The 72,089-nt window shown below is 42.6% G+C and overlaps 1 pseudogene; it reads right to left on the bottom strand.

Moving 5' to 3' along the window:
- Nucleotides 1–35,484: 35,484 nt before the first annotated feature.
- On the bottom strand, nucleotides 35,485–48,252 carry LOC115471827 (annotated as a pseudogene).
- Nucleotides 48,253–72,089: the final 23,837 nt, after the last annotated feature.

Here is a 72,089-nt window from a genome sequence, read left to right as displayed (position 1 = left end):
ATCACAAAAACGCATGCAAAGTAATTGACTAAATTGGTGATAATTGGTTTTAATAAGCACTAATTAGCACTAATTACTGGTTGAATGCTTACCTGCTCTATGCCCCTATTCTATAATCTGCACGCCTAATTCACTTTGCGTGCAACTCCAAAGGGGTGTGGTCAAGAGAGGGGCATGGGTGGGTTAGGGGAATTCCCAAGATTTAGGCACAGAGTTATAGAATAATTCTATTGCCGCGTTTGACAGTAGTTAGGTGCAAGCATTTACTCCGTCCTTTGTCGGACAAAAATGCTCATGCCTAAAGTTAGGTGCAAAAATGACTTAAGCTCTCTTTCTGCACCCATTGCTGAATCTAGCTCCATTTGTTTTGTTATTATATTTGAAATTATTGTGGTTTAAAATTTTTTTGAGTTAATTTATATTTTCTTTGATTATAATTATGTTGGGATCGATGACCAGCTGAGGGGTCCTTTTACTAAGGTGCACTGAAAAATGGCCTGTGGTAGTGTAGGCATGTGTTTTGGCTGTGTGCAGAATCATGTTTCAGCGCACCTGTAAAAAATACCTTGGGGGGGGGGGGGGCAAAAATGGAAAAGGGAGCAAAATGAAAATTGGCGCGTGTCCATTTTGGGTCTGAGACCTTACTGCCAGCCATTGACTTAATGGTAAGGTCTCATGCGTTAACTGGGCAGTAATATTTAATACACATTCAAATGTCAATTACTGCCCGCATGCCAGAAAACTGACGCGCGTAGGGGACACGCTTCAAAAATGAAATTACCGCCTGGGTCACGCAGTAGCTGAGCAGTAACTCAGAACTGATGCATGTTTGGCACGTGTAAGCACTTACGTGGCTTAGTAAAAGGGCCCCTAAATCACTTATGCGGGACTATCTGCTGATATTCAACGGCACTTAACCAGTTCAAGCTGCTAAAGCTATAGCCAGCTCTTTTGCGGGTGGTCTGGGGGCAGAATCATCACTTATGTGGTTATGTGTCAATATTCAGCACGTAACCACCAAGATTAACCAGTTAAAGAACTCCTAAATTAAACTGGTTAATCTGGGTGGTTACCTGCTGAATATTGACACCTTAGTAATAGTAGCTCTAAGGGGCCTTTTTACTTAGCAGCGATAGGGCTAACAGATGGGTAGAATGTGCCAAATCATCACTACCGTCGGAGTAGCGCGAGTGCCCAGCAGTAATTCCAAAGTTGGTGCGCACTGTTTCCCACGGTAGAAAATAATTTTCTAGTTTCTACCACAGGGCATTCCCGGCGGTAAACAGCAGTGTGGCCACATTGCTGCGCACTGCCCGATTACCGCACAAGTAGCATGTGAGCCCTTGCTGCGAAGTAAATAGGTGGTGGTAAGGGCTCAGGCAGTAAATAGCCACGCGCTACTTTTAGTATTAGCGCATGGCCATTTACTGCTCCATTTTAAAAAGGCCTTTTTACCTGCCACAGTAAAAAATGACCAAGAGTGCGCTAATTTCACGTGTCCAAACTAGCACAGGCCACTTTTTACCACTTAGTAAATGATAAGATGCCCACAAATCGGAAGATGGGCGTCCTTCTCCCAGGGTCATCCAAATCAGTATAATCGAAAGCCGATTTTGGACATCCCCAACTGCTTTCCGTTGCCGGGGTGGCCAAAGTTCAAGGGGGCATATCGGAGGCGTAGCGAAGGCGGGACTTGGGCATGCCTAACACATGGACGTCCTCGACCCATAATAGAAAAAAAAAGGGCGTCCCTGATGAGCACTTGGACGACTTTACCTGGTTGTGTTTTTCTTACAACCAAGGCACAAAAAGGTGGCCGAAATGACCAGATGACCACCGGAGAGAATCGTGGATGACCTCCCTTTACTCCCCCAGTGGTCACTAACCCCCTCCCATCCTCAAAAAACATCTTTAAAAATATTTTTTGCCAGCCTCTATGCCAGCCTCAGATGTCATACTCAGGTCCATCACAGCAGTATGCAGGTACCTGTAGCAGTTTTAGTGGGTGCAGTGCACTTCAGGCAGGCGGACCCAGGCCCATCCCCCTCCCTCCCTGTTATATTTGTGGAGGAAACAGCGAGCCCTCCAAAACCCACCACAAACCCACTGTACCCACATCTAGTTGCCCCCCTTCACTCATAAGGGCTATGGTAGTGGTGTACAGTTGTGGGTAATGGGTTTTATGGGGGGTTTGGAGGGCTCAGCAGACAAGGTAAGGGAGCTATGTTCCTGGGAGCATTTTATGAAGTCCACTGCAGTGCCCCCTAGGATGCCCGGTTGGTGTCCTGGCATGTCAGGGGGACCAGTGCACTACAAATGCTGGGTCCTCCCATGACCAAAGGGCTTGCATTTGGTCGTTTTTGAGATGGGCGTCCTTGGTTTCCATTATCGTCGAAAATCAAAAACGACTAAGTCTAGGAATGACTATCTCTAAGGACGACCAAAATTTCAAGATTTGGGCATCCCCAATCATATTAACGAAACGAAAGATGGACGTCCATCTTGTTTCGATAATACGAGTTTTCCCGCCCCTCCATCGGGATGTTTGTGAGGACGTCCTCAACAAAACTTGGACGTCCCTTTCGATTATGCCCTTCCACATGCACTTATCTTGTGTTGATCAAATGTCCTTTTCACTCCACTGTGCTCATCCAAATCATGAACGCTGTCACGTCCACAATCTCCTTTCAAAGTGACAGTGGAGCCCTTTTACAGAGCGGTAGTAAGCCCAACGTGGGATTACCACTTGCTGTTCTGGGACTGCCACAGGCCCCGAGCATGTGCCATTTCCAGAGGAAAAAGAAAGCCCCTGGCAATGGCTTACGAGGCGGTAACCCAGCAGTAATCAGCCATCACTGCACACTGATCAGTTACCGCTGGGTTAGCACAGGAGCCCTTATTGCCACCTCAGTGGGTGGCAGTAAGGGCTCCCTGTCACATGGCCATGCAGTAAGAGTTCTTTTACTGCATGGCCATGTGTGTCTGAGGGCTTTTTACCCTTTGCAGTAAAACGAGGCCTGGCATGTGGGAAAAACGCCCTCCATTGCTAGGACAGAGCCCTTTTTTCTGCAGCTTGGTAAAAAGACCCCAAGTTGATTGGACACAGTTGTGAATTTAATATGAGGGTTTATGTATGTCATTTCCAGTGGCAGTTAGAAATTCAGCGGTTTTTCTACCAGTTATCCACCACGAGTGGGTCCGAGTAGTTTGTGATATGTTTTCAAGGTAAGAAATGTGTGAGTTGTGTGTTTATGTTGATTCAGAGTAGATTTCAAGAAGTATGATATGAGTGGGGTCATCTGAATGATATTTGAATTGTTGGATGTTTTGATTTTAACTTCAGCTCCTGAAGATGCCGAGATGTGGCAAAACACAGCATCGTGTTGAGCTTGAATTCAAAAGTGCATACGGTTTTAAAAGTAGTGAGTTGATTGTGGACTTTGACTCTTTGTTGCCCTAGTCTGAGTTGATGGAACTGTTCCACTGAGCAGTTTGAACTATATGATAGAGAACAATCAAAGCAGCACAACATATTGTCACTTTGAAAGGAGACTGTGGATGTGACGGTATTCATGATTTGGATGAGCACGGAGGAGTGAAAAAGACAATTGATCAACACAAGATAAGGACATGTGTTCATTATTTGAATTATAAATACTGCACTACAGCAAGTAGAATTGCTTCAAATGGCTAAATTAGGATTGAGTTTATGTACAAACAAGCAAGTTTAAGTATAACATCGAGTTTATGAAAGGGCAAAGAGTGAGTGTACTAAGAGTGAGTGGGAATTAATTATGTTTAATTTAGTTAATGATGAATAAAGAATTGTCATTACCATAGTAAGTGGTATTTAGTGCTATTATTAGAGATTATTATCACTTTAATTAGATTGTGAACCCAGTTTATTTTTTATTAATGAATATGCATGAGAGAGATCTGCATGCTTACTACCTTCAATGTACGCAAGCCTGTCTCATGCAAATTCATCAGGAATATCCTAAAAACCTGATCCATTGACAGTGTCAAGGACTGGGAGTGAATGCCCCTATGATGTCCCATCCCGCTACACGGCAGGATAAGTTTTACTGTAAACCAGAAGATCATCCAGTCCCTGACTTAGTCCATAAACACGTTTTACAGCATAAAAATAAAATGCTGCAGTCTTAATAACCTGAGATTTGACTATGCAGCTGAGGAATTACATAGAAGAGGGACTTTCAGTAACGGAATTCAAACATGCGTGGGATAAACATAAAGGAATCCTGTTCAGAAGAAATGGATCCTCAGGAGCTTAGCCGAGATTGGGTGGCAGAGCTGGTGGTGGGAGGCGGGGCTGGTGGTTGGGAGGCGGGGATAGTGCTGGCCAGACATACGGTCTGTGCCAGAGCCGGTGGTGGGAGGCAGGGATAGTGCTGGGCAGACTTATACGGTCTGTGCCAGAGCCGGTGGTGGGAGGCGGGGCTGGTGGTTGGGAGGCGGGGATAGTGCTAGGCAGACTTGTACGGTCTGTGACCTGAAAATGACAGTTACAAATCAAGGTAAGATATACACAAAAACTAGCACATATGAGTTTGTCTTGTTAGGCAGACTGGATGGACCGTGCAGGTCTTTTTCTGCCATCATCTACTATGTTACTAGATGTTACTATGTTAATGTAATCTACTTTGGTGACTATGATGCAGGATTCAGAAATGGGGTACAACATGTTACTGAGATTTGTACTGTATTTACAGTAATTGAGGCATTGTAAAATTGTAATTGCTTTAGCATATGTGAGAACAGAATGCTCTGTTCACATTTTTAGATTTATGGTTCCCACTAGAACAATATCTAAGTATTCGTTTATATTACTAAGGCTGTTAGAAAATACTGTGCAGACAGTTCTTAGTGGTAAATGTAGTTTAGTTTTTCCTTTTCAATGTTTAATTGAAAATATGTAGTATCCTTTTAATTGTTTTTAAAACTGCACTTGCATTTTTCCCACTTTTTGTTTAAATGGGATAAAACAAATAGTTCACAGTATCCAGTTTTAAAAATAATAATCTCCTTTTTCTATTAATTCCTTAATTATACAATTATAGTGTCTTAGACCTCTAGCTTATAGCTCCTGTTTTTTACTTTCTTAATTTTGGAAAGTCTAGTTGCAGATGAATTTGCTAAATTTTGGTTGTTGAAGAGAGAGAAATTGCCACTGTTAAAGGGAATTCTGTTCCAATTATTTTTTGTAGTACAGAAAATTTAGAAATTCAAAAAAGCCTCCCCGGTCCCCACCAGCATACACACACGTATACACACACACATACACACAAAGAGGTATAGAATATTGATTAAATATATTCTGTGAGGGAATCGATAGGAAGCAACCACTCCCCATTAATGACATTCCCTCACAGCGTCAGAACCATCTTAAACCTCACATTCCCACCCAAGGACAAACCTGCCAAGTGTTCTACTTTCAGCGGGAAACTCCCGGTTTTGCGGATCTTCTCCCGCATTCCCACCAGGGAGCTGAGATCTCCCACGGAGTGACCTCCCCATCCAGCGGCAGCAGGAAACGTCTTTATAAAACATCATCTTCTGCTGCTGTGGGATAAACAGCAGCAGGAGACGACATTTTATGACAACTTTTTCTGCTGCCACTGGATGGGAGGCCACTTCTTTTGTCACTGGCCGCAAATTGGCATGTGCCAGGAATGGATCTATGGGCGGAACTGGGTGGAACTATGGGTGGGACAGGGTGGGACTACGGACAGAGCTGGAGGTGGGTCCTAAACCTCCTGCTGAGTGGGTCATCCTCCTTGGTAGCTCTGCAGAGATGAAGTGACATGGGAAGGGTGGACCCAGGAGGGCATGTTCCAGGAAGTATAAAAGCTCAGGGCCCAGCTAGGATGAGGAGGCCCTGAGGGATGCAGCAAAGTCCTACTGTATATGCCTTCACCATATGTGTGTGAACTGCAACCACAATAGTCACGTAGGCCAAGTTCAACTTGGGACCTTACAGAACTGTATCCTTGAATCAGCCAGAGGCCAGCCAGTGAACGTTATTTGCTAGAGACGGGACTGCTATCTCTGGAGACTCAGGCCAAAGTCAATCGGAGTGTGTTGCCTTGCTGAGAGACAGTAGTGCATGCTGAGGCCCTGTTGGAACAGGCCACGAGAGGAGGTTCCTACATATAAGGACTACCTTACGGTTATTATCTCACCTACCTGTGAACCGAACAGGACCCTCTACCTGGTACCTTTAATAAAAAATAATTTTTTGTTTACCTTAGCCTGGTGTATAGCTCCACTTTATCTGGGCTCTAGGCATAGGAGCCAGCTCTGTGGGTGCTTGAGCACCTCCAATATTAATCAAACTCCTTGATAGTGTTCAGGGAGGAATAATTTCCATTGGGATTAGCACCCCCGATTATTTTTGAAAAGTTGGCTGCTATGGCTCCAGTTCCATCCTCGTTCATGTTACCACATATTTGTATTAAAGTTTATGGACAAAGAGTACATCTGGCATCAGTTGGGTATTATTCAACTTATGGAGCTCCCTGGGGTCCCTTCTGGAAGGACTCTTAGATCTATGAATGCATTCTTATGTTCTTGAAATAAAGACAAAACCACTTAATGAACCAATAAAACAACAAGCCAAATTTAGTTGTATATTCACCTATAAAAAGATAGTGATATGCAGGTGGGGTGGATGGAGACTAACAGTCCAGAGGCACCTCAACAGTCACTTATAACCATTGGCCCAAGATCAAATCTTTTTCAGAAATTTCTGAAAATATTTAAGGATCCATATTGTTATGGATGTTGTAACTGATTAATATATTGTTATTTAGTGCAATGTGGCACAGAATATACTCCCAGTCTAGTTGCAAAACATTTGCCCCAATAGACACTCTTTGGTTGCATATGTCCTTTACTCCTAATACTTCACAAAAGAGTGGAAAGAAAATACCAGGTGAACAAGGAATCTTCTCTGCTCCATATCCCTAAGAATCTTCACAAGATTCCTTCCAGAATGTTCTGGGAGCTCTCTCTTTGAGAGCATCTTCAGTACATTACAGTCCTACTTCATCGTTACATGTGCTCCCTAACAGAGTCATATATTAGCCTGGTAAGGACTCTGTACAGAATTGAATTTAATTTAATTTAATACACTGACACATAGACTTATGAAATATCTAATCAGCCAATTGACATTTGGGATTCTAATGATCAAAGAGATGATTAATGTAGATCTAGTAAGAGGAAGAAGGATAGTGTTCAATTGTGGTCTTCATTCCACTGAAAGAAGACTGTTGCAATTCATCATATCCTTTAGAATTGAATTCTTATCTGCTAAATGGTAGATACCTATATGTTGTAATATAACAATATTTTCTTGTGTGCTGACTTCTACACTAGAATCTAGCATCAGGTAACTATGATTTGGATTATTCTTCCCAATGTTCATCACTTTGCATTTGTCCATTTGGATGCCTAGTCTTCCAATTTCCTAAGGTCTTCTGTAATTTTTCAGAGTTTGCATGTTTTAACAACTTTGATTATTCTTCCCAATCACTTTGTGAGTGAGCGAGGGGCAGTGCAGTGGGAGGCAATGGCTGCGTCCTGAGGAGGGGCAGCGACTGCAGCAGCCTTACCCCGGGCCTGGCTCTGTCTCTCGGGTTCTCATCCCAGTCCTCAGGCCCTAACAATCAATTATTGATGTTAATTGTCATCAATTTAAATTTACACATTCATATTTAGGCACCCAGATTCGCGTGTAAATCCAAGAAGAGGATGAGGCCATGGGAGAGTCATGAGTGGATCAGGGGCATTCCCACAATTTATGCACAAAGTTATAGAATAAAGGGGATTTGCACCTAATTTAGCATGAGGATTTACACCAGGGTTCAGTTGGTATAAATGCTCGCACCTAAAGGTAGCCACGGATCCCCGCCCTAAGCACTATCCTATAAACATTACATAACCTTGAGTGCCATTTATAGAATAGTGTTAAGCACCATTTTTTCAGCGCCATTTATAGAATTTAATCCTAAATGTGATTGAGATAAATTTGCATAGACTATCTCCGTTATATGCAAATCAGCCTCATGCATATTCATTGTGGATATCCTTAAAACCTGACTGGCTGGATGTGTCCCAAGGAATAGGTTAAGAACCACTGCTCTAAGAAGTCAATGTACTAAATTGCACTGCATTTCACAAAAGCATTAATGCTCAAGAGTAAACCAAACAAGCAGATTATCTATATTCAAATAGCTAAATATAGCTTGAAAAAAAATGTACAAAGGCACTTTTTTTCCTAAACTTTACACCAGAACAAGGAGTATTTAAGGCTTTTTTTTTCCAGGAACGTCCACAATTTGCATCACTTTCATCATTAAAAAATTTCCACAAATTATATATTTTCATAGTATTTAAATGAGTCAGAATTGCAAAAGGAAATTTGTTTTGTACTGACTCATTTCTGTAAATATACTCATACATGGGCCCCTTTGTATTTTATGCAGATAAATACATTTTTAAACATATACAAATGTTTGAAAATCCTCCTCCCCCTTCAAATGTGTACTGCTAGTACAGGGTGGCGCTCTCTAGGCTGCTCTCCCTACATACAGATACCACCTCTGTATGATGCTTTATTGATATCAAAAATATTACAAAAAGAAATATTATTCGGAATCTGAGTATCTGCATACAAAGCAGATATTGCAGTCATAAATCATGCTTCTTTCCTTGCACAAGAAGATTATTTAGAATAGATATATATAGGAGGCAATTCTAAAAGGCTTAGATACCATTTGCCCATGTAAAAAATTGATTTATACCTGTAAGTAGGCATACAAGTAATGATTTGAGAAAAAGGTGTTGCATATAAATGTGGGCAGGATGCACAGATTTACATACAGGCATAGTTTCAGAAGACCTTCAAAATATATATATATGTGGGGGGGGGGGGGGGTGACGCCAGTAATTGGGAAGCAAAACCGGTGCTGGGCGGACTTCTACGGTCTACGCCCTGATCCTAACTGAATAGATATGGAAAGTTCAAGAACAGTGCTGGGCAGACTTTTGCAGTCTGTGCCCTGAGAAAGGCAAGGACAAATCAAGCTCAGGTATGCATATAAAGTATCACATACCGTGTAAAATGAGTTTATCTTGTTGGGCAGACTGGATGGACCGTACAGGTCTTTATCTGTTGTCATTTACTGCTACATCATGGCATTATACTTCTTCATGGGGAAAATTCCTACATATTTACATCTGCTCTAGTCACACATAATTCTATGCTCATTGCTTGTTGGCACCTGAGCTTTGGAAAAGAGCTTGAGAGGAGAATAGTGCTTGTCTCGGGGGCTCAAAGTCCATCTCAAAATTGCATAAGTTTGAGTTTCGAAGCAAGGCTCCTTCATTTCCTCCCCTTTTTGCAAAATCTACAACTTGTATATGTAAGTAGCATTTAACCAGCCTGTTATACAATACTATTACATTTTTGCAGACACAAACTTAAATATCCATTTTCTGATCTAAGAACCTCATACAAAATTTAGGCTGATAAGGTATCAGCATACTGGTAACAATTATGAGGTAAGTTATGTAGAAAAATAAGGATGTGCACAGCAAAAAAAAAGTTTAGTTCACGTTTGGATTGCTTGGGCTCTTTCCTGATTTTCAAGGTTTTTAAAAAAATCATTTCATAACTTCCTTTTAATTAAAAAAAAATGAATGAACGTTGGAACTTTTTAATGCTTGCAAATTGATTGCATGCATAGTTGTTGCAGCTGTCTGGGTGCTGCTGTGTGTTTGAATTTGCTTGACTGACATTTCAGCCATATTGCTGTGGCCTTCTTCAGGTTGATGACGTGTGGTAATTCCATGTGCTGGTTTTATGTTGTTTTTCTTGATCCGGATTGATAAACATCTGTCCAATCATATCTAAAATCTTGAAGGCAGAAAAAGGTTTTGGTCTCTGTCCAATCAATTTAAATTCTTGAACGCAGAAAAAGTCATTAGTCTGTAATCAATTTTGAAACCTTGAAGGCAGGAAAAGTCATAGAGCTCAGTTGAAGATTAAGGGGTCCTTTTACTAAGCTGCAGGAAAAATGGCCCTGAGGTAGCAGCGGGAGCCATTTTTCCCGCTCATCAGGGCCCTTTTTACCACAGTGGGTAAAATGCCTCCCCAAAATGGCCATGTGGCGGGGAGCACTTTCCGCCACCCATTGTATAAATTTGCATAGAATTCTATGGGGCCCTTTTACAAATCTCCACTAAGCACTAACACATGTTTACTGAAGCTAAAAATGCCATACCACAGGGCTCGCTGAGGTGTCCCCCATTGCACTACCTATGCGTTACAAAATAACATTTATATTTTGGTGCACGGGGCCTGTCTTGGGGCAGAGAGTGGGTGTGTTCTGTGCTAATCAGCGCAGCTACATTGCTGCATGCTAACCGATTAGCATGTGCTTAGCGCCTGAGCCCTTCCTCCTACATAAAGGGTGGCAAAATTAGCACGTGGCCATTAATGCAAAAAATAGGAAATTTGGCCATTTTACCCCAGCGGTAAAAATGGCCTTAGCGGGCAGGAAAGAGCTGCTTAAGGATAGGCTAAGGCTACTTTTTACCACTGTTTGGTAAAATAGCCCCTTTACACTTAACTTACAGGAAAGATCAATTTTATTAAAAAATAATTTACTTTCAAAATGTTTTCCTTTGCTAAAATAGAAGTTGCATACCCTTTGTTGTGTGCCTTCAAATTTTTGTTCTTTGTTGATTTTTTCTATTATAACTCTATTTCAATTTTCTTCATTCTAGTTCTCATTCTTTTTTCTTTCTCCCGCTTTCACCCTCTCCTCTTATACCACCCCCCCCCTTCCAAAGGGATCCCCTCTTTCTCCTACCTACCACTTGTCCTCACATTTTTTCTCCTTTCCAACTAGCTTTTCCTTCCATCTTCCTTTTCTTCACTCTGTTCTCTCCTTTCCATTAGTTCCTCCATACTTTCTTCCTTTTTGTTTCTCCTAGTGGCATCTACTCTACTACCATAATCCCCTCCTCTACTTTCCCATCAGCCACTGAACTCTACCTCACACCACTAGCTGACAGCAGTATAGGGAAGAAGTAGCTGGGAAAGAATTGCAGAAGTTTGGGGGGTAAGGTGGATGTGGTCAAAGCAGTGGTGTTCCTGGGGGGGCTGGCACCCGGGGCGGATCGCCGATGCGCCCCGCCTCCCGGGTGCAGCGCCCCCCCCCCGATGCAGCGCGGACCCCCCCCCAGCGAAAGGACACCCCCACGAAGGAAACCCCCCCCCCGCCGGGTGCACGCCGCTGGGGGGGGGGGGGGGTGCCGCGCGCTCCAGCCCTCCGTTGGTCCATGCTTCTTCTCTGCCCCAGAACAGGAAGTAACCTGTTCCGGGGCAGAGAAGAAGCATGGACCAACGGAGGACAGGCGCGCGCGGCACCCCCCCAGCGGTGTGCACCCGGGGCGGACTGCCCCCACCGCCCCCCCCCCCTAGGAACGCCACTGGGTCAAAGAAGGAGCAGACAGACATCTTTTTTTACCTGTTGCAGAGGTAAACTGGCAAACAAAAAATTTGAAGACTTGAATATATATATTTCTCTGATTGTTTCAAGGAATGTGATGGGCAAATAAAAAACCATCTTGACAGTGCATGCAGTTATTGATTTATAGTCAGTTTGGTGATTTTGAGAGGTCCATGTAAGGATCCGAGATAGGAACCTTCCTGAAGCAGCCTGGATATCGGTGAAACAAGGCGCACTTGTTGAAGGAAGACACGGGATGGTGTCAAAGGCAACTGAACGAAGGGAGACATGGGATGGTGTCAAAGGCAACTGAACAGTGTGGTGTCTTCTCCATTTTGGATTACCATCAGCCTGGATGTATATAACTAACCGAGCCCTGAGTTACCAACAAGCAGATAAGTGTCTGGGTTTGTGGAAATTGGACTTGTGGAAAATTGACCTGTGGAAAGATTTTGTGGGTTTAACAAGCCTGCAATTTTTTAGGACATTGTAGATTTTGTGGGTTTGATAGACCCGCGATTTTCCTTAAAGTTCTTGTTCATCTTGTAAAACAGGGCGGGTAGTTGTAGTTTAGGGGGCCAGGCTTTAAGTAATAGATGAGTGGTTCTTGGGGGAATACAAGATTTATTTGATTAGAAGAGGGGTGTTTCACCTTGTTTAACTCTGTAGTTAGTGAAGGAGAAGGAGAGTTTTTATGCCATCCGTTTTTCTCATGTAATTATGAGTTTTTGCGGTTGGCTTTTTTTCTTTTCTTTTCCTCACTGGAACCAGTGATAGTACTCACTACATTTAAATAGTGGACCAAGCTAATGTAGCAGTGTGTTCCCTATGAGGAGGTTTGAGGTTCCTTGTTTATTTACTTGAGATGATCCCGATTGTGGAATATTGAGCTACAGGGTGTTACACCACTGAATTCTATTTATTTTTCAAACCAGTTTTGGGTAGTAGAATTTATATTAAAAGGGTTTGGAATTTCCAAGTTTTTGTTAATAGAGTATTTTCAAATAAAAAACAATGCCATGCATTATCATTTTGTTTCACTAGTGCATTTTCATTGTGGGCATGGGTTTTGGCCGCGCGCCGATCTATTTTTCAGGCCTTTTTACAATTTTTGCCAAAAATGGACGTGCAGCAAAATCAAACTTGCCACGTGTCCATTTTGGGTCTGCAACCTTACCACCAGCATTTGACCCAGTGATAATGTCTCACGCCGTAATCGGACGGTAATGACCTATGCGTGTCAAATGCCCCTTGGTGCACATCTGAAACTAAAACTTATTTTTCGGCTGTGCGTACCGGCCACGCGCGAAAACTGAAATTATCGCAAGAGCCACGCGGTAACCAGGCGGTAACTCTGTTTTGGCACGAGTTGGGCGTGCGTAGACACTTACGCAGATTAGTAAAAGTGCCCCTAAGTTTCTATCTTTACTTTTTATGCAGGTGGCTGTAATTAAATTCAATAAAAACACTTGAACAGAAAAAAAAACTGCAACAGTGTAAATAATTATTTTAATTTATAAACAGCAAATCATTTTCATACTCCTGTACCTGAATTTAACTTATCTTGGGCTGCTACTGGAAAAGGTGAGCTAAATTCAAATCCCCTTCTCTACTGTGCAGAAATGGAGCCAGTGTTAATAGACGTGATGCAGTTTGTTTTTGTTTTGTTTTGTTTTTTTCAAACAAAACAATTTAGGGAACAACAGTCGGTCTAGGATCTGGCCTCAAGATAAAATCGTTCTGATTCCTGGCCAGAGTAACATTTCAGTGACCTATCCATCTACAAACAAGTACAACAGTAATGTCCCTAGCTCATTTGAGCAAACAAGAAAAGCCTCTAGGTCCCTAAATCAGCCCATAGGTGTACTCATAAGTATAGCAGGGCTGAATAATTATATAAATACAGAGAAATCCTCAATATAAATACAGAGAAATCCTCTCTTTAATGCCTCAGGGCTGAATAATTACATAATACAGCAACAATCTACCTTTTATACATCAGGGCAGAAGTGGCCTGAGTCAAAAACAGTTTTATCCTTCATTTAAGAAGAAAGCCATAAGCAGATAATATCCAAACAAGAAACAGAAAACAGATCATTGTACTGAGCGAAAACCCCTCTTTCTGTTACCAGCCTTTAGCTGGCCTACCTGACTTTTACCACAAATGATTGGTTGAAACTCAGCCACACCCCTTGCTCTCCTTACATTCTCTGAAGCTTGTGCTTTTTTTTCCAGGAAACGTGGAATATGGCTGGCATAAATGAATCCAGGACTGGCTCAAGGGCTTGCAGCACCCTGAGCCAACTTTTCCTTTGGTACCTCCATATTTGGTTAATCTTGCAGTACGAACTGCGCAGATGCCAGCGCTCATGCCGTGAGAATGGCTCACTCCAGAAAGCGGTTGGTATTGTAACTTAAGCATTGGTTTACCTAGATTTTAGTTTTTAAGTATTCCACAAATATATTAATCCCAGAGCTCCCCCCCCCCCCCCCCATTAATGAGGAGTAGCCTACAGGTTAGTGCAGTGGGCTGGGCACTTGGGTTCAATTCCCACTGCAGCTCCTTGGGTTTCTGGGCACTTAGTTAATCCTCCATTACCCCAGGTACAGAAACTTAGATTGTGAGCCCACTAGGGACAAAGAAATGTACTTACATATAATATATATATATATATACATATATACATATAATATATAAACTGCTTTGGTTGTACCACAGAAAGGCTGTATATCAAATCCATAACCTTTTACTACTTTACTTTCTCATCTGCCATATTCTGCCTCTCTATTGGTTACTGTCCTGGAGAATCCGCCTAAGCGGAGAACTCAAACGCCCCACGGGAAAACACAAAAGTGTAAAAAGAAAAGGTGGGAGGTTGACCACGGATACCAAAGACAGTCTTTGGTATCCGTGGTCAACCTCTCACCTTTTCTTTTTACACTCTTTATTGGTTAATCACATGCAGACTCGGCACCCCCTCATGAGCTCCAGTGATTCCAACGAAAGGTCCCAATTAACTTCAACCACAGCCAATAGAAAGACAGCAAGCAGCGTAGGGCATTAATCAGCTCTTGAAGTGGAAACATAGGTTCACCCCGTTTGGTCTCTTCTGATTATATTCTAGTCCCAGCTAGTTTCAGCCACACTGAAGCTACCATTAAAATGTACTCAATTTAATAATTTTAATGTAAATCATATAAAGGCTAACTCATAACTCTGTATTTATGCACAGTAACATAGTAGATGATGGCAGGTAAAGACCTGTACAGTCCATCCATTATGCCCAACAAGATAAACACTTTCTGCCAGATTCTATATATATCGCACCGAGATTTCCGTGCAGAAATCGATGTGTACTCCATAAAAATGTGCATAACCTATATGGTTAACATGCCTGTCAGCACTGATAATTGTCACTTAACAAGCAATTATTGAAACTAACTAGCATTAATTAGAATTTATGCATACAACTGTCTAAGCATATTCTGTAATGTGATGAGCATAAATTCTAAGTTGCATAGTTGAAAAGGGGGCATGGCCATGGGTGTGGAATGGGCGGGTCATGGGCATTTCTAAAATCTATGCACATTGTTATAGAATACACCCGGTCTGTGCGTAATTTAGGTGTCAACACTTACACCAGGTTTTACTTACTTGGCATAACTGTCCATGTCTAAATTTAGTTGCGCAGACGGGCGCTCAGCATATTCTGTAAACTGTGTGAAAATTTAGGCTTATTCTATAAAGTATGCCTAAATTAAGGTGTACTTTATAGATGCTCTTAGGCAAATTTCATTTTAGTGATGAATATTTAAGCTTGACATATAGAATCTAGTCCTAGATGTGTAAATGTACAGAGTACCAGTACTTTTGCAGATAAGAGTATACTTCACATGTATAAGTGGCAGCGAAGCAACTAAGCTCTGTTCTATAAGGGTGTATATGAGTGGCATAGCATGTAAATGCAAGGGGACATTGATTTGGGTGAAGCATGGGAGGGGCTGCCACTTACACACACACAACTTTCAGAATGCTCCAGGTTATGCATGCCCTTGTCATATTTATGCCAGGTCTATAGCTCATGTAGCTGCAGGCACATAAATGTTGGATGTGCCGATGCCGGGTTACATTAGTATTCAATAATGGAATCTGGAAGCCAGATGCCGTTCACTGTACAACACCGGGGTACCTAAAAGGGGGCACCCACTTATAGAATTGTCCCCATGGAGTATAATTATTCATTCACATGGAATATTCCAAGACCAGTCAATAAAACTCCCTCAGCAATGGGTGCAGAGCAGAACTCAACACACAAAAAAAGATTCTATTCACATTCTGGTATCACATCACTAACAACAATACAAACTCCTTCCACTGCCAGACACTGTGAAGTCACACAAAACCCTGCAAATGGACACTCAGAGGCATACCATACAGTACCATTCCAGTACCAATTCCAAGAATTCAAACTACACCAAATCAACCTACGAACAGTCAGCAGCTGAAATATTTCAGTACACCAGCAGTTCAGAAAAGCAAACAAGCCAGACTGCTAGACAGACTCCTACAGAGAGCCTACATGATAAAATAATCCCTCGCCATGCTAGCACAGACTAAACGCAGACAGACCATCACCTAGTGAAGAATAAGAGACTATAAATTAGAAAATAGTTATTTCCAACAAAAAAATAAAAATGAAAAATCCAGGAATCCAGACTCTGTGAGTAGTGGAACACTGAAGAAAAAGAAACAGAAATGCATTTCCTTCTGTACTGAACAAAATACAAGAAAGGTTGAGACATATTTATTCTCTTAAAAAAAACATTTTTTTCATATCTTGGTTTTGTTTTTCCAATTAGGCTGATCCTGGTCTCTCTTCACCACTTCCTGTTGTTGGTTTTCTCCTAAGTCCTTTTCCAGGATCTTATTCTTCATGCTCCCTGTCTTCTTCCTTTCATCCGTTACACTTGTGTCTGACTTGACTTGATAGCTTACCCTACCAAGGATTCCATTTACTAAGGTTACAACAGGTTACTGCAGGCCGCATTGAGGCATCCTGCAGTACATTTCAAATGTGTGCATGCTACCCAGGTGCTAAAAAAAATTTAGGGGACAAAGGGGCATGTCTGGGGCAGGAAGCGGGTGTTTTTTTTTGTTACATTTGTACCCCACGCTTTCCCACTCATGGCAGGCTCAATGCTTCTGTACTAATTAGTATGTTAGCATTGCCATACGCTGATTAGCACAAAATTTGTATGTAAGCCTTTCCCACCTACAAAATAGGTGGCGGTAAGGGCTCCTGTGTTAATTTTTGTTAATGGCCGCTTGCTAATGGCAACATTAGTGCATGGCCATTAATTCGGAAAATAGAAAATCAGCCATTTTCCTTGCTGCAATGAGGTCATGCTAATTCCACCTTCTACCACAGCTTTTTAAACGGCCCCCAGGTTAGCTCATGGTGAGTAACAATATATTTAAAAAATAAACCAACCCACAGCGCTGGATTCAGTAAATGGTGCTCAGAGTTGGGCACTGAATTGTATTCTATAAAGGGCATTCTGGGATGGGCACCCATTGTAGAATATCATGGAGTGCCAGGATCCACACTCAACTTTGGGCGTGAAGATTTACACCAACTGGAACCAGGTGTAAATCCCAGAGTACAAGTTGGGCATGGATCCACACTATTCTGCAACTCTGCACACTTCTAAAGTAAATGTCCCTGACCCACCCATGTCCCTCCCATCATTATGCCCCCTTTGCAGATCTGCACAGAAATACTTAGGTGCTATTCTATAAATGGGCATGTAAGTGTATTTTCATGCAGATATGCCGTTTCTGCCCTGTTTTGGCATCTTGCATGCATTATAATGCTTTTCCATGCCAAAAAACTTGGTGTGGAAGTAGTTAGGTGTCATACATAGAATTCTCTTGTTAATACCCACTTTTATATCCCAAAACATAAGATTCCTAAAAAAAATTACCTAAAAGCCATTGATACTCCTGTTTCATCTTTTTCCTCCATTTCTGTCATATACCTTTTTACCTACCTAGAGCTTTCATTCCTTCTATGCCCTTCCATTCTTCAGTCTCCTTCTTTTCACCTTTTATCTACTTACCAACTTTGCATTTCCTTCTCTTACTTCCCCAGTCCTCACATTCCTTACCCCATTTCTACTCTCTGTACTCATCCCCTCTCCAGCCTCATCTACCTTCCCCTGGTTTTCATTCCCTTTCCATCCTCAGCTCCTTCCTTGTCACTCATCCCCTCTCCAGTCCCTATCTTATGTCTTACCCTCTATCTAGGCTCCTATTCCTTCTTTCACTTCCTTTGTCTCTCACGCTGTCCATAGCTTTCTGCCCTTTTCAACTACCTCGTAACCCCTCATGGTCCTTCGAATCATCTTCCCTCCCCATCTTTCTGCACTCTGTCTCACTGCCCTTACCTAGTTCTCCTTGTTCTCCTAATCCTTGCTTAGGTGCCCTTTTACTAAGCCGCGTAGGCGCCTACGCGTGCCGAACGAGCGCCAAATTGGAGTTACTGCCCAGTTACCACGTGGCCCTTGCAATAATTTCAATTTTGGCACACGTCCATTTCGCACGTCTGAAAAATATTCTTTATTTTCTGGCACACGTAATGGATGCGCGCCAAGTGGCATTTGACACACGTAGGCTATTACCGTCCAGATTCTTTACTGGTGGTAAGGTCTCAAACCAAAAATGGACGTGTGGCAATTTTGATTTTGCCGCATGTCCGTTTTCGGCAAAAAAGAGGCTTTTACAGGCGCGCTAAAAAATGGATCGGCGCGCGCCCAAAACCCGCACCTACGCTACCGCAAGCCATTTTTCAGTGGGCCTTTGTAAAAGGACCCCTCAATTTCTTAATCCCCAATATCTTCCCATTTAATCCAAAATCCCATTTTACCCAATCCCTGCAAGATTCCATGTTACCACCAGGAATAAGCAGTGGCTTTCCTCAGGTCTACCTTCATAATGTTTTATGGACTATTCTTCCTGGAATTTGTCCAAACCATTTCTTTTATAAACCCAGCTCCACTAATTGCTTTTACCACATTGTCCAGCAAAGAGTTCAGAGCTTTACTATGCGTTGCATGAAAAAAATAATTTCTCTGATTTGTTTTAAATGACATGTCCTCTAGTCTTTGTATCTTTTTAAAAAGTAAACAATTCACATTATTAAATGGACTTGGGGAAAATCCACTATTTCTGGGATAAGCAGTATAAAATGTTTTGTACTGTTTTGGGATCTTGCCAGGTATTTGTGACCTGGATTGGTCACTGTTGGAAACAGGATGCTGGGCTTGATGGACCTTTGGTCTTTCCCAGTATGGCAATACTTAAGTACTTATGCACATTTACCCTTCCCATACCACTCAGGATTTTATAGTCCTCTATCATATCTGCCCACGGCTGTTTTTCCAAAGTGAAGTGCTCCAACATCTCTAGCCTTTCCTCATATGAGAGTCATCCCATCCGCCAAATCATTTTGGTCACCTTTCTCTGTACTTTTTCTAATTCCACTATATCTTTTTTGAGATGTGGTAACCAGAATTGCACATAATGGTGGCCTAGTGGTTAGGGTGGTGGACTTTGGTCCTGGGGAACTGAGGAACTGAGTTCCATTCCCACTTCAGGCAGCTCCTTGTGACTCTGGGCAAGTCACTTAACCCTCCATTGCCCCATGTAAGCCGCATTGAGCCTGCCATGAGTGGGAAAGCACAGGGTACAAATGTAACAAATAATAAAATAATACTCAAAGTGCAGTATCACAATGGTGCACTGCAGAATCATTATGATGTTTTTGTTTTATTCTTTCCTAATAATTTCCTAATATTCTATTTGCTTTTTTGGCCTCTGCTGCATACTGAGCAGATGTCAATGTACTGTCCACAGTGAAACTGAGATCCTTTTCCTAGGTAGTGACTCCTAAGTTGGAACCTAGCAATATATAACTATAATTTGGGTTATTCTTCCCTATGTATATCACTTTGCATTGTCCACTTTAAATTTCATCTGCCATTTGGCTGCCCAGTCTTCAGGTCTTCTGAGATCATCCTGCAAGTTTTCATAATACTACTACTACTACTATTTAGCATTTCTATAGCGCTACAAGGCATACGCAGCGCTGCACAAACATAGAAGAAAGACAGTCCCTGCTCAAAGAGCTTACAATCTAATAGACAAAAAATAAATAAAGGAAACAAATCAAATCAATTAATGTGGACGGGAAGGAAGAGAGGAGGGTAGGTGGAGGCGAGTGGTTACAAGTGGTTACGAGTCAAAAGCAATGTTAAAGAGGTGGGCTTTCAGTCTAGATTTAAAGGTGGCCAAGGATGGGGCAAGACGTAGGGGCTCAGGAAGTTTATTCCAGGCGTAGGGTGCAGCGAGACAGAAGGCGCGAAGTCTGGAGTTGGCAGTAGTGGAGAAGGGAACAGATAAGAAGGATTTATCCATGGAGCGGAGTGCACGGGAAGGGGTGTAGGGAAGGACGAGTGTGGAGAGATACTGGGGAGCAGCAGAGTGAATACATTTATAGGTTAGTAGAAGAAGTTTGAACAGGATGCGAAAACGGATAGGGAGCCAGTGAAGGGTCTTGAGGAGAGGGGTAGTATGAGTAAAGCGACCCTGGCGGAAGATGAGACGGGCAGCAGAGTTTTGAACCGACTGGAGAGGGGAGAGGTGACTAAGTGGGAGGCCAGCAAGAAGCAGATTGCAGTAGTCTAAACGAGAGGTGACAAGGGTGTGGATGAGGGTTTTGGTAGAGTGCTCGGAAAGAAAGGGGCGGATTTTACGGATGTTGTAAAGAAAGAAATGACAGGTCTTGGCAATCTGCTGGATATGAGCAGAGAAGGAGAGAGAAGAGTCAAAGATGACCCCAAGGTTTCGAGCTGTATTTTAACAACTTGCTTAGGCATATTTCATTTTGGTGTGATATTTATTTATTTGTAATACTTATACCCCGCGCTTTCCCACTTATTAGCAGGTTCAATGTGGCTTACATAATATAACAGGTTTACAAGATAACAAAGATTGGATAACAGTTGTAATATAGTGTATGAAGAGGTGGACAACAAAATGTGGATAAGTAAGACGGGTAAGGGAGGAAGATGGTAGAGGTAGGGAGTGGGAAGGGGTGTACGTATATTGGTATAATGTGTTGTTGATTAAGGAATAATGTATAATGAGGGGTGGAAGAGGGGTGAATTCAGAAAGGATTAAGTAGGGAAGCATATTTCAGGTTCTGTCATATAGTCTGATTCGGGTATCGCAGATGGACTCCTAATTTAAGTCAAGTCATTTGTATAGGCTTGCTTGAAGAGGTAAGTTTTTAGAAGCTTCCGGAAGGGTAAGTGGTCATATAGAATCTAGTCCTTAATGGCAAAATCCTGAGGAATAACAGTGTACAAAGGCACCACATCTAAGGTAACCAACTAAGCAGAATCAAATCATTCCATTGTTTGTGAAAATAACATATGTGCCATATCCTGACTGAATATAAGAAGCCACTCCCTGACCCCATATAAAGCAGTGAATTTGGACAATTGAAATAATGCACTTGCTCAGTGTAGAAACACATTTATCATGGATACTTCTGAACAGAGCAGATTTCGTACAGCACTCTACAATCAATTTTAATTCATCCATCTGGCATTACTACATTAAAGAATAGATCCATAAATAAATATTGTGATGGCTTTTGGGATACATAGAGATATCTTTAATAAAATAGAAACATTCTAATGAAAAAGATTTATATTTTGTAAATGCTTTTTCTCCCTCTGGGCCCTGTCCTGCAACTGTATGAGAGCACAAGCTGATTGGTCTGTTCAAAGCTAATATATGCAGATTGCAGAAAGTACCTTACATTGATATATTTTTATCACAAGATATGGCTTCAAGAGAACATTGGTTCTGAATTATTTTATACAATATGCAATAAGTCATCCACAGGACATTTCAAATTCAGTCATCCATAAGCTAACTGTTCCTCATCCAAATGCTTAAGCCTCTGTCATTCTCATAAAATTTCAGCAAAGTATGATGGGCAAGAGGTCATGCTAGATGGTGCATTTTTTTCATCAGTTTATTGCAGTAAAGACAATGAAGTCATATTAGCTCATGCCAATCAATATACAACTTTTGTAACCTTGTGTATTCAACATATGACTCAACTCTGTTTAGTTCCTGTGTACCAAAGGTCAAATCCATTTTATTAACGATCCTACGTGCTCAGAAAGGGATCAATCATTAGGCTTATGACCTAGTTCCCCTTCAATTTCCTTCAGTATAAATTATGTCTCTTCCATCCAGATGTCATTGCCTTCAAACTGAGTGCCAAGCAGAAGTTTGTCAATACCTAGTTAAATTATTCACACAAAAAAAAATTCTCTTCATTTCAGAGAAATTATTTTAAGTACTGCTTAGTGAATTATTTTTGAAAGTTGCAAGGACACTGTTCTTCAAAGAAACACACAGTCATTACATTCTTTGACACCAAAAAGTTGCCAAAGGAAAACTAGCTGGTACAAAATTTGCCCAGGTTCAGGCTCCTGAAAATGTCTCTGAACTGAAATCGAAGGAGAAGGACATTTATACGTGAGGTTCCACAAGGCTCTCCTTTGTCACCCATATTATTCAATATCATGATGGCACCACTGGGTTACTTACTGGAGGCTCATGAATTTAATCCCTTCATCTATGCTGATGATGTCACCATTTATATCCACTTCAAAAGGGAATTACTAGAAATTATACATGAGATTAAAAACAAGTTTAGATCTGATTTAATCTTGGGCATCCAGTTTCAAACTCAAATTAAATCAAGAAAACACTAACAGGCTTATTTTCGAAAGAGAAGGGCGCCCATCTTTTGACACAAATTGCAAGATGGGCGTCCTTATCACAGGGTCACCCAAATCGGCATAATCGAAAGCCGATTTTGGGCATCCTCAACTGCTTTCCGTCGCGGGGACGACCAAAGTTCATGGGGGCATGTCAGAGGAATAGCGAAGGTGGGACTGGGGCGTGCCTAACACATGGGCATCCTCGACCAATAATGGAAAAAAGAAGGATGTCCCTGACGAACACATGGACGACTTTACCTAGTCCTTTTTTTCTTACGACCAAGCCACAAAAATGTGCCCTAAATGACCAGATGATCACCGGAGGGAATCGGGGATGACCTCCCCTTACTCCCCCAGTGGTCACTAACCCCCTTCCCACCATCAAAAAAACATTTTTTCTAGCCTCTATGCCAGCCTCAAATATCATACCCAGCTCCATCACAGCAGTATGCAGGTCCCTGAAGCAGTTTTAGTGGGTGCAGTGCACTTCAGGCAGGCGAACCCAGGCCCACCCCCCCTCCCCCATCTGTTACACTTGTGGTGGTAAATGTGAGCCCTTCAAAACCCACCAGAAACCCATTGTACCCATATGTAGGTGTCCCCTTTCACCCATAAGGGCTATGGTAGTGGTGTACAGTTGTGGGGAGTGGGTTTTGGGGGTGGGTGGGAGGCTCAGCACTCAAGGTAAGGGAGCTATGCACCTGGAAGCAATTTCTGAAGTCCACTGCAGTGCCCTCTAGGGTGCCCGGTTGGTGTCCTGGCATGTCAGGGGGACCAGTGCATTATGAATGCTGGCTCCTCCCACAACCTAAGGGCTTGGATTTGGTCGTTTCTGAGATGGGCGTCCTCGATTTCCAATATCGCCGAAAATCTGGGACGACCATCTCTAAGGTCGACCTAAATTTCAGAATTTGGCATCCCCGACCGTATTATTGAAAGAAAAGATGGACGCCCATCTTGTTTTGATAATATGGGCTTCCCCGCCCCTTCGCAGGGACGTCCTGCGAGGACGTCCTCAGGTAAACTTGGGCGCCCCTTTCGATTATGCCCCTCCACATTCCTCATGCTTACCAACCCCTACCAACTCATTTCTTTAAAAAAAAAACTTCACTATTGACTACACATCATCAACTAGATTCTATATTTGGCACCTACAAAATCCATGCGGAACTATGTGTATTCTATGAGATATAGGCATGGTATATAGAATACACTTAATTGATACTGTAGCACTTAAATCTATGTGCATCCATTAAATTTATGTGCATCCAATAAAATCCTGGTGTAAATCCATGTGCGTAGATTTACATAAGTACATAAGTATTGCCATACTGGAAAAGACCAAAGGTCCATCAAGCCCAGCATCTTGTTTCCAACAGAATCCAGGTCACAAATACCTGGCAAGATCCCAAAAAAGTGCAAAATATTTTATACTGCTTATCCCAGAAATAGTGGATTTTGGGGCCTTATTCGTGAAAAAACAGGGTCCAGGAAAAGTGCCCTAAATTCTAGCTACAAACGCATACTTTTTTTCCATTATCGGCGAAAAACGCCCAAGTTCCGACCTAAATCGGGAGATGGACGTTTATCGCACAAAAATGAATAACACGGTATAATCGAAAGCCAAACTTGGACGTTATCAACTGCACTCCATCGCGGAAGCGTACAAAGTTGACGGGGGCGTGTCAGAGGCGTGGTGAAGGTGGGACTGGGGCATGGTTATCACCCGAACAGAGATGGGCGCCGTTCGCCGATAATGGAAAAAAAGTATGCGTTTGTAGCTAGAATTTAGGGCACTTTTCCTGGACCCTGTTTTTTCACGAATAAGGCCCCAAAAAGTGCCCTAAATGACCAGATTACCCCCAGAAGGAATCGGGGATGACCTCCCCTGACTCCCCCAGTGGTCACTAACCCCCTCCCACCACAAAAATTGATGTTTCACAACTTTTTATTTTCACCCTCAAATGTCATACCCACCTCTCTGGCAGCAGTATGCAGGTCCCTGGAGCAGTTGTTAGGGAGTGCAGTGGACTTCAGGCAGGTGGACCCAGGCCCATCCCCCCCTACCTGTTACAATTGTGCTGCTTAATGCTTAGTCATCCAACCCCCCCCCCCCAAACCCACTGTACCCACATGCAGGTGCCCCCCTTCACCTCTTAGGGCTATAGTAATGGTGTAGACTTGTGGGCAGTGGGTTTTGAGGGGGATTTGGGGGGCTCAACACACAAGGGAAGGGTGCTATGCACCTGGGAGCTCTTTTACCTTTTTTTTTTGTTTTTGTAAAAGTGCCCCCTAGGGTGCCCGGTTGGTGTCCTGGCATGTGAGGGGGACCAGTGCAATACGAATCCTGGCCCCTCCCACGAACAAATGCCTTGGATTTATTCGTTTTTGAGCCGGGCGCTTTCATTTTCCATTATCGCTGAAAAGCAAAAACGCCCAGCTCACAAATTGTAGAATAAAACATGGACGTCTATTTTTTTCGAAAATACGGTTCAGTCTGCCGCTTCACGGACCCGTTCTCGGAGATAAACGCCCATGGAGATAGACGTTTTCGTTCGATTATGCCCCTCCACGGATGTTAAAAAGGTTGTGTCCTTTCTTCCCAAACTCCATACTTTGTACTATTACCCAATCTCTAGTACTATCCAAATCTGATTATTGTAATGCCATATATGTGGGTAGTAAAACCTCACTCCTTAAAAAATTACAAACAGCAAAATCATACCAAAATCATACCGCTGCTCCTGACTTTGAGAACGCTTCCCCTCTCTTGGTAAAACTTCATTGCATTCCCATAAATGTCAGGATCACCTTTAAAATATGCATGACTGTTTACCAAATTATATATGGTTTGTCATCCTCCTACATGCAACAACTAATTGATTTACCTTCATGTAGTACAGTAAAAACATCTAGAGAATACCTCACGCTCCATTAACCAAACTGCAAAGGTCTTTCTTACAAATCAATCCTTGTCGCAGGCTTCACGTATCAGAGTACCAAACTTTGGAATTCTCTACCCAAGCAATTAAGGTACTTAGAAGATTACCTGAGATTCTGTAAATTACTAAAGGCTTCACTATGATGTACATTTCTTATCAAAAGACAATAAACTAATGTTGCCGTCTCCCTTATATGTTTCAGCATAACCAATACTTTTGCCTAGGTTTATGACAAACATAATTATTCCTAATATGTTAAAATGTTATAAATAATTATCTGACTGTATCATATTTATGATGTTTTTCTTGAATGTAAGCCACATTGAACCTGAGCTAGTTCAGGATAATATGGGATAAAAATGTCATAAATAAATAAATAATTTGAAAATTATGTTCATTTAATAGAAAAGGACAATATAATACACATCAGAAGACCAATGCATTGATATTTCATTAGAGTAAATTCATGTGAAGTGCAGTGTAATAAAAAACTCATTTAGTGCCAATAAAGAGCAGTACGTCAATATTGCTGTTTAGTTGCACTTTTAATAAATAGGCAGATGTCTGAGCAAGAAATTCCAGCAAGAACTAAAGGAATCCACAGGATATGTGCATCCATGCTCCCTGGATATGCATGGATCTAAAAGAAAAAAAACCATACCCCATCAGAATCTTTGTCTTCTCCCTGACATATTCATAAACTTTTTCCCCTAGATTATATATGTGCTCACAAATGAATTAGCTAATGAGCTCAGAATCATGAAAAAGTGGGAGCTAACAACCAATTATTAAGGTAATTGGCACCCATTAGAATTTGCATGGGCATCTGGCTGTGTGCTATTCTATAAGACAGTGTGCCTAATTCCCAAAGCATGTATCTCAAAAGGGGTTGTGGCCATGGGCGTAGCCAGACCTCAAGGTGGGAGGGGGCCAGAGCCCACGGAGGGGGGAACATTTTGTCCCGGCCCCCCGCCATGGCCCCCCCCCCCCGCCACCTCGCCACCCACTGACACAACTGTAACGTCTTGGAAGGCAGGAGTCCCCAACCCCCGCCAGCTGAAGCACCGCCGCCACAAATACCTTGGCTGGCGGGGGTCCCCAACACCCAACAGCTGATTTCATCCAGCTCTGGTGTCCAGTGCTGTTGCATTACCTGCCCTGCTCTCTCTTCCCCTCACTGAGAATTTCACTAAAAGGAGAATACCCAACGTGAGGGGAAGAGAGAGCAGGGCAGGCAATGTGGCGACACTGCAGCAGACCAGCGCTGCACGAAGTCTTCAGTTGGCATGGGTTGGGGACCCCCGCCAGCCAACCAGGGGCCCACAGCAAATTTGGGGGGCCCAGGTCCCTGTGGCCCAACCTAGCTACGCCCATGGCCATGCCCCCTTTTTGGCAGTGTGCATTAGAATTTACATGCATCATTTTAGAGAATACACTTAGCAAGTTGGGTGTATAAATTATAATTAAAGCTAATTAGTGTCAATAATTGCTTGGCAATTATTGGCACTCATTGGATTGTTAAGATAATTAAGTTGCACACACAATACAGAATATGACCTGTATTGCACACTCAACTCAAGTTACACTATATAGAATCTGGGTGTATGGGAGGAATTCAGTAAATGTCAAACAAAGTTGGGTGTGCAAGTTTGGGAGTGAATTGCAGATCTGTGCATAAACTAATTAGTGTTAACAAGCACTTAATTAGCAGTAATTAGGAGTTATGCATGGATCTGCCGTATGCTCTATTCTATAACATGCAGGCCTAAATTTCATAGCATGAAACTCCAAAGGGGGCATGGCCATATGATGGGCATTCTCAGAACCTAAATGTGGTGTTATAGAATACCTGCATTTTCACATCTAACTGCCATTAGTTGGCTGCAAACTGCATGCTAAGCTAGTATTCTATAAAGGCCGTTCCATACAGAGTGCCCTATACAGAATACTAGTTTAGCACAGATCAGTCTGGTGCCTAACATTGAGCACCATTTATTGAATGTAACACCCTACCTGGATAACATTTCCAAGTCTATTCTCTGCCCATGCCATGCCCTCAACACAAAAGCCACTTAGGATCACATTGTGTATATGGCGCCGAAAAATTGGCACTGATATAAATTAGCAGTAAGCACTATTCTGTAAATACCACTCAGAGTTGGGTGCCATTTATTGAATAGGGTTTGGTGGCAGGATCCATGGCCAGTTTTGAACACAAGACTTTACACCAACTGAAACCTGAGGCCTAAATTAGGTGCAGAACTCCCTTATACTACAACACTGCATGCAAGTTCTATTGAGATAGACATGGAGAAGCCACTGCTTGCCCTGGCATTGGTAGCATGAGATTCCGGAATCTTGCTACTCTTTGAGATTCTGGAATCTTGCCACTATTTGGGTTTCTGCCAGATACTTGTGACCTGGATTGGCCACTGCTGGAAGCAGGACACTGGGCTAGATGGACCATTGGTCTGATCCAGTATGGCTATTCTTATGTTCTTATGATCCGCACCCAAATTTGGGCTCTCTATGCAAAATCTGGGGGTAAGTTCTTGATGCACTTTAGTAATAGGGTGCCTTAATTAGGAGAATTATTTTCTCATTGGGCATGGGGAAGTCAAAACCCTGTCTTTCATACAGAACTTAAGCAAGCTGTATTCCACTTGTAAAATGTCCTGACCTCTTTATCGTAGGGAGGTGAATGAAAAACATCCATGCCAGTTCTATTTGTTTTGCAGTATTCTAGCAGTGACTGCATGGTAACCCGCACATTAACCTCCAGATTCTATAAATGGCGCAAATTTGGGTGTTTGCCCATATTACTCATGTTATTTGAGTAACAAGCCAATTACCACCAATAATTAGGCACTAGTAATCAATTATTGGCATTAATTGTCAACCATTTGGATTTACATATGCATTTTGCTAAGCACTATTCTTTAAAGATGAGCGTGTAAATCTCGTAGTTGAAACTGAAAAGGGGGCTTAACCATGAGAGGAGCATGGATGGGTGAGGGGTGTTCACTAAAGATGCACACAGTACTATAGAGTTTGAGGGATCCACACCTAATTTACATGCAAGGATTTACACTATATTTCAGTTGGTGAAAATCACGCGCTGACTCCAGTGCCGGCCCCCTTTTGCCACAGCTTGGTAAAAGGGGCCTAAGGGCTAATATTCAGCGTGAGATAGCTGGTTATCTCTGTTGAATATTAGCGCTATATCATGCGATATAGCCAGATATTCATCAATATTCAAGCGCTGGCCAGCTAAGTTTAGTGAGCAAATCGGACCACCTAAACAGCAGCCCTATCTTGGCCTGCTATTAGCTTAACCGGCCAGTGTTGAATGTTCAATGCTGGTCACTGGAAATGTTCCAGCATTGAGTATCTACGGTCAGCGCCGCTGCCGGCAGCAACTAACCGTGCTGCCTGCTGCTTGCTGATTATCGGGGGGAAAATATTTATTACTTGCATTATCCACTGTTTTAGGCAAGGTACAAAGTTACATACATAATGATGTATAAGCATTACAAAAACATATTATTAGAGAAGAAATGCATCCATTGCTACACTTAAAAAAGCAGCATGCCTTTCACTTAAATGTTTGTGAGAACGTAGTTTTCAAGCACTCTGATATCATCTCATAGATTCCATTCCATCCAAAAGGACCTGATAATATAAAAGATCTACTGCATGTTTCCATCAAACGATACTGTTTAGATGACGGCAATTGTAATTGTCTATTATTTTCTGAGCACAACGATGTAGATGGTACATATGGAGTTATAGGGGACATAAAATATTAAGGTGCTTCCCCAGAAAAGATCTTAAAAATATAACACGGGGACCCTTTTACTGCAATGCAGTAAAATCTGAGTGTAACACATTCTAATGTGGGATTTTCCTGCGCACTAAACCCAGATTTAATGTGGCACTTTTTAGGGCATTTCTTTCTCTTTTTTTTTTAAATGTTATTGCAGGTCCTGTGCTAATTTTCTCATCTGCATGTGGAACTGCAAAAATTAAGGCAGAAGCACTTGGCAGTGTTCCTGCATAAACCCTGCATTATCCAGTTAGAGCCAAATTCTATAAAAGGCACCTTAAAAATCTGTGCTGAAAAACTACGCAGTTAGCGTGATTCTATAAAGTACGTCAGAAGTTAGGCGAGCACGTGCCATTCTTGTGACTAAAATGTAGGCGCACCCATTTAGGCAACCTAAAACAAGGCTTAAATACCTGCGCCAAAGTTAGGCGCAGATCAGGTATATTTCATGATAGTGCGCTTAGTTTTTGAAAACTCCCACAACCCACTCATTCCACGCCCATAGCCATGTCCCTTTTTTGGCCATGTGCATTAGAATTTATACGCATTGTGTTATAGAATAAGCCTAGAAAGCTGTGCATGAAAATTCTAATTAAAATCAATTAGTGCTGCTAATTGGTTGTTAAGTACAAATTATCAGCATTGATTAGCTTATTAATCAATTAATTTTTACAGACAATTTGGCTATGTGGCCAAATTACTATGCACAACTTAAGATGCAATATATAGAATTTGGGGATTAGCGCATGCTAATCATAATGCACTAGCCAGATAAAGCAGGAACAACCTCTCTGCTCATGACATATACCCTCCAAAAAATATTTTGTTAAAAATTGGTAATGTGCAGTTAGTGCATTCAAACAGACAAAACACCTCAACACGCTTTGATGCATTTCTGCAGTAGCCTGTTATCATGTGCCACCTTGCATTAAAGATTTAATGCAACTGGAAGCCAATGGAGAGTAAAAAGAACGCAGTGTAATATGCTAAAATCTGAAGGTAGCAGTTAACGAACATGTAGGTGAATTCTGCATACCTTGACAGACCTGAAGCATCATAACTGGCATCCCTAGCAATAAGGAATTACAATAGTCTAATCAAACTAGAACTACAAACGCTTGTAAAATCAAAATGAATCTAAATAGTTTTCAACTTCATACATAACTGCAACCTAAAACATGAAATCAAATATTTTTTTAGGAAAGGCTTCATAGAAAGAGAAGAATCTAAAATAACACTGAGACTCTTTATCTCATCATGAACTGGAATGTGAATGCAATAAATGAAATGAACATGAAATGAAATGAACTATGTAATCACTGGAACTTGAAATAGGAAACATTACATAAAATTATCATTGAAGGGTATCATTAAATCACAGCAAAAACAAGCTTGGGACTGCTCCCTTGAGTCCCACTCCTGCACTGCATAAATGGCAAACCACCCGATGATAGGACAGAGTCATTTCTCTCACGCTGAAAAAAAATGGTACTTGGGCTAGCTCTGGCGCTGGTCTTTTCTGTCTGAGAGTTACTTCAGAGTGTCACTAGAATGGGTGGCAGAGCTGGTGGTTGGGAGGCGGGGCTAGTGCTGGGCAGGCATATATGGTCTGTGCTGGGGCTGGTGGTTGGGAGGCGGGACTGCTGGGCAGACTTATACAGTCTGTGCCGGGGCTGGTGGTTGGGCGGTGGGGATAGTGCTGGGCAGACTTATACGGTCTGTGCCAGAGCCGGTGGTGGGAGGCAGGGATAGTGCTGGGCAGACTTATAGGGTCTGTGCCAGAGCTGGTGGTTGGGAGGCGGGGATGGGGCTGGCCAGACTTATACAGTCTGTGCACTGAAGAGGACAGTACAAATAAAAAAGTAGCACATATGAATTTATCTTCTTGGGCAGACTGGATGGACCGTGCAGGTCTTTTTCTGCTGTCATCTACTATGTTACTATGTTACTATGTCACGTCTTTTACATTCCCAAATTTCCCAAGGTGGAAGATTTAGAGACCAAATTGGGCACACCCTCAGAGCAACTGTGTCAGGAGTGTACTACCGTCCACCTCGCCAGGATGAGCAGGTACTTGGATTGGCCGCTGTCGTGGACAGGATGCTGGGCTCGATGGACCCTTGATATTTTCCCAGTGTGGCATTACTTATGTACTTATGTACTTAATAAACAATATAATTAGAATTCCTAGCCTCCTACCCAAATTTAAAAGAGATGCTTTGAAAGTTTTAATTTATTTTGTTTTTGACTTTAGATGCGAGTGTAAACTCAGGGGGGGAAAAAGAGGAACTCAGTGCTGGTGTCCATTGTCTGGCACTGATTATCCGGATGGGGCTTCAGTGCTGGTGTCCATTGTCTGGCACTGATTATCCGGATGGGGCAGACAATGACAAGGGCAACAAATAGCTACTGTGATATTTACAGTCTCTGAGGATTTATATTTCCACTTAAAAGCTCAGACAAAGGTCTACCTCCTTTCTTTAAGCAAATGCCTACTACTGTGGGTAGCAGAGCAGTACAATTCAGTAAAGTTCCACTCACAATTCAGATGACTACTGCAATGATATTCAGTGCCAGGCAATGCACACCAGCACTGAATGCCCCATCCAGATAATCAGTGTACAGTCATTAAAAATAGAGTATGTGCATTCATTCATGAAAATGCATTGTTTGTAGGGACACCTAACATTTTACAGTGCATGCAAATCTCTTGTGCAAGTGTGTACAATCAACTTGCAAATGAAAAAAAATTCTCAAATATATACAATTCATGCAAAACCACAAATGTGTGAAGCACACACACACACACAAACATCACTAAAATTAGTTTAAAATGAAGACTGAGCTTTTTATTTTTGTCTGTGCACATCCCTGCTAGAAATAACTGCACTTAAGGGGATATTTTTAAGTCATGTTTGTGCATACGTGCATCTTATGAAATACCAGTTGGTTTAAAAGTATGTGATTCAACATGATGGTGTGTCCTTTGAGCAGCAGGAAAAGGATGGTGTCTGTGCAGATAGATGGATATGTATACAACAGAGGACCTGCATTCAAATCCCTCATGCATAGGCATTCTGGATATCCTGAACATCTGATTGACCAGGTGTTCCAAGGACTACATTGAAAACCCTTGTCTTAGTAAATGTCATTTCGAATGTGAAATTTAGTGCCTAGGGCCCAATGTGATTTCTTAATAACAGGATTTCTGTTTCAAAAGAATTCTAAGAGTCTCCAGAGTAGAAGAATCCTTCAGACGAGAGATGTCTTCATGGTCTGGGTCCCTTCACAGAATTTCTAACAACTAATTGTGCACAGTATAGAAACCACAAATAAGTAAGATCTGGGATGATAAATTCCTTAGGGGTGAATGCCACTCGTATAATTAAATGCCTGTAAATTCAGAACATGTTCATATAACAGGGTGAAAACAAGTGGATATGAAAAGTCGATGCCTAGGTGAAACTTTGTGTTTTGCACTTTCTTTTTGCTGTATATCTGATTTCAGGCTTCATGTCAATTTTGTTGTAAATCTGCACATTTGAAGTTATCAGGGCAGAACATAATAACAAGATGTGTGTTACTGTTATCAAAAACATTCAAGAAAACCATCCTTAAAGAACCAAACAGGTTGAAGGGGATCATTTTTCATTTGCAAACTAGCCTCCAGACTGTTGTTGGCTGTGTCAACAAATGATTTAATGAGTCCAATTTAAAATGGTCTCCTTGCCTTGAGATAGATGTCCTGGAATATAATTAGAAAGAAAAACATGTTTATAACTAAGGCTGGTAAACCAAAACCAGAAAAGCAGTAAATTGTATTTCCTACAGTTTTGTTATCCAATGTTGAAACAGGTTTAACTATGGCTTACTGTATGGTTTAAGGAATTCTTTCATTTTGTGATTGTGCTCCCTTCCCCACTTAATCTTCATTTGAGTTTATACCTCTGAGATAAAATACATATATCTATATAGATACAGGAATCTATAAAGATAGACATAGATATACGCAGGGGTGTGCTGGTAAATTTTTAACAACAGGCTCTTTCTCCGGACGTAGACAGCTCTGCAGTTGAAAGGGCCAGGGGTGACCGGGGGGGGGGGGGGGAGAAACACTTGCCTCTCTCTCCCCCCTCCCTTCGTGCGGGCACGCTAGGCATACCTTTGCTGGCAGCCAATAAATGGACTGCCACCACTCCCAACGTCTTGCTCTGAGCAGCATGCTGGAACTTCTCTCACATGCTCGAGAAGTCCCAGCCTGCTGCCCAGAGCTGGAAACATGGAGCAGGGAGCAGCAGTAGTCTATTTACTTGGCTGGCAGGGCTCAGCATCCCCACCAGCAAAGTAAAAGATAATTCAGCAGGGGGCCCAAGCCCACATTTTGGGAGCCAGTTGTTAAGTAGCCATGGAGGGCCCTAATTTAACAACCGGCTCCCAAAATTCTTAAAAACTTAACACCTGGCTCTTGCGAGCCTGTGAGAGCCTGCTCCAGCACACCACTGGATATATGTTTATATCTATTTATATAGCTACCTATATCTATATCTCAGACAGATATAAAGATATAGATATAAATATTTATGCAAGCTTCAGTACTTACAGACATTATCAATGGCCTTACCATGACATTTAGGGCCACTCTGGGCTTACCATGCGTGGGCGCTGGTGGTAGTTCTACCCCCAGCGTACAGTATTTCTGGCGCTAGCAGAAATATTCAAAAAATATTTCCGCATGGGGTTACCCGGCAGTAATCAGGAAGCGCCGCATGCTACCCAGTTACCACTGAATTAGCACAGGAGCCCTTACCGCCACTTCAGCGGGTGGCAGTAAGTTCTCCCCCCACATGGGCACACGAGTAAGAGCAATCTTACCGCATGGTCATGTCTTTTTTAGGCCTATTTACCCACTGTAATAAAAAGGGCCTCAGTGCGTGGCAAAAACAGCCCCCGCTGCTAGCATGGGGCCCTTTTTACCGCAGCTTAGTAAAAGTGCCCCACAGGGTGTGAGGTACTCAATACTTCCATACTCAAGAATCAGAGTGGAGTAGCCTAGTGGTTAGTGCAGTGGACTTCTATCCACTGGGGAACTACGTTTGATTCCCCCTGCGGCTCCTTGTGACTCTGAGCAAGTCACTTAACCCTCCGTTGCCACAGGTACAAATAAGTGCCTGAATATACTAAACCACTTTGAATATAGTTGCAAAAAAAAAAAAACACACAGAAAGTCGGTATACTAAGTCCCATTCCCTTCCCTAGTTACATTATGGTGCTTATGACAAAGGTTAGTGTGCATGCTAAGCTAAAAATAGTGCCCAAGGTACTGTTTTTAACATTCACTCAATGGGAAGTAGTAAATACACAAAAAGTAGTAAGGTATGCTCAACTCCAACCATTATTTAGCAATACACTCACTAAAATCCAAAGTTTAACAGGTACCTTGGGCCAGGTGTTAACTTTTTTAACATGCATATTGCCTCTCAAAATCCTTGTACTAATTGGCACCTCCATGCCCATATGCCCCTTCCCCCAACACAAACACTTACAATAATACTGGCATGGGTTGGGCAACATTGAAAAGACTCATAAGCCTGATGGACTAATCCCTCCCTTCTCCTACCATTAGAACAAATGGCAAAACTGAGGCATAATTTTATAAAGGGCACCTATGTCAAAGTAACATAAAGATGCCAGTTCTGTATTTATTTTATAAAGGTAGTATAATATAAGAAATAAATCCCAATCCTAAATTTTGTTTCTGTTTTTGTTGTTGTTCTGTTTTGTTTTTTTGACTATATAAAGCCCCAAACAATTTTAAAACATTAGTGGGAAATTAAGTGGGCCCATTATAAAAACATTCCAGTCATAGCGATTAGCATCGATCTCTCATAAATTTACAATAGCCCTCAATAATCTATTTTCTATAACTTGTTATCAAAATTTTATGCATAGAAAACCTTTAAAACAAAAACAGTATTTCAAAAAATATTAGAATTACTTAACTTTGGAGGTTATTACTGAGGTGTACTAGCATTTTTAGCTTGTGCTAAAAATCAGCTGGCACTATATTCCCATAGGAATATAATGTGCATCTCAGCATTTAGCGCCAGCAGATTTCTAGCAGGAGGTAAAAACGCTAATGCATTCACTGTAAACTTTTAGCTATCTCTGCAAATATTGCATACTCATGAATTAATGCACATACCTAATTTTTAATGATTGTGCATTCTGCATATATTAATATCTGTGCAGTGGTTCTCAATCCAGTCCTTGGAACATATCTAGTCAGTCAAGGCTGTGCTAAGGACTTTTATTCTACTTGGACTGTGGTCTCCTGGTTCTGCCTCTTCCGAGTCATTTCCTCCCTGCTCTGTGAGGGAGAGCCATTAAGAAGAAACAGTAACTTCCTATAGACTTCCTCACATCATCTAACTTACACAGATCAAGGTGATGTACAATAGCTAAAATAATATAAACATGTAAATAAAAGAACTCCATGGGGCAATCAAATGCATGAACGACTATGGGTGGAAACTGTGAAATCTCTTACAGCTTTCTTTACATGACATTTCATTGGCAATGTGGTATCCATCATCATTCCTAAATTCCGCAACTTCACAACTATAGGAATGGATTCTTTCTCAAACTCAAACACATCAGGTAGATCATCATTAGGGTCACTTGCTAACAACAGGATCTGTGTCTTAGCAACATTCAATTATAGATGATTAACCATCATCCATTTTTGAATCACAGTCAAATCCATTCACTGCTTATCAAATACTTTACCAATATCATCATTAACTGAAACCAAAAAGTTGAATTGAAGGTCGATTATACCCCTAAATACGCAAATAAATCTATAATGGCCACTGGAACTCTAAAAATAATCGAAATCAAATCAGGTCAGGAAGAGTCTCCACTTATCAAAGTATCCAAAACTCTGCTGCATGACTCATTTTCCGCCAAAATCGCTATGCTCACATTAGCCCTCTCCTCAAATCACTTCACTGGCTCCATATCCATTTCCGCATTCAATTCAAACTTCTCTTACTGACCTATAAGTGTATTCACTCTGCTGCTCCCCAGTACCTCTCCACTCTTGTCTCTCCCTACACCCCCCCTCGGGCACTCAGTTCTGTTGACAAATCACTCTTGTCTGTCCCCTTCTCCTCTACTGCTAATTCCAGACTCCGTTCCTTCTATCTCACTGCACCACACGCCTGGAATAGACTTCCCGAGCATGTACGTCTAGCCCTGTCTTTGGCCGTCTTCAAGTCCAAGCTAAAAGCTCACCTCTTTGACGCTGCTTTTGAGTCCTAACCACTGCTTACTTGCCTGTACCTTTTATCCCCTCCTCTTTATTCCCCTTACCTCTTAATTTTTCTGTCTGTTACCTGTCTTATTTAGATTGTAAGCTCTTTGAGCAGGGACTGTCTTTATGTGTATGGTGTATAACGCTGCGTATGCCTTGTAGCGTTATAGAAGTGATAAGTAGTATCCAACAAGTAGTTGTCTTAAATACATTCAGAATCAAATGATTCTCCACCAACCACTGTGACCCTAAATCTAAGCAATGTTACAGCATAGTCAAATCCATGGTTTTTTGAGATACCCTAGCAATCAATAAAATTTCATCTACATACAGTATATGTGTGTACTAATTCACGCCTCCTGAATTACCATAACAAATGTTAAATAAAATGAGGGACAGAGCTGAACCCTGTGGTACACTACAACCTAGAGAACAGACTATAGAAATGGAAGTAACTAAACAGGCAGAAACCATAAGCTAATGAAAGAATGACTGAAACCAATTCAACAACATTCCTCAAATACCTATTGATCATAGTCAATGCAGAAGTAACTGACGGTCTCTTAAATCAAATGCTGAAACTAAATTTAAGGATACAGTCAGAACTATTTGGACGTTGTCCAGGATAGATGCAGCTAACGCTGTCTCTGGACTATAGCCTAATCCAGTGCAGGGCCAGTCAAACCCAGTAAGCGGGGTAAGCACCGCAAGGGGGTGCCTGCCTTCAAGGGCGCCGCCATACCGCACCGCCCTTGGTGCTTTAAATCTTTAATTTACCTCAGTTCCAGCAACCGCGTCATTTGAAAGCCCTACCCTGTCTCTAGCCTTCCCTCCCTTCGTTAGTTCGTTCCGCAGTCCCACCTTCTGACGTCATTTCCTCAAGGGCGGGACTCTGAGGGAACAAACTCACGAAGCGAAGGAAGGCTAGAGACAGGGCAGGGCTTTCAAATGACGTGGCTGCTGGAACAGAGGTAAATTAAAGATTTAAAGAACCAAGGGCAGCGCGGTATGGCGGGGGATGGGGCGAAGGAGAATCGCTGGACAGGGGCAGGGTGGGAGAAGAGAGAAAGGAGATTGGGGGGGCGCCAACTCATAGTCTGCTGGGGGGCGCCAGAGACCCTAGGACCAGCCCTGATCCAGTGGTTCCCAAACCTGTCCCAAACCCCAGCCAGTCAAGTTTTCTGGATATCCACAATTAATATGCATGAGAGAAATTTACATGTAGTGGAAGTAGTGTATGCAAATCAATCTCATGAATATTCATTGCTGATATCTAGAAAACCTGACCAGCTGGGGTTGCCCCGGGACAGGTTTGGGAAACACTGGCCTAACCAAAAAACAGATTTGCCACTGATGTAAGATGTTAGAGTTTTCCAAAAAAATTATTAAATAGAGTCATTAACACTTTTTCCAGTAATTTAGAAGCAAAACAGAGATTTGATATAGGTTTATAATGGTATTGTACAGACACCACTAATTTCTTAAAGATAATAGAAAAAGGCAACGCAGACATCTATATATCTTCATAATTTTTCTCTTTATATTATAATAATAATTCCCAATTCCCAAACATAGCTCTTGCATATGCTGTTTTCAACATTGATAAAAGATACCCCTGTGCAAAAATGCGCTGAATTCATTCCACAGCTGGCATTGTAAAGCTTTATAATGTGGAGCACATCTATCTTATTTGTAAACACTGGCTTATAGATAAATAGTCTTACAGGTACAACCCCCCCCCCCCCCCCCCCAGAGTGTAAGCCAACTAAGGACAGAAAAAGTACTTGTATATGTAGAGGGGCATTTTCGATATTACTTTGGTTGTTTTGCTCAAAACATCCAGAATCCAAGTGGTGAATATCGTAATTTTTTAAACAGCAAAACACCTATCTTTGTTTTTTGGTTTGTTTATTTAAATGGCCACTTGCTAAATGTTTTTGTTCTCTGTGTATTTATCTTTTTGGTCCATTTCCAAAAACAAAAACAAAAAAAGTCCAAGTGAAAAATGCACAAAATCAAGCCATTGGGATGTAGGAGGAGCCAGCATTCTTAGTAGACCGGCCACACAGACATCCCAGCAGAACAGTGGGGCACCCTAGGAGGCACTGCAGTGGATTTCACATAAAAGCTCCCAGGTACACATCTCACCGTTACCCCATTATATTATATTATATGGTGAGGCATCCAAAATCCCCCCAAAACCTACTGTACCCTACTATGCACCACTATAATAGCCCTTATGGTTGCAGGCATCACCTATATGCGGATACAGTAGGTTTTGGGGGGCTGACAATTTCAATCAGTTAGAGTGGATTATGGGCCTGGGACCCCTTTTCCGCAGTGCACTGCACCAACCACTGGGCTATAAAGGGACCTTCTTGCTGCTCTAATAGGACTGGCCATAACATCTCAAGCTGTCATAGAAGCTGGTATGTACTGTTTCTTTCATATCTTTGGGGGGTGGGAGGGAATCAGTGACCACTGGGGTAGTAAGTGTCATTCCTTTATTTCTCTACTGGTCATTTAGTCGTTATTAAAATAGGTCTAGTTCAAAACATCTTAGTTTTAGTCCTGGACATTTTGGTTTTGTTCCATTATGGCAGGAAAACATCCAAGTGTTAGGAAAGCCCTAATCCCGCCCCTGACTTGCTCTTTTGTGATTTGGACGTACTGCAGATAAACTGCATAGATAAATGTCTGCAACATAGGTTTTGAAAATAGCAATTTGAACATTTTGGCAAGCAAAATATCCAAATGCTGCTTTATGCCACTCTTTAAACATTCTTCTCTTTCGAAAATGAGGCCAATAATATGTGAACTGCTTTGATTGTACCACAGAAATGTGGTATATCAAATTCCTTCCTTTTCCTATTTTCAGTTTCCAGGGACGAAAGCGATGAAACTGTACATAATTATTTCAATCCACAATTTTAAGTACAAAATCAACAACTGTAATCCACACTTTTCAATACAAATATCCAAAAAATGTCTCTATACCTGAAAATATGACATTTCGAACTTCAAGTCTGGATCCAAGCCATTAAACCAGTTCAAAACATGATCTAACACATTTCTCAGTGCTGTCCAAATGCAAAAGATATCATTGAAAACACATTTCCATATTTTAATATATTAAACTCAGTAAGATGAATACATATATCATTCATCCCATGCATATATACATAATATTGCAACAGAGGGGGCAGCATAAAACTTTTCATTAACCTCAAAATTCTACTACTAATCATTTCTATAGCGCTACTAGACATAAGTGCTGTACACATTATATATGTAGATAATTTCTTTGTACCTAGAGAGCTCATAATCTAAGGGGACCCTTTTTTATCAAGCTGCGGCAAAAGGGGGCCTGCACTGGCATCACACACCGAGGCCCCTTTTTACCACAGTGGGTAAAAGGGAAGTCTCTCTTTCCTGCAGGAAATGGCCGGTCGGCAAGTAAAGCACTTGCCGTGCGGCCATTTCATTGGGGGAGCCCTTACCATTGAAGTGGCGGTAAGGGCTCCCTCGCTAACCCAGTGGTAACCAGAGAGTGCATGGCACTGCCCAATTACCGCCAGGTAGACTCCGGCACTACAAAAATAAATATATATTTGTAGCACTAGATATGACGGCACGCTAGGGGTAGGAAGTACTGCCGGGCTGCTGTGGTAGCCTGGCAGTACTTCCTGTTTAGTGAGCAGTAAGCCAGCATTGGGCTTACCTCTGCTTAGTAAAAGGGGTCTTTTGTACCTGGGGCAATGGAAAGTTAAGTAACTTGTCCAAGGTCATAAGGAGCTACAGTAGAACTTGAACCCAAGTTACTGGGATCAAAGTCTGCTGCATTAACCATTAGGCTACTCCTCTACCATGAAGCTGTTTGGTTTTATTTAGTATTACAGAGGTCACCTATGAGTAGCACTAGAAGAAGAAAAACATCTTCCCTTGCACTGCTATCCCTCAGGAAGGAAATGGAGAAATGGTCGCAAATAAGCCATCAAACATATAAACGGCGAGTGACCGACTCACTCGCAAATGCGCAGTAGAGACTTCCCTCTCTGTCCCGCCCCCGCGTCAATACGTGATGACGAGGGTGGGACAGAGAGGAAAACTGCGCCGCCAAGGTTGATACCGCTCCCCCCGCCCGCCCGCCTGAGATCGCCGCTACCGTTCCTCCCCCCCCCCCCCCCCACCCGGCCCGGGCCCTCTCTCCGCTACTAACACATCCATTCGCCGGAACGCAGCATGCACATCAGCTGAGCTGCCGTCGGCCTTCCTTCCCTGCCTGTGTCCCGCCCTCGCTGACGTTACGTCACAGGAGGGCGGGACACAGGCAGAGAAGGAAGGGCCGACGGCAGCTCAGCTGATGTGCGTGCTGCGTTCCGGCGAATGAATGTGTAAGTTTAGTAGTGGAGAGAAGGCCCAGGCCAGGTGGAGGGATGGCGGCAACTCCGGGGGTGGGGTGGGGGGGACGGTAGCAGTGGCAACCTCGCGGGGAGCGGGGAGGGAGGGGGAAGGAAAACCCCAATACCAGCCCGTTTTTACGGGCTCAACGGCTAGTAGCATTATATAAGACAAAGATGCAGTTAATCTCTAGTGCAGTCACAACTGAGAAACACAAATGTTATTTATTTATTTAGGTTTTTTATTGCCTTTTTGAAAAATTCACCCAAAGTGGTATACAGCTTTCACCTACAGTATATTCCCTGAAAGGTATAGTATATGGTATCTTGAATGGTTTACAAGTTATTTAAATATATCCAAATCCAATGTTGTGACAAAATGTGAAAAGCATTCAAGAGTTGTAGACTTTCTATTGCCATTCTTAAATGAAAGTGTTTTAATGTTGGGGCCTTGAAAAGACATGTTTGTACCAAGCCTCATTATGAACGGTTTCAACTGGAAAAGATTCATTTTCAGTGTATGGAAACATAGTAAACATTACTTGGATTTCATTATTGAGACAATATTTAATAAACAGGACATTAATATTGTAATCAGACGTTTCTGAAAAGCAGATTAACGTGCATGACTTTATATATTTATTTAAACATTTATAGCCCGCCTATTAACTAGGCAGATTACAAAGCAAAGATACACAATAATTCAAACATATCACATACATCCATAAAAATAATCAACATATATAGTTTAAAACACCATGAGGGGCATAATCGAACGAAAACGTCTATCTCCATGGGCGTTTATCTCCAAGAACAGGTCCGTGAAGGGGCGGACCGAACTGTATTTTCGAAAAAAATAGACGTCCATGTTTTATTCAACAATTTGTGAGCTGGGCGTTTTTGCTTTTCAGCGATAATGGAAAATGAAAGCGCCCAGCTCAAAAACGAATAAATCCAAGGCATTTGTTCGTGGGAGGGGCCAGGATTCGTAGTGCACTGGTCCCCCTCACATGCCAGGACACCAACCGGGCACCCTAGGGTGCACTTTTACAAAAACAAAAAAAAAGGTAAAAGAGCTCCCAGGTGCATAGCACCCTTCCCTTGTGTGTTGAGCCCCCCAAATCCCCCTCAAAACCCACTGCCCACAAGTCTACACTATTACTATAGCCCTGAGGGGTGAAGGGGGGCACCTACATGTGGGTACAGTGGGTTTGGGGGGGTTGGACGACTAAGCATTAAGCAGCACAATTGTAACAGGTAGGGGGGGATGGGGCTGGGTCCACCTGCCTGAAGTCCACTGCACCCCCTAACAACTGCTCCAGGGACCTGCATACTGCTGCCAGGGAGGTGGGTATGACATTTGAGGGTGAAAATAAAAAGTTGTGAAACATCATATTTTGTGGTGGGAGGGGGTTAGTGACCACTGGGGGAGTCAGGGGAGGTCATCCCCGATTCCCTCTGGTGGTAATCTGGTCATTTAGGGCACTTTTTGGGGCCTTATTTGTGAAAAAACAGGGTCCAGGAAAAGTGCCCTAAATTCTAGCTACAAACGCATACTTTTTTTCCATTATCGGCGAAAGGCGCCCATCTCTGTTCGAGTGATAACCATGCCCCAGTCCCGCCTTCACCACGCCTCTAACACGCCCCCGTCAACTTTGTACGCTTCTGCGATGGAGTGCAGTTGAAAACATCCAAGTTCGGCTTTCGATTACATAGTAACATAGTAGATGACGGCAGAAAAAGACCTGCACGGTCCATCCAGTCTGCCCAACAAGGTAACTCATATTTTGCTGCTTTTTGTGTATACCCTACTTTGATTTGTACCTGTGCTCTTCAGGGCACAGACCGTATAAGTCTGCCCCGCACTATCCCCGCCTCCCAACCACCAGCCCCACCTCCCAACCACCGGCTCTGGCAAAGGCACAGACCGTATAAGTCTGCCCAGCACTATCCTCACCTCCCCACCACCAGCCCTGCCTCCCAACCACCAGCAGAAGAAAGGAAGTGTTGATGCCCCTATACAAGTCGTTGATGAGGCCCCACCTGGAGTATTGTGTTCAGTTTTGGAGCCCGTACCTTGCTAAGGATGTAAAAAAAATGGAAGTGGTGCAAAGAAAAGCTACGAGAATGGTATGGGATTTGCGTTCCAAGACGTACGAGGAGAGACTTGCTGACCTGAACATGTATACCCTGGAGGAAAGGAGGAACAGGGGTGATATGATACAGACGTTCAAATATTTGAAAGGTATTAATCCGCACACAAATCTTTTCCGGAGATGGGAAGGCGGTAGAACGAGAGGACATGAAATGAGAATGAAGGGGGGCAGACTCAAGAAAAATGTCAGGAAGTATTTTTTCACAGAGAGAGTGGTGGATGCTTGGAATGCCCTCCTGCGGGAGGTGGTGGAGAAGAAAACAGTAACGGAATTCAAACATGCGTGGGATATACATAAAGGAATCCTGTGCAGAAGGAATGGATCCTCAGAAGCTTAGCCGAAATTGGGTGGTGGAGCAGGTGGGGGGAAGAGGGGTTGGTGTTGGGGAGGCGAAGATAGTGGTGGGCAGATTTATACAGTCTGTGCCAGATCCAGTGGTGGGAGGCGGGTCTGGTGGTTGGGAGGAGGGGATAGTGCTGGCCAGACTTATACGGCCTGTGCCCTGAGAAAGACAGGTACAAATCAAGGTAAGGTATACACATGAGTTTATCTTGTTGGGCAGACTGGATGGACCGTGCGGGTCTTTTTCTGCCGTCATCTACTATGTTACTATGTATGTTTACCAAGGTGTGTTAGCGTGTTTAGCATGCACTGTGTAGGCACCCATAGGAATAGTATGGGTGCCTACATGGTTAACGCACAGTAAAAATGCTAGCACGCCCTTAATGCTGCTTACTAAACAGGGATGTTAGTATAAAACACATTTTAATTTTAAAATAGACCAAGGTACCTTTTCTAACATGAGAAAATTTATTTCAGACTGAAGTTGAATTGCTGGTTTGATCCTTGTGCTGCAGGAATTCCTTTTCTAAGAGCTTAAACTTTTGCTCTGCGTCATTAAGTTGCTGCTGTAGGCAAAGATTGTCCTCTTCCAACTGTTTGATTGTTGATCTTTCCATCTCTACTTGCCGTGCACAGTCTTCTCTGATATGTTGCATAGCATCCTGCTTCTCCTGAAGGCCATGTTCATACTCTGTCTGCAATTCAGGCTTCTTTTTTTTTTTTTTTTTTTTTTTAGCTCTGCTTCAGCATTGGCAAGCTGAGGGGGGAATATGATTGAGGTGTACAAAATCCTGAGTGGAGTAGAATGAGTAAAAAGTGATTCGATTTTTCACTCTTTCAGAAAGACCAGGGGACACTCAATGAAATTAAATGGAAATACTTTTAAAACAAATAGGAGGAAATATTTTTTTCACGCAAAGAACAATTAAGCTCTGGAACTCCTTGCCAGAGGATGTGGTAATGGCGGTTAAAGTATCTGGGTTTAAAAAAGATTTGGACAAGTTACTGGAGGAAAAGTCTATAATCTGTTATTGAGAAAGGCACATTGCTTGCCCCGGGATTGGTAGCATGGAATGTTGCTACTATTTGGGTTTCTGCCAGGTACGTGTGACCTGGATTGGCCACTGTTGGAAGCAGGATACTGGGCTAGATAGACCATTGGTCTGACCCAGTATGGCTATTCTTAAGTTCCTATGTTCTTAAGTTCTTAAGCTGACATTCACATTTCTCCTTGTCTACCAACCTTTTCTGTAGCTGTTCTTCTAAAATACTGTACGCCGCTGACTTTTTCTTTACTAGGGCCTCCCTCTCTCTATCTCTTGCCAGGGCCTGCATGTAAGCCAACTCTCTTCTTTCAGCTGATTCTCAAAAAGACTTGTACTTCCTTCCACATTTCCAACTCAAGTGCTGCTTTGAGTTTGAAAGTTTCCCATGGTTGTGGCTGAGTTCCCTTAACTTGGGCAGCTTGAGCTAAAGAATGAGTTATTTTCTGGCTAGCACCTGAGATGGCAGAACAACTTCCTGCACCTTCACAAGACCAGAGTCTTCCAAAATTATCACATAAGAAAGTTTAGCTATTTGGTTATTTACTCCTTGAACAGCTGTAATGGAGATTCTTTCACTAAAGGTCTGCCACTGACACTGGTAACCCTGAGGCCCCAAGAAATGAGTTTTTGCAGCACTTAGCACATGATAGAGCTGTAATCTTTCTACTCCTTGAAGTAGATCTTTGACACTTTATTCTTGTAACAGACTTCAACCAGAAGAACCTGCAAAAGGGATCTTGTAACTGATGACGCACTATTGCAAAGTCAAATGCATAGAAGGACTGAGGAAGAAAAGCATCCATATTTTTTTCTTACGTCACCTGGAGGATTGGTCATAATAGGAGTTGCACTGCCAAAAAAAAATGGATAGGAGTATGTTAATATGCAGTTGACAGGAAATCCAAGGTCTAGGTTATGGATACTTTGTAAATCTATTGGAAAGCAATGGCGGAGTGTTGCAGGTGAAATAGCTGTCTTCTGCTTTGAAACAGATTCAGATCTAGTACATGCGGTTATACCATCCACCTCTGGAGCAGGTGTTGGGTCCTTGGGGACTTTCTTAGTTACTGGTGCATCAGTCTGCTATAGAATTTCTACTTCACCTTCTGTTGATTCATCTTTAGTTGGAGGAGAGTGACTGTAATGAGGCAATGTTGGTGACACACTCCAGAGTTTTGATTTGTGGGCTCTAAGATTTATTCAGTTTAGGTGATAAAACTCTTCTTTGTTGGGCTTTCTGCCTCAGTTTACCTTTCAACTGGCTTCAAGGTTTGTTAAAAATACCGTTCTTTTGTAAAGCTACTGATGCGCCAACAGTAGGGGCCATTTCTAGAGTCAGTAGTGGCAGATATGTGAAGGAATAAGGATATTCATGTGCACCTTATCTGTATTTATATTCTGAAATTCTTATTCCATTAATGCGATTGTCGTTGTAACATACTGTAAGCCACATTGAGCCTGCAAACAGGTGGGAAAATGTGGGATACAAATGCAGCAAATAACTAAATAAAATAAATAAGTACATAAGTAATGCCACACTGGGAAAAAACCAAGGGTCCATGGAGCCCAGCATCCTATCCACGACAGCGGCCAATCCAGGCCAAGGGCACCTGGCAAGCTTCCCAAACGCGTTAGTGAGGCCCCACCTGGAGTATTGTGTTCAGTTCCGTATCTTGCTAAGGATATAAAAAGAATTGAAGCGGTGCAAAGAAAAGCTACGCGAATGGTACAGGATTTGCGTTACAAGACGTATGAGGAGAGACTTGCTGACCTGAACATGTATACCCTGGAGGAAAGGAGAAACAGGGGTGATATGATACAGGCGTTCAAATATCTGAAAGGTATTAATCCACAAACAAAGGCGGTAGAACTAGAGGGCACGATACAAGATTGAAGGGGGGCAGACTCAAGAAAAATGTCAGGAAGTATTTTTTCACGGAGAGAGTGGTGGATGCTTGGAATGCTCTCCCGCGGGAGGTGGTGGAGAGGAAAACAGTAACGGAATTCAAACATGTGTGGGATAAACATAAAGGAATCCTGTTCCGAGGGAATGAATCCTCAGAAGCTTAGCTGAGATTAGGTGGCAGAGCCGGTGGTGGGAGGCGGGGCTCGTGGTTAGGAGGCGAGGATAGTGCTGGGCAGACTTATACGGTCTGTGCCCTGAAAATGACAGATACATATCAAGGTAAGGTATACACAAAAAGTAGCACATATGAGTTTATCTTGATGGGCAGACTGGATGGACCGTGCAGGACTTTTTCTGCCGTCATCTACTATGTTACTATGTATGTATGTACAAACATTCTATACATGTTATTCCTGGAATTGTGGATTTTTCCCTAGTCCATTTAGTAGCGGTTTATGGACTTGTTCTTTAGGAAACCGTCTAACACCTTTTTAAACTCTGCCAAGCTAACCACCTTCACCACGTTCTCCGGCAACGAATTCCAGAGTTTAATTACACGTTGGGTGAAGAAAAATTTTCTCCGATTTGTTTTAAATTTACTACACTGTAGTTTCATCGCATGCCCCCTAGTCCTAGTATTTTTGGAAAGCGTGAATAGACGCTTCACATCCACCTGTTCCACTCCACTCATTATTTTATATACCTCTATCATGTCTCCCCTCAGCCGTCTCTTCTCCAAGCTGAAAAGCCCTAGCATCCTTAGTCTTTCTTCATAGGGAAGTCGTCCCATCCCCGCTATCATTTTAGTCGCCCTTCGCTGCACCTTTTCCAGTTCCACTATATCTTTCTTGAGATGCGGCGACCAGAATTTGAACACAATACTCAAGGTGCAGTCGCACCATGGAGCGATATAACAGCATTATAACATCCTCACACCTGTTTTCCATACCTTTTCTAATAATACCCAACATTCTATTCGCTTTCCGAGCCGTCTATGCAGTAATTACAGTTGCTGCTCTATCTCTGCATTCTGCTTTAGCAATCTAGTTAGTGATATCTCTGTGCTGCCAAGTGGCTGATCCCCATAAGAAAGGTCAATCTGTAGTTTTGGATTCGTTGCGAAGGATATGCAAGACTACTACGTATCTTAACAGACATCCTCTCTGGATCAAAGTTTGAATTCTTTAAATTGGTGAAAAGTTCATTTGTGACATCATTTCCCAACAACGAATACTAAAAGAAAAATTCTGGCTGTCATTCTGGCAACTTGATTGTACTGGAAATCAACTGTTCCAAGTGTATGGCAAAGGCTACAGTGACCGACAAATCAAAGAAGTCTCTACAGTTGTCTGCCAGTCCAATCTGGTGATAGACTGCTGCATTTTTTTAGGACAGGCACATGATTCTTAGGGTCCAGTCCAGATAATCCAGCAGGCACTTTCCCTTCCTTGGGAGGAGCCTCCTTTGCTTTAAACCCCTCCGGTTGAGGTTTTGTATCAGTTTCAGTGTAACACTAATCTACATCTTTGGCTTGAACTTTGTATATTTGCTGCTGAGCAACGGATACCATTTTGGAGCCTGCTTATGTTTCTAAGAAGTTCTTAGATCTAGTACAATATATCTCAGAGATTCCTCAGCTGAAGTTACAGATTCTGTAACAAAACACCGGAACTTGGTAGGAGCACATTGTATCTGTGTTGGTGCAGTGCATTCTTGTCCAATTCCCAGGCCAGCTTGGTGGCAAAGTCTGGGTCCATCTGAGAGATCTACAGAATCTGTAGCCAAATGTTCTCCATCAAACTTTGCTTCTACCACCAACATGTGTTTTGGGCAGTTAGGGAATGATGCTTTTCCAAGATAGAAACTACAATTAGCAACTGTGCTGCTTTGCCTCCCAAAAAGAAATCTGGCATTATCAGAAGAAATCTTCTTTGGTTGGATTCAAGGCTGTCTTTCTTCAGTCATTGTTTTTAAATTTAAAAAAGGTCTATAAGAAATCAACCAAAGTCAGCTGCATAGCGTCCCTTGATCTTCCTCCAAGATAGAGAATTATTACAGCATATTTAAACTTTATGACATTAAAAACAAGACATTCTACCTGAAACTAAGGGTGGGATATATATTTATCCATCATCTGTGGATATTTGTACATGCATAATTTTACCTGCATAGAACCCAGGTAATTTTAAGTCATTTCTGAGCATAAGCCCAAGTCCCTGATTAAGTATATAAATAGCATCTGTTCTTGCTGTTCCTGTAGCAACCACATGGGGAGCAATGCCCTTCAGGTGTGAGTACTTTGCAAAGATAGAGAAACCATAGGACATGGGTGGGTCACACAGAAGGGAATGCCCACAGATCCAGAAACAGAAGAAGAAAAGAGCAAAAGTGGTGGAGGGAGAGTAAATGACTTCTGGGGAATGTTCTAGAGATCTCAAAAGTATTTTAAATATAGTAACACAGAGCAGCTTTTAGAAAGAAAGTTCAAATGGGAAAGCAAATAGGGTCTGCCGATGTAGAGGCTGTTCTAAAATATATATAAAATGGACATCTATAGGTTGCAACTTGCAGCAGGAACAGCCATTTCTGAAACAAACACATCCAAAATATGGACAGTGAAACAACAGACAGAGACATCCATTTCACAGCACGTGAATATCTTTGTTGTGCAATAGCAACATAGATGTGCATATTTCTGTCACTCGAATCTTCTATTATGTCTGATCCCCTTCATGTCCCTCCCCCATGCTTTCCAGTCTGCCTTCCAAACTGCTCCATGCTTTCCATCCCCCACTTACAAAATCTCACCCTGAACAAAAGAGTTTCAGCCTCCCGAGCCCTATCTTCTCTCATCCCCAACCCCCCCCCCCCCCTCAACTCATCAGGACCTACCTATGCTGTAGATGTCCCATGTTAGTGTTCTTCGGCAGCATTGATCCTTCTCAACTGCAGTCTGGGATGGTGCCAAGATCCAAAATGGCGCCTCTGCCTGGATCCAAGATGGTGCCTCTGCCTTCTAGCAATTCTAGAAGATACTGACTAGAATACTGGTATTTGCATGCACTCTTGCCTCTTAAATCTATACAACTCCTTATAGCATTACCCCCCTATGTGGATAAACAGGCTGCAGCAGTAAACTGGCTATATGCCTGAAAAAAATAAAATCATGTTTATGAATTCAGATTGCACAATGAATAGTTATACAGTAACACAGTAAATGATGACAGATAAAGATCAGAATGGTTCATCCAGTCTGCCCAACAGAAGATAACCAAATTAGTAAATCCGATATTAAGCCATATTTTCCCAAGTTCTTTATTTTAAACCATGGGCTAAACCTGCATACTGTTTACATATATGTGCTCCACTCCAGCCTGAGACTGATTCCTTTCTGATCCTTAGTAATACAATTTTGATAGACTATTGTTTTCAAAGCATTTTTGTTGCTAGCACAAAACGGAAAAACACTTTTAAAAACGAGGTCTCGTGTGTTGTTCAGAACATCAGAGGGAAAGAGCTTTAGTGAAATGGAAGTGTAGAAAGCACTTAAGCCTGTATAATTTGATGATTTCTCCAAACAGCTAGAGCTATATTGTACCAGTGTGGGGCTCTTATTCACACAATGAAGAGGGAAAGGAAGGACATTGATGGATTCACTGAAAGGAGTGTTTTAAGTATTTGTTCCTGGAGGGATTCTGCACAACTGTGCAATGCAAAATTTGCATAGAATTCCCCTCCTCACAGCATTCAACATTCTCCTTACAAAAACTGAGTGATCCACCTGAGCTAATAGGAGTAGAGAGAGCCACTTTCTTTCCTGCTCTTCCCCACTCACAGTCCCAAGCCTGCCCCAGTCAACCCCTCCCATTTTTCTCTGCTTCTCTCATTCTACCTTGGTGCTGTCCCTGGAACAGCTAATATATATGGTTCTCAGTGAATTGGCTAAAACTCACTGAGAAGCAATCAACTGTTCAGGGGTCTTGGAAACAGACTGGATGAATTGAGGAAAAGGAGACAGGAATGAATGGCTGGGGGTATAGGCCGACTTAAGAATATAACATAAAGACATAAGCATAAGCATTGCCATACTGGGACAGATCAAAGGTCCATCAAGCCCAGTAGCCTGTTTTCAACAGTGAACAATCCAGGTCTCATGCACCTGGTAAGATCTCAAAAGAGATTTTGTGCTGCTTATCCTCAAAATAAGCAGTGGATTTTCCCAAATCCATCTTAATAATGGCTTATTGACTTTTCCTTTAGGAAATTATCCATACCTTTTTTAAAACCAGCTAAGCTAACTGCTTTTACCATATTCTCTGGCAATAAATTACAGAGTTTAATCACATGTTGACTGAAGAAATATTTTCTCCTGTTTGTTTTAAATTTACTGCTCTTTTTGGAAAGAGTAAACAAGTGATTTACGTCTACCTGTTTCACTCCCCTCAGTGTTTTATAGACCTCTATCACATCTCCCCTCAAGATTGTTATGAGGGATGGCAGACTGGCTAGCATGCTATGTGGGGCTTGGCTAGCCTGCTGGAGAGATTAAGAGGAAAAGGCTGATTGGAGGGAATGGATGTTTGGAGGGACCAGTAGGCAAGAGGGAATGGCTAATTGGAGAATAACTGATTCAAGGAAATGACTGTAAGACTGATTAGAAGAAGAGAAAATGTCTGCATGTGTTGGGGATGAGTTGGGGTGGGAGAAAGAGAAGAGAAGTTGGGTTAGGAAGAGTGAGGGGTTCAAGCTGAGACAAAGAGAGACAGAGTAAAAGGATGATGAACTGGGGGTTGGAGAAACAGAGAGGCATACTGTGAACTGAGAGAGAGAATGAAAGTCTGAGGATAAGGGGAAGTCGAATGGTGATATGTAGTTTACTGCAGTGGTATAAATTCCACCCAAGCAGTCCTGCAGTGCCAGGGGCTCAGGGGGTCTTTTATGAAGCAGCAGTAAGCCAAATGCAGCTTACCGCTCGCTAATCCAGAACTACCACTGGGCTACCGCAGCAGCTCAGTGGTAGTTCCCACCCCCAGTGCACGTCACTTCCGGCACTACAAAAATATTGCCACGTGGCCATTTCTTTAACAAAAAAAAAAAGACAGCATTTTACCCCCTGTGGTAAAAGGGAGCCTCAGCACACGTCAAAAACATGCGCTGATGCTAGCACAGGCCCCCTTTTACTGCAGCTTGGTAAAAGGACCCCCCCCCCCCCAGTTAAGAAAGAAGCCCAGCAACCCCAGTACTGTGCAGATGGAGGCATAGCACAGTAAATACTACTTACTTCTAATAAAGGTTCCACGCCGTGTCCTGCCATCATTCTCTATTGAATTACTCGATCCTACCAACTTCATCCCTCCTGCAGTCAGATAATTGTTACCTCCTCTCTTACTACTGGACCAAAGTCTTGCCATAAGAGCCATGAAATCACACAACTCTTATCACAAGATTTGGGGCCGGCAATGGGAAATAAAATGCTTACGCTACCAACAGGGAATAGTATCACGTAACTTAGCTAAAGAAGGGTGATGGAAAATGGCATAGAAGCATTGTTAAAAGTCAGTAGTATTTGTCACATTTTACCCTCTAAAAATCCTAAGGCTGGGGGAGGGACAGGGGATAGTGATTTCCCCTTCTATGAGGGAGGAGCTCTCAGCAAAATTTTGCTTAGGGGTCCAACATTTGAACTTATGCTGCTAGCCTACTGCTTTATGGCTAGGGGTTCTGATTTGGGGGAATCTTAATTTGAAAAGCCATGGATTCTACAAGGAGTGAAAGGCAGCATGAAATTCTTTCAGCTATTGGACTTTGTAAAAAAACAGCCATGGACACTGCTTTGTCGCTGCTGCACATATTGGACACTGTAAGAAGACAGCGCTGCCTGCAGCTCCAAACTCCATTCAGACCCTGAGGATTGCTAATGTAAAATCGCTGAAAACCAGATGCTCTGGATATGATTTACTACTACAGTACTCCTGGGAGAATACTGCACCAGAAACTTTAAAATGCTGCATCTTTAAGAATTAACTAGTTATCTGCATTATTACTCAAATAATGATATACTATGCTATCTTGACAGATTATGTACAACTTCACTGAACTTAAAATTGCTGTGTGCAGAGTTTTTAATTCTTGGGCACAGAATTGCCCCAGAAGTAAGTGGATGTATGATATTAGCAGCAAAATATACAACTAGGCCCATGCAAATGGGAAAATAAACTCAATTGCACAACCCAAAACTATAATCAAAACCTAACAAAGGATTCTTTCATCAGCCACACAGGCAGCCACAGACGCCAATAAAAGAAGCTAAAATAATATTGACCTAAAAACAGCATTTGTTTCTGTGGTGCTAAACGAGCAGTATTTTTCTTTTTACCCAGAATAATCATGTAACCCCCTTTCCATCTCTGGGTCAGACAAGGAGGCACATCAAAGAGCTATAGGGCCACACTACACCCCTTGAGGTTGGGAACCTTCTTTGGGGATCCAAGAACAAAAACATATTCCCTTCAATAGGTGCACGCAGCACTGTCCGATTACATTTTTGTAGCGCCGGAAATGACAGCACACTAGGGATGGGAAGTACCGCCAGGCTGCTGCGGTAGCCCGATGGTACTTCCTGTACAGCGAGCGGTAAGCCCGCATTGGGCTTACCACCACTTAGTAAAAGGAGCCCTTACTGCCTCCTATGTAGGAGGTGCTAACAGCTCCAGTATTAACCCTGTATTATCCAATTAGTGCGTGAAAATTGGAACACACTAGCTGAATAATGCTGCCACACCCATTCTTCATCCCCTCCAAAACATATATTTTTAAAATAACTAATGTGTGCTAACAGGCAAAGTACTGCAAAACACTTTAATGCATTTTGCAGTAAGTCTTTTCTCACACACTAAACGCAAGTCAGGGCTTGACATCCTTTAGTAAAAAGGCTCCTTTGAGTGTTATGCTCATAAATTGGCCTCTTTGAAAATTTATTATGTCTGAGTGCATAAATATTTACCCAAAATTTCAGTAAACTCTGAAAATTAGGAGCATAAAAGGTGGGTGGCAACAGGAGTGGAGTTGGGGCAGGAAAAAGAAGTTAGGAAGTTAGAACTCATGTTCAATATTAAGCTCATAAATCTAGGCAACCGAATGGCAGGCCTCAATTTATGAGCATAACTTTTAAGCTCTAAAATAAACATGAATTTTCAGCTGAAGTACTATGCTCCTGGCTGAAAATAGGGATCAAATTGAGGAAGCTAACATAGGAGCATACATTTAGGAGCTTAGCATTTTCTGATTATTGGGCCCTTAGGGTTTTTTTTTATTTTTTATTACATTTTCAAGATCATACATCAACAAACACACCCCAAAATCCCCTGAACAGAACAGTACATAACCGCGCAGCTGCATTAGTCATCCAATCAGCTTTAAAAGCTCAATGCTACATCCCAAGGGTACAAAAAAGACAAAGCAATAAGGGAAAGAGGTGACATAACCAAGTGTGCTTGGCAGAAGATGCAACAGATGAAGGAAGGAGGAAATAAAACAGCTCAAAACACATTTGTAGCACAGTGATTTTGTGATGGCTCCCACAATCTACTACAGGGAGCCTAACTATTAAACAGCATTGCTAATGCCAACACATATTTGGCAGTGAGGCAGACCATGTTTCACCAGAAATGAAAATTGATTAAATGTCCCTGCTTCTAGTTTTGCATAATGGTTTTAAACACAAGGACAATAAAAAAAAAAAAACATAGAATTTTCTCTTGTGTACATGGAGTTCACCAAACAAGCTCTGTGCCCAAAAAAGGACATAAGAGATAAGTAACCAGCTGGTTAGACCTAAAATGTCTGAATTTTTATTCTACACTTGTTGCCAGAGAGCTGCGATCTTTAGACAATGGTAGAACATATGCAAAAAAAACTCGCAATGTCCATATAACATTTTTAAAAATGCATTGGACAATGTCTTGCTGATTCAATGCAGTTTGGATGGATTTGTGTAATGAAGTAAAGGGACTGCAATGTCACGGCTCAGCTCCTTTAGACCTGGTTCAAAGCCCACATATTCGGCATTGTCCAATTGAGTCATCAAGTCATATTGCCATAATTTCTACAGAGCCAATAGACTTATGAAAATGCAACAGTTTATAAAAATATGATGAAACATGCCCTCAGACAAAGCTTCCCAGCAATAATGAGTTTGTGCTGTTTCAGTTGTGATTCCTTGATCCAGGATGTTACAACATGTCTCACCTGTAAGTAACAGTAATGCGAACACAATCACCACTTAAATCTGTGTTGTAAGCTATCAATGATTGCAGTCTGAGATCTTGTATCATAAAACCTCCAATTTTCAGTATGAGTGCCAGAAAAAAAATGCTTCTTGCCAGTTGTTAATTGGGAATTGAACCATAATGGAGCATAAGTAGCCCGATACCATAGCACATCTAACTCGGCATCAATCGCTTTGAGAAAGCGCTGAATGCATGAATCACAGTAGACCTGGTGATATGACAAGGATAAACCATTAACTATCAGTCATTATTGCTATACAATCTCCTGCTCCAATTGAAGCCATAAAGGGACCAGAGTTTCTTCTTTGGCCATTTATTACAGGCTAGAATGCTGACAAGAGTAAAACCCCCAGTGCACAATAACAGCCATAACCACAACAAAGAAAATGTTCTACATAATGTGGAAACTCAAACACGTGAAACAATTCTTCCCGAGGGAAACATTTCACAATATGACTCAATCAATGGTACCAACCCATGTCGATTACTGCAACGTTATATACGTGGGATGCAAAGAACAAATCCTAAAGAAACTTCAGACCGCTCAGAACACGGCAGCTAGACTTATCTTCGAAAAAACACGATTCAAAAGCGCGAAACCCCTCCTAAAAAAACTACACAGGCTATCAATCAAAGAACATATCGCTTTCAAAATTTACACTCTGGTTCACAAAATAATCCATGGTCTTGCTCCGGGATACATGATTGATTTGATCGACTTACCAATGAGAAACACAACCAAAGCAGCAAGAGTATACCTAAACCTTCACTTCCCAAGATGTACAGGACTGAAGTACAAATCAACATACCTTTCCAGTTTCTCCTACAACTGCACACAACTATGGAATGCGCTACCAAAAGCCCTGAAAATCAGGAGCGGCCACCTAAACTTTCGAAAAAACCTGAAAACGCACTTTTTCAAAAAGGCATATCCCACTGATCCAGCATAAATGCCGATCACTACAACACAACTGAAACATGATAGGGACATAACTCATAACTTATGTCTCACGATCCCCTAATGTGGATAACCCACATTAGCTTTATTTAACTAGTTAACTACAACATCACCTTGTATCCGGTTCACCGGAGTGTAATCACTTCCCCAGAATTATGCAAGCCACATTGAGCCTACAAATAAGTGGGGAAAATGTGGGATACAAATAAAAATAAATAAATACAATGTGAATCCAAATTAAGGCCCCTGTTTACAAAGCCGCGGTAGCAGCTGCCGATGCGATAATGCCGACACAACCCATTCACTTTGAGTGGGTTGTGTCAGCAGTGCCGTGCGGCAGCCACTAGGATGGCTTTGTAAACAGGGGGTAAGTTTCTAGGTTGACTTACGAGCCCAAAGAAAGGAAGCAGCAGCAGATCTAGCTGGGAGTAAAACTTCTGTAAGAACAAAATGAGTAACATATGTATGCAATTACTGGTTCTGAGGGGCAGTCAGTATTTTTATGCAGTCACTTGGACCAGATTCTATATATGGCACCTAACAAATATGCACAGTAAAGATTTCTGCCTAAGAATATTCTATAAGCAATGTCTAGATTTAGGCACGGTATATAGAATACAAAGGCAGAAATCCTAGCATCTAAAACAATGTGCATCCATTTAGGCCAACAAAAACGTGGCCTAAATCCCTACGCTTAGCTTTACACACACTGGGCCACATTCTATAACTGCGCACATACATTTTGGAACACCCACAAAAGTCCCATTTCTCTGCCCATAGCCACGCCCCTTTTGAACTGTGCACATTAGAATTTAGGCACAGTTCATTACAGAATACGCTTAGCGAGTTGTATGTGGAAATTCTAATTCAGACCTTTTCAACCCAGTCCTCGGGCCACACACAGCTAGTCAGAGTTTTCAGGATATCCCCATTGAATTCAATATGTGGTGGGCACAGACTTGGGATATTTTTCAGGGATAACAGAATGAGATAAAAACATCTAGGTAAAAATTGGGATGTTTTTATATGGACCTGTTTCATTCACGTCTAAGTCTCAAAAAGGTGCCCTAACTGACCAGCTGGAAGGATTAAGGAATGACTTCCACCACCAGTGATCACTGCTCCCCTCCCACCCCCCAAAGATGTGACAGTGAAAGTGCATACCAGGCTCTGTGACAACTTCAGATATTATGGCTATTCCTATTAGAGCAGCATGTTGGTCACAGAAGTAGGCTAGTGGTCAGTGCAGTGGACTGTAGACCACGGGACCCACATCCATATCCCACTCTAACTAATACACTTGTGGTGGAAATTGTGAACCTTCCAAACCCCACAAAATACCAACTTTACCTATAGATAGGAGCCACCTGTATCTGAGAGCTTTTGTTATGGTGTACACTTACGTACAGTAGGTTTTTAGATGTTCCTGGAGGACTCACGATACAAAGTAAGGGTGCTAAGGTGGAATTTGTACCTGGGTCTCTTTATGTGAAGTCCACCGCACTGACCACTAGGCTGCCCCTCTGCTCTGCTAGGATGTCTGTGTGGCCAGTGTACTAGGAATGGGTGCCACACAGCCATCTCTATGGCTTGTTTTTGTGTGTTTTCCTCTAGGACTTTTTTTAATTGATACATAAATACATACTGAACTCAAAAACATCTGGAAAATAGCAATTTTCAAAACAAAACATTAGATGTTTTTACAGTTTGAAAATTGCTATGTTGGCAATGAGAAATGTAAACATCTTCAGCAAAACGTCTACAATTGGACTTGGACGTCATATCAAATATGCCCCTCCATGGCTCTGATGGACAAGATAACACATGTGTGATCAGAAATAACTATAGGCACTAGAGTGGCATCTGAAACATCATCTATCACAATCACCCATTTCCCCTTTTAGTCAGAACACTGATTGAAAATCTATTTGTATGGCAAAGACACCCTATGATTATTATTATTTTGTTCCTCATGGGACTTTTTAATTTAAGTGACTCAGAGACAGATACATGCATTTCTTGCACAAACACTAAATCAGATTTGTGCCACTTCAGATGAGTCAAGACTTTCATACATTTTAGCATGATTCAGGTCATTTAAATTCCAGCAGACAATCTTAAATCAACCCTGACATCATCCACTTATAGGAAAGGGCTCCACTCAGCACACTCCTTTCCAATCTCCTTATTCTCTGTGCCCAACACTTCAGGTAAGATGTGTGCCAACATACTAGGTGGGCAGTTATTTAGAGCTAAGCCAGCAAACATGTGAAGTTGCAAATGCATAACTCAGAAGTGGGTCTTGAGACTTCAGAAAGAAGAGAAATCAAACCCCCTCATGCACCTGAAAAAAACAAAAACAAAACTCCGTCTCACCCCTTACTTGACACTCATTCACACCATACTTAAACTCTTACCATACATCCCTGTACAGCCATACAACCTCTCTTCTAAACTGCAAGCAGACACAGTCCTGACCCAGGTGCAATGATTTTGTAAAGGTCTCTAGGGTATTCAGCAGTAGTAAAGATAAGTTGAGTCCAAGTAAGGTTGAACTGACAGTTTAACATTACCCCACTATAAGAGCAGCAACCAGCATAGGACATAAGGGTCCTGATGGATCTATAGAAATCTACTAATGAGGCTTCCCGCTTTTAAAATGAGCTTTCTCCAAATGAATTATACAGCCCCAGGAAGCAGGTGATATCTACTTGAGAGAAGTTTCATATTGGGGCATAATCGAAAGGGGCACCCAAGTTTTCCTGAGGACGTCCTCGCAGGACGTACCGGCAAAGGGGCGGGGAAACCCATATTATTGAAACAAGATGGGCGTCCATCTTTTGTTTTGATAATATGGGACACCCAAATCACGAAATCTAGCTTGACCTTAGAGATGGTCGTCCTTAGAGATGGTCATACCCGATTTTCGGAGATAATGAAAACCGAGGACGTCCATCTCAGAAATGACCAAATCCAAGCCTTTTGGTCATGGGAGGAGCCAGCATTCATAGTGCACTGGTCCTCCTGACATGCCAGGACACCAACCGGGCACCCTAGGGGGCACTGCAGTGGACTTCAGAAATTGCTCCCAGGTGCATAGCTCCCTTACCTTGTGTGCTTATCCCCCCCAAAACCTACTCCCCACAACTGTACACCACTACCATAGCCTTTATGGGTGAAGGGGGGCACCTACATGTGGGTACAGTGGGTTTCTGGTGGGTTTTGAAAGGCTCACATTTACCACCACAAGTGTAACAGGTAGTGGGGGGGATGGGCCTGGGTCCGCCTGCCTGAAGTGCACTGCACCCACTAAAACTGCTGTCATGGAGCTGGGTATGATATTTGAGGCTAGAAAAAATATTTTTTTTAAATTTTTTGAGGGTGGGAGGGGGTTAGTGACCACTCGGGGGGAGTAAGGGGAGGTCATCCCCGATTCCCTCTGGTGGTCATCTGGTTATTTAGGGCACATTTTTGTGGCTTGGTAGTAAGAAAAAAAGGACCAGGTAAAGTTGTCCACGTGTTCATCAGGGACGCCCTTCTTTTTTCCATTATCGGTCGAGGACGCCCATGTGTTAGGCACACCCCAGTCCCGCCTTCGCTACACCTCCAACCTGCCCCCGTGAACTTTGGTCGTCCCCGCAATGGAAAGCAATTGAGGACGCCCAAAACTGGCTTTCGATTATGCCGATTTGGGCGACCCTGTGAGAAGGACACCCATCTTGCGATTTGTGTCGAAAGATGAGTGCCCTTCTCTTTCGAAAATAAGCCTGATTGTGTACAAACATTAACAAAATAGTCAGACATGTGGCAGAACCTCAAAAATCATTAGGATGACATGGGGAAATGACACCCAGCCTACAATACCACATTGGGTGTAAAACTTTAAAGTGCTAAACTATCAGGGATTTGTTACCCTCGATCTCTACCACAAATTCTTCCAAGTCCTTGGGGTCCATAAAGGTTCTTGTTGAGCTGCTGTAGGTCACTCTATACTGGGCCAGGGAAAAGAGGCCATATCAGGTCCCCAAATTTCAGAACCATGAATTCGGGACCAAGAAATGTTTCATATTTTCTTCCATTGCTTTCTTAAAGTCCTGAGAGATAAAGATAATTTTGCCTTCCCACATCAGCTGGGGCAGCTGCACAAGATCTTGACCTGAAATGGTCATGGGGAAGACTGTCTTTGTATTAGCCTCGATAAGACTCTGGGTGCTCACTCTACTTCAAAGGACCTTGCAAATGCAATATATAACAATTTCAGAAGCATCTGTTTGATACCAGCCTCAATGCCTTCAGAGATATAAAGTGTATTCCAAAAGTTGCAGTACCTGAAGTCCTCTAAGTCAGCAGCTACGGCAGCCACCATTTTGACTGACCTCTTCAAGGCTACAGTTTTATCTTCAAGGACCCCACTGTGTGTTTCTACTGCCTCTAGCCTGATTGAAAAAGAAAGCATCTGTGAGAGCTTGCTTTTAATATCTTGCACTGTCAAGTTGTTCGCCGCTGGCATCTCTTTTAGGTCTCAGAATATAACTCTGTATATGCAGCAGGTGGTTCTTCTTCAAAGAACCTTGTTTCTTTTTTGAAAATTAGTCTGTGCACATGGAATAAAAGCAGCCATGTTCTTTGTACCTGTTAACAGTATGGACAGCTAAGCAGGGCCACAATAACGATTAAACCAAACAGTGGAAAGCCTGAATAACAGAACCTATATCACAGCATATCTTGTACAGCGCTGCGTAACCCTGGTAGCACTTTAGAAATGTTAAATAGTAGTAGTAGTAATATCTTAGAATATTTACATTTTTAAATGACTAATATTTTTATATACTGTATATATAATACCTTTAAAAAAAAACATTCTTGCTGTTTTTCTCCTGCTGCTTGTGAAGTGCCATTTTCTCCCGCAGTTGAAAGCATGCCTTCTGTGGAAACCCCAGGCACACTTTTAGCTCCCCTAACGAGGGCAGTTTTCAGTCAACTCATTTTACCTGAGTAAATCATAGTCTCCCATCTAGAACTTCTAAACCATTCCCATTGTGAACAGACACAAATTAAGAACACGACCACTACTGCAGCTTGTGGCAGCTCCAGCATCCCATTCTGTTCAAAAATTTGCTGCAGTTTGCTAAGGAATATGGAAAAGTTCAAATAATTGTTCTTAAAAGATAAGCAGCACACATGAAAGTAGTTTGTGGTTTTAAAGAACAAAGCAGGCCAATTGATGCTGTTTGACAACTCTCGTTATAGAGTCTTGTTCTACAGACATATAACCTTGCTTAGGTGTCCAGGATTACTTCTTCTTGATAGCTAGTAAAACAGATAATCAGTTTCGTAGCTCAGTGAGAAAATGAGCATAAGAACATAAGAATAGCATTACTGGGTCAGACCAGTGGTCCATCTAGCCCAGTATCCTGCTTCCAACAGTGGACAATCCAGGTCACAAGTACCTTCTAGAATACAGAAACATTCTATTTCATCATCTGTTTAGAATGTGTCTGTAAAGACAGATATTCCATTCCTGCGCATATGAGCATGAGAAATGGAAATATTCAGCTATTAATTACTCTGGCTTCTCAGAATAGTGTGGCTATTAAATATTAGATAATTATGTACTTGCATCAGCTCTCTCCTGGGGAACAGAAGAATGAGAAAGAAGCTCCGTTTCTGTAAATGATCAGAATCATGTATCATAACAAATTACCTTACATCACCTATCATAAATTTTACTAATGAAATACCATATGCACAGATGAAGCAATCATGCTTTTGCCGGACCAGCCTGGCATGAAGGGAGGCCCACACTCTCCACAAGAATTTCTGGCTACCAATCTATGAGGTCTTACTAGGGTTAATGTGTGCATTGCTTAATGCCCAACTCTCTAGGGATCCTTTTAAAAAGCCTTGTTCTAGTCTGTGTGCCCGTGGGCACTTCTGTCTTGATTTCTTGTTGCCTTGTTCATAGTCTGTATTCCCGTGGGCACTTCTGTCTTGATTTCTTGTTTAGGGTGCCTGTGTGCGCTTCTGCTTCTGTTCTTCTCTGTTTGTCTGTGTGGGTCAGCTTTGTGTCTGCCCTGTTTGTCTTTAGCTTCAGTTCCCATCTTGCTTGTGTCTGCCCTGCAAGCCTTCAGCTTTAGTTCTGACCTTGCTTGTGTCCGCCCAGTTTAAGAATCCTGAATCCTGTTCCAGCCAAGCTTGTGTGAGAATCCTGAATCCTGTTTGTTTGAGAATCCTGAATCCTGCTTGAGCATCCTGAATCCTGTTCTGCCAAGCCTATTTGAGAATCCTGAGTCCTGCTTGAGTATCCTGAATCCTGTTCAAGCCAAGCCTGTTTGAAAATCCTGAATTCTGCTTGATTATCCTGAATCCTGTTCCAGCCAAGCCTGTTTGAGTATCCTGAATCCTGCTTGAGCATCCTGAATCCCATCCAGTCCTGGTTGGGGGGTTTTGCCTCCTGCTGCCGCTCAACGACAGTAGGTCATGTGCTCACGTTGTTCCAGAGTCCATGACTATTTGTTTAAAGCCTGGGATCGTGACATCAGTATTCTCAATGGAGAAGGGTAAATAGTGGGATTCCACAGGAGTCTGTGCTGGGAACACTGCTTTTTTTTTACATATTTATAAATGAGCTAGAGATGGGAATAACTAGTGAGGTAATTAAATTTGCTGATGACACAAAGTTATTCAAAATTGTTAAATTGCAAGAGGATTGTGAAAAATTGCAAGAGGACCTTACGAGACTGGGATGCTAGCATAGGCGTAGACTGGGGGGGTGAGGGGGGGCAGTGCCCCCCCAAACGACGATGACATGGACTGGCGCTAGAAGTGAAAAAAAAAAAAAACAAGCAGGCACGCGCTCGTCTCCGTCCGCTTCGCTGCTTCCCTGCCCTCTCTGTCTGCGTCCCGCCCGAAAGGAAATGACATCAGAGGAAGGCGGGACGCAGACAGAGAGGGCAGGGAAGCAGCGAAGCGGACGGAGACGAGCGTGTCTATCTACCCCCTCTCTTCCTACCCTCCGGCGCAGGCAGCACCAATCTTCTCTAAGTCTTTCTTGTTCCTGGCAGCGGTAGCGACGTACACGCTGCCTTCAGCTCTGCCCCGAAGCCTTCTCTTCAAGTTCCTGTTCCCGCATAGGTGGGAACAGGAACTTGAAGAGAAGGCTTCCGGGGCAGACCGAAGGCAGCGTGTACGTTGCTACCGGTGCCAGGAACACAGAAAGGCTGAAGAAGACTGCTGCCTGCACCGGAGGGAGGGAGGAAGAGAGGGGGTAAACGGAGTCACGATCCTGGACCTCACGGGGGGGGGGGGCAGCAGAGGGAAGATGAATGGGACTGGGAGGGTGGAGAGCAGAGGGAAGGAGTAAGAGATGGATGGGACTGGGAGGGGTGGGTGGGGAGCAGAGGGAAGGACCAGGAATTGGATTGGACTGGACTGGGAAAGGAGGTCAGAGGGAAGGAGCAGGAGATGGATGGGACTGGGAGGGGTGGGAAGCAGAGGGAAGGAGCAGGAGATGGATGGGACTGGGAGGGTGGGAAGCAGTGGGAAGGAGCAGGAGATGGATGGGACTGGGAGGGGTGGGAAGCAGAGGGAAGGAGCAAGAGATGGATGGGACTGGGAAGGGTGGGTGGGGAGCAGAGGGAAGGACCAGGAATTGGATGGGACTGGGAGGGTGGGAAGCAGTGGGAAGGAGCAGGAAATGGATGGGACTGGGAGGGGTGGGTGGGGAGCAGAGGGAAGGACCAGGAATTGGATTGGACTGGACTGGGAAAGGAGGTCAGAGGGAAGGAGCAGGAGATGGATGGGACTGGGAGGGGTGGGAAGCAGAGGGAAGGAGCAAGAGATGGATGGGACTGGGAGGGGTGGGAAGCAGAGGGAAGGAGCAGGAGATGGATGGGACTGGGAGGGTGGGAAGCAGTGGGAAGGAGCAGGAGATGGATGGGACTGGGAGGGGTGGGAAGCAGAGGGAAGGAGCAAGAGATGGATGGGACTGGGAGGGGTGGGTGGGGAGCAGAGGGAAGGACCAGGAATTGGATGGGACTGGGAGGGTGGGAAGCAGTGGGAAGGAGCAGGAAATGGATGGGACTGGGAGGGGTGGGAAGCAGAGGGAAGGAGCAAGAGATGGATGGGACTGGGAGGGGTGGGTGGGGAGCAGAGGGAAGGACCAGGAATTGGATTGGACTGGGAAATGAGGTGAGCAGAGGGAAGGAGCAGGAGATGGATGGGACTGGGAGGGGTGGGGAGCAGAGGGAAGCCTACTGGAAAGAAGACACTGCATAAAACAGAAGACACTGGGACCAAAGCGAATAGAAAAACTAAATGATCAACAAAGGTAAAAAAGTATTTTATTCAGAATATATTAATTGAAATATGTCAGCTTTTTGAAATGTGCATCTGTGATATTTTGCCTGTAAATTTCAATTCCTTCCTCCATATTAGCATATTCATTTGCATATGTATATATGCAAATGAATATGCTAATATGCTCCGCCCCATCCTTTGCCCCCCCAAATGAAACAGTCAAACTACGCCTATGGATGCTAGGTGTCCAAATGGCAGATGACATTTTGCAAGTGCAAAGTGATGAATATGGGAAAGAGGAACCCAAACTATAGCTACGTGATGCAAGGTTCCACATTAGGAGTCACCGACTAGGAAAAGGATCTAGGTGTTATCGTTGATGATACTTTGAAACCCTCTGCTCGGTGACCACACCTTGAATACTGTGTGCAATTCTGTTCACTGCATCTCAAAAAAGATATAGTGGAATTATAAAATGTGCAGAGAAGGGTGATGGAAATGATAAAGGAGATGGGATGAATTCTCTATAAGTAAAGGCTAAAGTGGCTAGGGCTTTTCAGCTTGGAGAAGAGACGACTGAGGGGAGATAAGATAAAGGTCTATAAAATAATGTGTGGAATGGAATAGGTGGATGTGAATTGTTTGTTTTCTCTTTCCAGGACTAGGAGGCACTCAATGAAGCTATTAAGTAGTAAATTTAAAAACAAATTGGAGAAAACATTTCTTCACTCAGGGGTCCTTTTACTAAGCCATGTAAGCATCTACGTGCGCCAAAATGGAGTTACCGCCCGGCTACCACATGGCTCTTGTGGTAATTTCATTTTTGGCACGCATCAGATACATGCGTCTGGAAATTTTTTTTTTTTTTGGCCGCGCGTAGTGGATGTGCGCCAAGTGGTATTTGACGTGCGTAGGTCATTACTGCCTGTTTACCGCGTGAGCCTTTACCACTAAGTCAATGGCTGGCAGTAAGGCCTCAGACTCAAAATGGACGCGCCGCAATTTTCATTTTGCCGCACATTCATTTTTGGCAAAAATTTTAAAAAGGCCTTTTTTACTGGTACGCTGAAAAATGGATTAGTGTGTGCCCCAAACCCATGCCTACACTACTGCAAGCCATTTTTCAGTGCACCTTTGTAAAAGGACCACTCAATATATAATTAAACTCTGAAATTCGTTGCCAGAGAATGTGGGGAAAACAGTTAGCTCAGCAGGGTTTAAAAAAGGTTTGGCTAATTTCCTAAGAAAAATCCATAAGCCATTATTAAGATGGAGTTGGGGAAAATCCACTGCTTATTTAAGCAGCATAAAATCAATTTTACTGTTTTGAGATCCCTAAGTTGCTTTTCTTTCAAAGTTAGCTAATATTAAACATGCTTCTGTACTTTGGTTCTGTTAATTCTGTAGATGATGGGGGAAGGGAGATGAAGGCACAAATAAAATGACAGCAGGAAAAGTTCCACCACCCCTTTTTAAAGCTTGCGTTTTTTCTCCCTTGAGCTCAGTGCACCTCCACACCTCTTTAATTCACCTAAGAGTATGCTTGCTGTGGAAACGCATATGTGGTTTTAGGCACTATAAAGAAGGCAGCACTTAACCCAGGCAAATGACTTTGAAAATTACTCTCCCCGTGTGCATGTTCTCAAATCTTGATGGTCAAGAGAGCTCCCTGGAAACAATTACTTTAGGTCAGAGGAAATTATAGCTGGTGCCCCACAATGATATTTAGGAATATGTTGACTGTAAAATGTCTACACTAGACAAACAGTAAAAGACCTGAATGTATAAGCCTATTTCATATCATATCTTACAATATTTACAGTTAAAATTAGTCCATTATTTTTTACAGTAGCCAAACAAATATTTTTGACTCTTAACTGTGTATAGCCATGATAAGAATATGAGTATTTTAATAACCTGTTTTTAATAAAACAGGATACAGGTGGACAGAATATTGAATTATTTGCTCATAAAATACTCTCACTATAGACTCACTGCACCTGCTAATTTATATCTTAGTATATTTCATAGCAAACACATGATCCCTTCAAAATAAGCAGTAGAAAGTTTAGAACTGAGCTGCAAATACTTGCAGCACTGTGGTGACATCTGCTGGATGGCAGGACAATTTATTAATATGCACTGTCATGCTTGCACCAAGAGAGAATCTCTTCTGCCTTCGGTAAGATATGACCATTAAAGCATGATATACATTCACTGGACAAAACAATAAAAAATGGAAATAATGCAATAAAACTTGAAAATATATATCAATCTGCTCAAATAAAGTCCAAATACATAAAAGGATCCGATCTCCATATAGGGGCCCTTTTACTAAGCCACGTAGGCGCCTACATGTGCCCAAGGAGCGTCAATTTTCAATTACCACCCGGATACCACATGGCCCTTGTGGTAATTTCATTTTTGACACGCGGCCGCTACGCATGCCGGAAAATATTTATATTTTTTGGCACGCGGGCAGTAATTGGGCAGTAATTGGCATTTTACACACGTAGACCATTACCGCCCGGTTACCATGTGAGACCTTACCGTTAGGTCAACGGCTGGTGGTAAGGTCTCAGACCCAAAATGGACAGCCAGCAATTTTCATTTTGCCGCATGTCCATTTTCGGCAAAAATTTTAAAAAGGCATTTTTTACAGGTGCGCTGAAAAATGATTCTGTGCACACCCAAAACATGCGTCTACACTACTGCAGGCCATTTTTCAGCGCACCTTAGTAAGAGGGCCCCATACTCCCCAGTTATATCTCTTAGAGCAGGGGTTCTCAACCCAGTCCTCGGGACACACCTAGCCAGTCAGGTTTTCAGGATATCCCCAATGAATATGCATGAGATCGATTTGCATGCACTACCTCCATTCTATGGAAATCTATCTCATGCATATTTACTGAATATATTTTGACTATTGTATAACTTTGTATTTTTTACTAAATTAATTTATATTTATAATTAATTTAGTAAAAAAAATATAGCAAACAAAGGGGCCCTTTTACTATGCATAAGTGTCTTTACGTGCCCAATGCACACCAAAATGGAGTTACCGCCCGACTACCTGACTGGCTGTGGTGCCTCCAGGACCAGGTTTGGGAACCGCTGGGCTAGGCAAATCACATCTTCTAGCAGATTTACATTGGCAAATTATTGAAAAAGTGGAATTGGGGCAGGAGGGTGGAGACATTGAAAATGTACTAAATTACAAGGAATAACGCTGGATACACACACTAGATACCTTATTCCCTGGCCTAGGGGACTGAATAATGAACTGGATTGGGTTTTTTTGTTGTGATGTACAAACCCTTTTTTCATTGATTGATCTTTGCTACCGCTGATTGGTTATAGATCTTTTTGAACTGATTGGTTAGGGACCATGATTCAGTTATTTAACTGGCATCACCTTGCCACCATGTTTAAAGAGACGTTGTTTCATGGCGTGCCTAATGCTGAGTAAATTCAGACAATTTTTTGAGCAGTGTTATTCATATTCTATAATAATTTTATTCTTTAATTTTTTTCAGTGGACCAGACCCTGACGCAGCAGATGCAAAACATGCCGTATGTCAGCCAGCGGTCCTATTCTTTGAAAATGATAATCTAAGTAACAAATCACTTCATTTTTTACCGGAAGAAGTTTTCTCAGAAAAAAAAAATTTCTGAGCATTCATATGTACTATTTCATTTGTAACTAAGCAAAATAGTCAAAATTACAAAACAAAAAACAACTTTAATTCATTGTAGACCAGCAAGGAGGCAAGGCAAGCTAAGAGGTTTTCTGGCTCTTATAAACTAAGTCGCCACTGAGGTCTATGACTTGGTATATTGTAAACTGCTTCCTTGTCTATTTAGAATTTATAAACTGACTAGTAAAAAAGGCCCGTTTCAGAAAGCAATGAAACGGGCGCTAGCAAGGTTTTCTGCGATCAGAGCGATCGCCGGTATCCGAGTCCTGCTCCCATGTGCTGCAGCACGCGCACGAGCTTCTCGCCTACCTGTCAATGTCCCATGGTATCGGCTGCAGCAGAGGAGGACGCAGACCGTTGGCCCTCGCTTACGCTCTGTTTGGATTCCTGGGCAAGGGGAGGAGTAGGGAAACACGCTCCATGGGAAACACTCGCGGCTCCTCCCCTGTCCCTGACGTTTCCCTACTCCTCCACCTCCACATTGGACACTCACGGCTCCTCCCCTCTCCCTGACGTTTCCCTACTCCATGAAGGACACCACCACTGGAAGCCACCAGGCAGCCTCAGAACGTTGGAGGTGAGCTTTATTATATAGGATAGGATGTTGGGTCATTTGAGGTGCTCATTAATGGAGTAACATGGTCTCCTCATGATTTCCAAAATATTATCCTCCCAGCTGAATGTGGTTCTAAAGTTTATGCACCAAGTTAACTGGGTACCAGTCTGAATATCAGCTGGTGCCCGGTTAGCTTCCCAGGACAGTGAATATGCCCAGATATTTCATTCCAGCAGCTGCGCATGCCAAGGCAGTGAATATTTGGGGTTAGATCAGCCCATGGCTGGAAGAACCAGTTTATAAGCCACTCACCGCCACGTAATGTTCCCTCCAAGCTGAGCAGGAGTCCTCCGTCTGCATTGCTGCCAGTGTGGGGCAGTACTTCAATATTGTGTCTTCCATCACTAAGGACAGGCAGGTTCCATGGAGTCCTGCAGAGCTTTCCTGCCTCTCATATATAAAATTAACAAACAAAAAAAAAGTCTGAAAATCAGGAAAGAAGCCAAAATGATCCAAAAACATACCTATGGAGGCAAAGTTGGGAGGGGGGAGCTGCAGTATGAGAGCTTTCCTCCTGCCGGGCCTGCCACCATTGCCTCCTACTATTCCCCCCCCCCCCCCCCCCCCCCGCACCAGCCCTGACTTAAAGAATAAGCACTGCATGAGCCATGTAAGCACAGGCTCATGCTCAACAGCTGCCTTGACCTGTTCTCCTCTGGTGCAGTGTGGGAGGAGGTAGAGAAGTAGTCAGCAGCCTGAAAGCAGGGAGAAAAAATAAGAAAGAAATGCTGAATGTAGGCTGGCAGCAGGAAAGCAGAGATGAGATACTGAGCATATTGGAGAGGGTTGTTAGAGGGGAAGGGGAGATGCTGGTCATCTGAGGAATGGGGTAGAGGGGGGAAGGGGAGATGATGGCAATCTGGGGGGATGCATAGGGAAAGGAAGGGGCGATGGTGGTGGGAGGGCCTTGCACTGCCTGTGGCAGGAGGCACATATTTGAAGTGTCACCTATGGCGTTCAATGCCCTTGGGCTGGGCCTGTGCATATCTTTAGTGTCTTTGCATGGGTAGGACAAGTCTCAAAGTAATTTATGCATGTGTATAGGGATTTACATGTGTTAGTTCTCTATCTAAAATTCCCCTCTTGCAGTGAGTCTCAACATGTGGACTTTTAATTGAATCATTAAGTGAAGATGGGAAAGGAAGTAACAAACATACACTGTCAAATCTACAGACACTGTTTATCATGAAAAGTGTACTCACACAAAATGTAAATGTCTGGAGATAAAAAAAAGTTTCAAAGCAAAATTCATAGGGGGAAAAAAGTATCTGTCATTTTGTTACAATGCAGACAGTTAAACAAATTGCCCCCAAATCTTAAATTTAAGGGTTTTTTTTTTTTATTGCATGCAATTTGAAAATTTTAGCATAGATGCTATGCCATTAATATGGAATACACAGAGTAGGGCAGCTCCCCAAGTGTCATATGGCAAGGGACATCAGAAGACAGTCTTCTCCCTGCTCCCTCCCTCCTCCTTTCATCAGTTCTCCACCCTCCCAGTCCTTCCAGGCTGAAGTGGCTGCCCCAGGTTACCCACACTTGTTTCTCTTCACACTGTGCATCCCTACAGGCTGGAAGCAGGAGACACATTTAACCTGACATTATTTCCAGCTACCTTGGAGCCAAATATCACAATAACAGCTGTGGAAACTGGAATGAGAGATTGTAGAAATGGGATAGGAGTGGAGGTAAAAGGAAGCTACAGGAAGCTGAGGAGGAGTAAGAGAAGAAAGGAGGGGCTAAATGACAGGGAAGGAGCTGGGGCTGGTGAAGGAGAGTTAGAGGAAGGTACAGGATGATTTAGGAGGGTCTTATAGAGGACAGCAACAGGGGACTAGGGAGTGAGTGATGGGGGAATAGGAAACTGAGAAAGAAGGGGACAGTGGGAGACTGAGGACTGGAGAAAAGAATGAGGGATAAAACCTAATTGGGTCTAAGGATCGTTAGCATTTCTACGTGTTCTAATTTCCCAATAGTATGTGTACTTGTGCTCTGGGCCTGGTGTAATATTTGCAATTCTGTCTAGATATGGTTCTTGCAGTTTTAGTCTTGGAAGTTAGTGCTGTTATAGGAAGATTGCTGTATAGGTTCTGCTTGTATCTATGTAGGGATTTGTGTTATTTTGCAGTGTCTGCTAGCAGGAGAATTTTACTGTTTCTGAGTCGCAAAACAATGTGATTTTCTTTTGTATGGTAGTCAGTCATAAGAGGAAATTCACCATAGCTGGGGAATTGTGGAGTGAGTGTTAGAGCGTGCCTAGCGCTTACACGCGTAGGTTACAAAATGCTATCAGTTATGAGCCTATCTACCTGCAGTTAGGCACAAACATTTATACCAGCCATTGAGCTAAAGTTAGGCATGTAACTGCAGATTTATACTAGTATTCTATAATGCCATTTTCATATGTAATTGCCAATATAGAATTGGTGTTTTGTGTGCATCATTCCTGGGTCTAACTTTAGGTGACCTGTACAGAATTACTCTTGAGGTATGGAAATGTCACTTTGCTTTGCCCCCTATTCGTACTCCAAGTTCTTCTGTCCAGAGACCACTGCTGGTCAAGGCAGGTCCTGAGGAGAACCACTGCTCCATGTAACCCTCCCCCACCCTCACAATGAGAGCAAGCTCAAATTTAAAACAAAAATTGTGTGTGGGAGGAGGGGGGGGGGGTAATTCTGAATATCTGCCCCATGTACAAAAGAGCTGGTCTCAACTCTACCAACCCATCATGCCCTCTGCTTTGTAAGTGAAGTGGCAAGGGATGGGAGGAGTGGCCATTGGTCAGTTCATTACATAAAACATGGCTGTGAATGAAGAGCACCAGGGTCACAGAATAGTTCATCAGGCTATGTGTCCAGAAGCCATTGCTTCAGTCCCACACATAATGGCATTCAGATTCAAGCAGCAACCTCCTGTGCCTATGTAATAGATGTAATGACTACAGATGTTACTGAACTAATGCCAAGCCTGGTCGAACGCCAAACTTTAATCATATCTACAATATTTTTGATGTTAATTAATGAGCTGTGGCCTACTGTTTTTCATTACATTTAGAAAGGGTTGGGCGGTGGAAGGTGATGAGTAATGCCAGCAGAGAAAGTGGGCTGAAGGCTAGCTAATTGAGCCTTTGTTAAGTGTTATCATAAAATAAAGAGACAAGACTCTACTTTTTGTTTTTCTTTCACGCACAAAAGTATATCCAGTTAGCTCATCTTTTCTTTCAAAAGCAAATGCTAAAAAAAACTGCTAAGTCCTGTACAGAGTATAATAAATGTGACCCCAGTAAACCTTTTACAATTGAGAGTGAACTCGTATCATAGCAGGCATCTCTCCCTCAGCAACCACACACAAAAAAAAATTAAAAAATAAAAAACATTTGACATGTGATGTTACAAAACGAGCTGATTTCAAGGTGATAGGGATCAGCTACATGTCAGATATTTTTAGGATTTCATCTACCTTGTCAGGATTGGCAGAAAAATGCGATTAAATAATGAATGAAGTTGTATTGGGAAGTGCTAATGTGGTGAATGCCAGGTTAAAAATTCAATTGAAATGCTGTCAGAAGATTCTTTTGTTTTTCTGACAAGTGTTGTCATGTTCTCCTGACACCTGATGCACAATGCATAAACTGATGAATAACCTACAGATGAAACTGTCAGTCATCATTACCATGCACAGGCAATTATCTGATGCCATGGCTTCCACAGCTCCGCAATGCCAAGGGACAGAAACTGCCAGCTCGAAGGGTTGGGGGTGACCCATACATCCAGGAGGTGATCTTTTTAGTCCCAAAAGGTGACTTAGTAGCCCCATGCCTTAAATGTTGATGATGATGAGAAATCAAGCACGGATGATTTTGTAGTGGAGGAGAAGCCTAATGGTTAGTACG

This window comes from Microcaecilia unicolor, chromosome 6 (genome assembly GCF_901765095.1).
Source record: "Microcaecilia unicolor chromosome 6, aMicUni1.1, whole genome shotgun sequence".
Classification (NCBI taxonomy): Eukaryota; Metazoa; Chordata; class Amphibia; order Gymnophiona; family Siphonopidae; genus Microcaecilia; species Microcaecilia unicolor.
The sequence above is the reverse complement of the archived record's forward strand: the minus strand, read 5'-3'. Positions and strand labels throughout refer to the sequence as shown.